The sequence below is a fragment of the Mangifera indica genome, chromosome 13, assembly GCF_011075055.1.
Source record: "Mangifera indica cultivar Alphonso chromosome 13, CATAS_Mindica_2.1, whole genome shotgun sequence".
Classification (NCBI taxonomy): domain Eukaryota; kingdom Viridiplantae; phylum Streptophyta; class Magnoliopsida; order Sapindales; family Anacardiaceae; genus Mangifera; species Mangifera indica.
Genome location: NC_058149.1, coordinates 1,522,528 through 1,594,616, shown reverse-complemented (window position 1 = coordinate 1,594,616; position 72,089 = coordinate 1,522,528). Strand labels below are relative to the sequence as shown.

The following is a 72,089-nucleotide window of genomic DNA, read 5'->3' as shown; positions in this document are numbered from 1 at the left end:
GTAGCTATTATTGTAAGCAAACTCCACCAAGGGCAACATTTCTACCCACGTGGCTTTATGATCTAGGCAACAAGCTCTCAACATGTCTTCCAAAATCTGATTAACCCTCTCCGTCTGACCATCTGTCTGAGGATGATAGGCTATACTAAATGCCAAATTAGTACCCAAGGATCTTTGGAGACTCTTCCAGAAAGCTGATACAAATTTTGTATCACGATCAGATACTATGGTCCTGGGTACACCATGTAATCTAATAATCTCCCTAACATATAATCTCCCCAACTGATCTGTGGTAGCAGTATCTTTGATGGACAGGAAATGAGCTGACTTAGTCAATCTATCAACAATCACCCAAATAGCATTACATCTATTCTGAGCTCTAGGGAGTCCACTAATGAAGTCCATGGAGATATGCTCCCATTTCCATTCTGGAATAGGTAGAGGCTGAAGTAACCCTGCAGGTCTCTGGTGTTCGGCCTTAATTTGCTAACAGGTGAGACATCTAGTAACAAACTCACCTATATCCTTTTTCATGCCTGACCACCAAAAATGTCTTTTTAAATCTTGATACATCTTTACACCCCCAGGGTGGGCAGTGTAAAGAGAACTATGAGCCTCTGTAAGAATTTTCTGTCTCAAATCAGTTATCTGGGGAACATATACTCGATCTCTGAATTTGAGAATTTTATTCGATACTTGAAAATCTGTCTCAAGACCCTCTTGAACCTTTTGAAGTTTCTGTTGACACCATTCATCTTGTGTCTGAGCCTCTCGAATCTCATCTAGGAGAGTGGATTGAATCTCTAACCTGGTGAGGGCCCCAATCACAAGCTCAATCTGTTCTCGGTCCATCTCTCTCTGAATTTCTCTCTGGACCGTCAATTGTGATATCATTACATTTCTACTGAGGGCATCTGCAACTACATTAGCCTTGCCTGGATGGTACTTAATATCACAGTCATAGTCTTTTACTAACTCGAGCCATCGCCTCTGTCTCACAGGCATCTGACCACTGAAATGGCATTGCTTTCTTCGTGAGGGTTGTAAGAGGTCTAGCTAATCTGACAAATCCTTCCACAAACCTTCGATAATACCCTGCCAAACCCAGGAAACTGCGAACCTCTTTGACTGTCTTTGGTCTCTGCCATTCAACTATTGCCTCAATCTTACTGGGATCCACTGATATACCCTCTGCTGAAATCACATGCCCCAAAAAGGTAACTCTATCTAGCCAAAATTCACATTTCGAGAATTTGGCATACAGTTGTTTTTCTCTCAATCTCTGGAGGGTAAACCTCAAGTGTTGTTCATGCTCCTCTCGACTGCAAGAATATACTAAGATATCATCAATGAATACCACAATAAATTTATCCAGGCAGTCATGAAATACCCTATTCATCAAATCCATAAATACTGCAGGGACATTTGTCAATCCGAATGGCATCACTACAAACTCAAAGTGGCCATACCTCGTTCGGAAAGCTGTCTTGGGTATATCCTTCTCTATCACTCTCACCTGGTGATAACCAGATCTCAAATCTATCTTGGAGAAGACCACAGATCCCTTCAACTGATCAAATAAATCATCAATCTTGGGTAACGGGTACTTGTTTTTAACTGTGGCCTTATTTAGCTCTCTGTAATCAATGCACATTCTCATAGACCCGTCTTTCTTTTTCACAAATAGGATGGGAGCTCCCCAAGGAGAATGGCTCGGTCTGATAAAACCATGATCTAATAACTCTTGAAGCTGCTTTTTCAATTCTTGTAACTCGGCAGGGGCCATTCGATAGGGTGCTCTTGAAATAGGTGCTGTGCCAGGTGCCAACTCTATGCTAAACTCAATCTCTCTCTCGGGAGCTAATCCTGGTAGCTCACTTGGAAACACATCTGGAAACTCACGTACCACTGGTGTTTCCTCAATAGTTGGGCCTGACTCAACTTTGCTCACTATATGAGCCAAATATCCTGTACACCCTTTTTTCAATATTTTACTAGCTTTTAACATACTGATCATCAGACTCCGGATATGACCTTCACCGAACTCGAATTGATCTCCAGAGTCTAGGTTAAATCTCACTTTCTTCTTTTTACAATCAATTTCAGCTCCGTATCTCCCCAAAAAGTCCATCCCTAAAATCATGTCAAAATCTGGCATTTCGAACACAATCAGGTCCACTAGTAACTGTCGACCCTGAATCATAATACTCTGTCCTAGTAGCATCATCTCACTAATGACTGACCCCCCATCCGGCAACTCAATCATAATCCTCTGGGCTATTCTAACAGGTTGCAACTTTAACCTCTCAAGTAAACTCTTGGCTATAAAACAATGAGTAGCCCCACAATCAATTAAAACATAAATAGGAGTATCAAGATAGAGAATCTGACCCGTGACTGCTGATGGGTTAGCCTCTGCTGGGCCCTGGGTGATCGTATAAACTCTGGCTGTGGCCCCTCCTATAGGCTGTTGCTGCTCTACTCTCACTGGGGCAGCTGTACAGAAACGAGCAATATGTCCAGGCTGACGACATCTGAAACAAACTGCCTGATCTGTCAAACATTGTCCTCTATGGTGCTTCCCACATTTCTGGCAAGCTGGTATCTCAGGTACTCTTTGTTTCTTTCCACTCTTCCAGTTCTTTTTTATGCCTCTGAACTGGAGAGGTCGTTTACCCTTCCTGTCTCGCTCTGGCGGAGGGCCTCTTTGTGCTGAAGCTGAATCACTACTCACCGGGGGAGCTGGCATGGTAGTAGGAGGTGTAACCTTTTGCCCTGTAGTCTGACCAAACCTCCTCCTAACAAAAACCTCTGCCCTCAAAGCTCTATCAAGGGCCTCTGCATAAGTTCTGGGTGGCTGCGCCCCGGTCATAACATCTCGAGCTATCTCTGGATCCAGCCCGTACACAAACTTCTGCATACGCCCCATTTCTGTGCTAGCTATCTCAGGGGCATACTGGGACAATTGATTGAACTTTGTGGAATATTCTTTTACAGAGTCTGTCCCTTGCACTAGACTGATAAACTCTTGGGCCCTGATACAAGTAACATCGGCGCCCCTGTACTCTGCCTCGAATCGGCGCCTAAACTCTGTCCATGTCATTTCTGAGACGTTGACCGTCTCCCTGACTAAGTTCCACCATATTCTTGCCCCTGACTTGAAAAGATAAGTGGCATATCTCACTCTTTCTTGGTCAGTCATGTCAAATAAGGCCATGGCACTCTCTACTGATTCCAACCACTCTTCAGCTGCTAATGGGTCTCTTACACCATCAAATTTTTGAGGTTGGTGCATACTAGGGAGGTTAAAAATAGGATGCAACTGAGTCCTCACTGGGGCTGTTGTAGATGCTGAAGTAACCTCTCTCATATCATGCCCCTGGATTGGCGGCGTATGAGCCGTCTCACTTCCCTGTGTAGGAGCACCTTTGTGCTCTCTCATCATCTCTCTGAAAATCTCTCGCACATCATGTGCACTGAGTGCCCCCTGGGGTACCTGAGGGGCTGCTCCTTCATTTTGGCCCCTCTGAGAGGGATCTACTGGTGGTTGACTCATAGCTCCTGAAAATGAACACATTAGTTTCATAAAACTCAGCAGGTATAAATGAAAACTTAACTTACAGTGATCGGCTGCGAGGGTGGTCAGCGTGGCTGAAGGGTATTTCATCTCTGTGTTACTTTGATTACTCCATTTTGTTTTAGAAAACATCTTTTGGGTTCCAAAATCATGCTCTGATACCAACTGTAACATCCCTCCTTAGAAGTACTACCCACCGAAGGAGGAATGTTACGAATTAATATTCGTAGCGTCTATTTTTTTTCTTTTTAAAAAATACTTTAAAATAAACGCATCATTAAAAGTGTTTAGGAAGTATTCCAAGAAAACTAAAAATCTGGAAGCGAACAAAAGATGTATATACTCATATGAAGACTCATCTGAAAGTATCTGAAAACAGGGAGTAATCATATGTAACTGTACCATAATCTCAAAAGTCAAAAGTCCATAAGAACATGCTACTGTATGCATGTAATATAAACCAGAGATAACCTGCTCCAGCCGGATCTACCTACGCTGACCTGACCCTGCCTCGCAGCTACCCCGATCACCTGTACCTGTAGTCAGGAAAGAAAAGGGAGTGAGTGATAAGAACACTCAGTAAGGGGAAAAATTAAGTAAATTATCCTTTTTTCCTGTTCTAACTCACTTTTGGGACTCAACCCCACATCCTAACCTCTATAAGAGATTGAGGGGGTAATTTAGTTCACTCTTTACTATTTGGGTCATACTTTGTCCCATCTGGTGTCTATTTAATACTTTCTGGAAGCTAACTATAGGGATTTGGCACTTTTTTTTAAGCTCAAGCTCTTTTTCTTTCACTACACTATTTCTGACTCTGAATTAAGCTCTACTGCGAGCATGCTCTACTGCGAGCGGACCCTACTGGGGGTCTATGTCCTACTACGGACGTGTCCTACTGCGGACGTGCCCTACTGCGGGCGGTGTAGTGTAAAGTGCCCCCTCATAGTTTATAGCATACATACGGGTCTTATATTTTACTAAATTTGCTTCCATTTAATTTTATTCATAACTCACCAGACATTACTCTTGGGACGACCCCTAAATCTTGAGTCCCAAATTCTTTTTCTTATTTTTCTTTCTTTTTCTTTCCTTCTTTTCTTTCCTTTCCTTTCCTTTCCTTTCTTTCCTTTCTTCTTCCTTTTCTTTCTTTCTTTCTTTCTTTCTTTCTTTCCTTCTTTCCTTCTTTCTTTCCTGCCCAGAATTGCAAAATACTGTTCACAGAACAGTCATTTAACAGGGCAACCTTCTTTTTCATACAATTTAACACCCCAAACGGTTTCTAATTCATACAAGCTATATATCGTTGAAAAGAGGATTCAAAGATCTTTCCAACGAGATATAATAGCACTCATAATTCATTCAATCAGGCAGTCAAAACAGCAGATAAATTCAGTGGCAAAAACTGCCTCCCCTGTTTTTCTTTAGTAAAACAGTCCTTTCGGTTTATACAATCTTTAACAGTCCAAATGATCTCTAATTCATACAATCTATATATCATTGGAAAGAGGATTCAAAGATCTTTCCAACAAGATATAATAGCACTCATAATTCATTCAATAAGGCAGCCAAAACATGGGACGAACTCAGTGGCAAAAACTGTAAATATTCTGTAACTTTCTGCCATGAACAAAATCACATGCATAGACATCCCAAATGGCAAAACAACATTCCTCAACATCAAAATCAACATATATAATATAGATCTAAGGAACCAAAACCCTAAAACATATCACATATCAAGAAGGGTACCCCTTACCTTATTTCAAGTCAAACCTTTGCAAGTTGGTTTTCTCCTCTTTGTTTTGCTTCCTTTATCATCAAGACAACTTTAAATCAATACCAAAACACTCTAACATATTCACATAACATGCATATAAACATAGATGAAAGAAGAAGGAAGGAGATCTTTGGTTACCAAAGCTTCCAAGTGCTTCCTTTTCCTTTCTTCTTATTTTATCTTCTAATATTCCTTCAACTTCTTCCTTTGGCTTCAAGAAAGCAAAGAAAAGAACATGAAAGGAGGCTGCTGGAGTTTTTTTTACGGGAGAAGATGTAAATGATGGAAAAGTCTTCTCTTTCTCTTTATATCTAAAGCCTTATCCCTTTCTCTTTTTCTCTTTTCCCTTTTTGCCCTTTTTTGCATTTATATATATATATATTTATTTATGCATATATATATATATATATATATATATATAAAGCACACCCCTACATATATATATTTAAAATGAGAAAAATCTCAAAACAGGATCAAAAGACATAATTACCCCTGGAATATACCTGAGGGTATTACATGTCAACACCACTTTTCTTAAGAATAATGTTTCATCTTTACTTGCTCTCATAGTGTCAAAAACAATTGCTCGTATGAGTGAGCCAATTTATAACTTATGTGTAAAAAAACAATTGCTCTTATGAGTGAGCTAAAAACGATGTGTATATAGTGAAAAACCCAGAAATTTTGGGATGCAAGTTTAAAACAAAATGAACTTGAATTAATGGTTTTCGATGTTATGTCACAAATACAATATATATGTTCAATAACTTATCAATAACAATCTACGCAATCAAGAGTTTAACATGTGCAAGATATGCATCACTTGAAACAAGTTCGGTCAAAGGATCAGTGACCATACGATGCATAAAATTATATTGTACGCTCATTTCCCTCTTGGAAATGATGCCTCTTAAAACATTGTGCCTAGTGTTGATATGTTTGGTTATTCTACAAAACTCGAGATCTTTTATAATAGTTATCCCATCTTGATTATGTCAACGGACAAGTATTGCTCCAACAATATCATTCTGTTTACCTAGATTTATGAAGAATCTTCTTAACCAAACAGTTTTCTTGCACAATCATTAAACATGCCATGCACTTGGCCCCCACTATGGATAAGGCTATGCATTCTATTTTTTTTATCATTCTAAGATATGGGCCCATTTGGAGTAAGAAAACTTAACTAAAAATTAATTTGCGTTGGTTTAAATCACCTCCCCAACTAGTATCTTAATAGCCAATCAAAATGCAAATTCAATCCTTAATCGTATAAACAATAATCCATAGAGCCTTTTTGATATATCAGTATCCTCTTGAAAATCTTTCAATGCTCTTTTAAGTATTTGACTCATATTGACAAACAACCTGATAACAAAAACAAATGTCTAGGTATGTATGCACCATAACATACATAATATATTTGATAACATTTGAATAAGTAACTATTGATATTTCTCTACTTTCATCTTAAGTTTTAGGACATATCTCTTAGCTCAATAATTCATCATTTGACACAAGAGTATTAACGAGTTCATAGTTTACCGTATTGAGTATTTCTAAAATTTTTTTAATATTATACTTTTGTGATAGAGTCAAAAGTTTCTTTAAACAATCCTTCTAGATTTTAATTCTCAATATATAATCTGCTTAGCCATATCCCTTAGGTCAAAAGCACGGATAACCATCCTTTGATGATCATCACTTGCTTCAAATCATTTCCAACTATCCATATATCATCACATACAAAGATAGAATTGCAAATTTGTTATCAAACTTTGTCACATAGACATAATAGTCTTGATTAATCATCTCAAAGTCATAAGACATTATAGTATCATAAAATTTCAAGTATTATTGTCTAGATGATAGTTTTAGGTCATATAACATTCTTCAAGCTTGTATACTCTATGCTTTAAACCCTCAATCATGAAATTTGTACATTGTTTCATATAGGTTTCTTTGTCAAGTTCTCTACCAAGGAAAGTTTTCTCGACATTTATCTTATACAAGTCTAAATCCAAATATGTTATTATAGTTAGAATCAACCTAATTGAAGTAAATCTTGTGATTGGTGAAACATTTTTCTACATAATCTATACCTTTTATTTGGATATAGTTATTCACTATAAGACAAAATTGTATTAATTTATTAAGTCATCCACCTTACAATTGATTTAGAAAATCTATTTGTTGTTCCCAATGGGTTTTTGACTCGACGGTGGGTCAACTAAAATCTATACTTGGTTTGTTTTTATGTATTTTGTTTCTTCTTTCAATACATCTTACCATTTTTCCTTATCAAGAAATGCAGCAATTTTTTTTATGATTGTAGGTTATTTGTCATCATAGGGAATAGTTATGAAAACCTCGTTTTCAATTTAAAAACATCACTAGGATACTTTCGAACGTCCACTTTTATGTAAATTGAAGATCTTCCCTCTTATTATTCGAAATAGATTAAAGCTTAATTTCAATGTTTCCACTAGGTTGAGATAGATGAAACAAACAACTAAGAATCATTACTCCTACTATCTAGAATAGGTTAGAGCTTAATTGCATTTGACCCCACTGGCTAGAATAAGTCTAAGAATTATCTCTTAAGACTTAACTAATAGTCGTTAAGATGTACATATCATTATTCTTCTCTTATCTCATACAAATGAAACATTTTTCAGTATCATCTATATTAGGAAGAATATCCTCTATGAATGTAGCATCTTTTGATACAATTTCAATTAATCTTCCAGTAGAATTCCCCCTAATGAACACATACTCTTTGGAGTGTTTAATGTATCTTATAAATATACATTTCTTTCTTCTCAGTCCCAATTTTTCAAACTCATATGAAAAATTATGGATAAACACCACTAATCACTAAGGTCACAATTAATTAACTTAGGTTGACTTGTTAACCAGCAGGTTTGGACAACCTATTGACCAAACAGGTCAGGTAATCCGATTTTTCCAACCTGATTACAACCCGAATCTAGCGAAAAACTCTAATTTTTGATCGATTCAATTGACCATCTTTCGACCATCTTCCAATGATGAGACCATAGGGCTATTAAAGCTTCTTTAACAACGATTCTGCTCGTATCAACTTTTGGTGCCAAAGTCATCGGAATTTGACGAAACGGTGGCATGAAAGTCATAGTGTGGGTCATAGTTTTTGGTCGGATTTCGTCTATTCCCATGCCGTTTTTAGGCCTTTTTTTAATTCAGTGCATGTAAAACAACTTTAAGCAATACTTAAACACATTTCCAGTCCCTAATTTCATGCATATTGGATGAATTGAATCCGGATAAAAAAATTCAAATTTTAACAAATATTCATAGAAAAACCAAAATTCAAATTATATAATTCACAGAATCAATAGGCATATTCACAACCTATGCTCTGATACCAATGTTGAAAAATTTAAACATGCTAAAAAAAACATTCTATGAAATTCTATAAACAGAAATGCATACTCAGATTTGTCTTTGTGACGAAAGTAATCCGAATACAACACGAGGTATTGACGTTAGTCATTTTCACAATCTCAATTGCCCGATTGTTGTAATCCATAGGAGATGTGATCTTAATGTGTTTTTTGTGCCACGGGAGAAGAAGAATTTTTTTTTGAGAAAAAAAATATGTTCACTTGAGATGGGAGGCAATTTTTTGGACATACATATATAGAGGTCCAGCTACCTCCCAACTTTTTCTCCAACTACCTTTAGGCAGTTAAATAAATCAGGTCAGATTAACCTCTCATAAGTGGACTCAGACCCAATAAACAATATATACAATATCAGGAATCATGTTCAATAGATACATCATATAATCTGATAATTTTTTTTTTGTAACAAGGAACCCCACCTAAGCTAGACCATTCCTTTATGATCGAATCAACCACATCGAGTAAGTAAAATCGTGGCTCTAATAACTAGCCCAACAACTATTATACCAACTAAGTTAAAAGTTTAATCTTGAAATGTCATTAAAAAGGATTTAAACTCATGCCCTCTTATGTATTAAACCTTTTCATTACCACTCAAACCTCTCAACTAATATGATTGTTTTTCTCATTTCACATTGGGAGTGATATATATTATTTTCTGATGGACCATCATCTTATCCTGTAAATATCCCATAGCACTTTGCTCTTTGTTAACACAGATTATTAGATCCCTCATGGAATGGAAGTGAACACGCCATCTCTGAAACCTATAAGATCATGGATAATAATGATAAGTTTTCCAAGGAAATAAATATTCACAGTTGAAGTGATAACGCAATGGTGTTAAAAACGATTGAGAATTAATTATTTTAAGAATAAGAAATGCCATAATAATTAATCCAAAATATAAACAAATCTTATTATCTTATTTATATGATATCATATGATAATATTTAATTAAGTAATTTTAAAGGTGGATAAAAATAAATAATTATATCGCTTAATCATATATTGTTACTTCATTTTTTGTAATTAATTTATAAAATTTATTTGTATATGTAATTTTATTTGTTCAAAAAAATACCCCAAGAATTTGATAAGATAACTTCATAATCCTCAGTTCATTTGCTAATTAGTGTGTATAAACGTATTAAGACAACATTAGGTAGACACGTCAATTTGGAGGCTCGGCTCAAAGCACGAGAATTTGATAATTAATTTAGTAAAATTTATTTGTATATATAAGTTTATTTATTCAAAAAAATATGCCAAGAATTTGATAAGATAGCTTCATAATCCTCAGTTCATTTGCTAATTAGTGTGAATACACGTATGAAGACAGCGTTAGGTAGACGCATCAATTGGGTCGGGCCTCCATTTGGCCAGACCCAAAGCACGAAAAAGAAGCTTGACATGAGAAGACCCAACTTGACACAATAGCATGTTGGGTAGGGCTTGGAGCTTTAATATTAAGCTCATGAGTTGGCCTAACCCGGCCGACACTATATAAAAACTAAAAATAATTTTTTTTTCCTTTGGAGAAGCAAAGCTTTTGCCAAGGCAGAAGCCATGCCTCTTCAACGGCTACTAGCCAGTAGCTGTTGCTTAATTTTTCTTTTTAAAATTTTTAAATTTATTTATGTTTTTCTATATAAACCCATTTAATTTTTCTTCATTTTCAATTTTATTTACAAATCTCTCAATCTCTTAATCTTAATTATTTTATTATATTTTCGATCTCATTTCTCTTATCAACTCTCTTTCGAAAAATATATGAATTCATAAATAATAATTCTTTGTGTTTATAAATGTTATATAGTAGATAAATTTTATTTATGTTTTGTAATGTATACAGTATGTAAATTAATTTATTTATACTATATTATCAATTTATAATATTTTTCATCATGTAACCATGATATTCGTCTGTCATATGTGAGAGATTATAAATAAAATATTCGAGATACTATCATCGGTTTTAATAATTGAAAAATAATTATATTTAAAAATTTTAATTAATTTTTTAAAAAATATTAATTAAATGGGTCGGGTCAACCCAGCCCAACCCAATTAAAGCTCATTATTATATGGGTCAGGCTTTGGGCTTTTATATATCAATAGGCCAGCCCAACTCGAAGGTCCATTATTGTTTGGGGCTTAAGCCCGACCTAACCCATTAGTCTGATGGGCCGAGCCAAAGCCAACCCAATTTGGTCTAGCCCATTGACACCTCTGGCGTCAGGAAACATTAAAATTCATATAAAGTTAAAGTGAAAAAAAAAAAAAAGGCAGACATATGGTGGTGGGAAATTTTTTATGCTAAAATTGAAAAAAGACGAGCGCGAAAACAGGAAAGTTATAATTAGAAAAAAAAAAAAAACAGTGAGATATCTGTAATAATATATATTATATTTCAGTGCTTAATATTTTTTTTCAATTATCCCTGTCTTTATAAAATAGTTATAATACTGTCTTCTTCCTCTTCTTCTTCTTCTTATTATTATTATTTGACCAAATGACTATTTTCTACTAAGGTTAATTTGATGAAGTATTCCTAATTTTAAGTTTTAAAAAAACCAAAATTTCAGTCATTTGTTAACATACTAGGATGCAAACTGATATTTTCTCTATTTTGTTTAAAAAATTATCATATTCAATCCATATATTTTTAAAATATATTTATATTCTTAATAGTTTTAATATGATATTTATCTCCGTAATTTGATATATTTTATTCATTTATTTGGGAGTGTAATATAATTTTTAAAACTATTGAGGGCATATAAAAATTTAAAAATTTCAAATACACCCCTAACATTTTTAGAATTACTAAATACCCCTAAAATTTTTTATTATCACACCTAAAAATTTTAAAAATTACAATACATTTCAAACATATAAATATATGTCATTGACACCCCAATCCATAATACTTGTGATAGTAATTTTTCTATTTTTAATTAAAATTAATATAAAATGAGCGTATAAATAATGCTTTTTAAAATTTTAGGGGAACAGTATTATTTAGTTAGAAGGTTTTTTCTTTTTATCTTATCAATATTTTTATAAAAGAAATTAACAGATTTTTTAAACAAATTTAATAGATGGCTAAGAAATTGACTTTTTCAAAATTAAGGGGTGAAATATGTCTTTTCATCAAACTTTTAAATGGGAAAACGTTTGGCCATTTTTTTTTCATTAACATAACCATATTTTGAGAATCTGTAAGAAAAATAAGGAACTCTTTAAGAACCAAACTACTATAATTAAAAAACTTAATCAAATACAATTTTTCTTACATCCCTAACTAGAGGAGGCAGTGGGTAGGACCTTACAGTAACGGGCCGGTCCATTATTATTTTTTAATATGTTTTATTTAAATTTTTTTTTTAAATTACGTTTTCTAAACCATTTTTCAATTATTAAAACCAATGACAGTGCCTTAAATATTTCGTTGATAATCTCTTATTTGTGATGGAAGAACATCGTGGTTACATCATGAAATATGTTATAACATAGTATAAATAAATTGATTTATATATTGTATAATTACAAATATAAATACAATATATATACCATCTATCTACTTATCTTTTATGTTTAGATTTTTTAATTCTTCAAATAGATCTTTTGCAATCCAATTCTGTAATTTGAATTTAGCTTTACCTCAATCCTTCATACACATGATTGCCTTAATCATATTTGGGTATAAATTAGATCGCTTATCATCCAGAATGTATCTGCTTGCACTAAAAGCGAATTTTGATATTAGAGGCGACACCGGAAGGGTTAGTAGATCTCAGGGCATGACAACGAGCATAGGAAAAGTTTTTGCCTTCTCATTCCACCGTATCAAAACATCTAATTTCTTAGGACCATATCGTTGAACAATTTTTGGATAATGGTCAGTACTGATATAATTATAAAACTCATCATAATTTGTATTTTGACTCGCAGTTTATTTACCTTTGCAGAAAACTGACCATATACATGACTTTTTTCTACTTGAACTTACCTTTATTTCTGAACTTTCTCTAACCCTTCCATTTTTTTGTTCATAAATGCTATACATTTCCATTAAAAAATGTTTAACATTGTAACATTAGTAATTTACAAATTATCATTAATAGCATCAAATAAAGTTTTTAGTCCTAATGTTTTTGCCTAGGATCAAAGACAGTGGTAGTGACATAACATAAAGAAATTTCATTCCAACATTTTTAAACTTTTGTTTCATTTGCCTAGATATATTTTAAAAAATATTATGATACCTATGTTATTTAAAAACATCATTAATTTGTACCATACTATATAAAATTGAATAAGTAGTTGGATAATATACATCTGAACATTGGTCCATGGTTATTGTCAATAGCTGTAACATGTTCATTAGAGCCATAACAATCTCTCAATCTTGATTTGTTAGAAAAATAGGATTTTTTGAATCTTTTGGTTAGGTATTGTAGAACGTGTTATAGAAACTTTATACTTTCACATGTTTTTAACATAAGGTATGTTGAATTTTATCTAGTTTTAATGTACACTTTTAATTTTTTTCGTCTTAACCTCATTGATTTACATAATTCATAATATGCTTGTACCTGTGATAGGAATGATGAAAAATATGTGATGGCATGTCTAATTGTTTGTATATGCTTATTAGCCATATTTAAACTATCTTGAGCTATTAAATTAATAACATAACATGCACACTTAGTATGAAATAATTTTCTATTAAATGGAGGTGATAAATGATTATACATTAATTAAATAACTATTATTATTTTTAGCATTACCAAAAGTAATTATAAAAATAAAATTATTAATTTTATATTCTTAAAAAGATTTGCTAATGCATGATAAACTATAATACCGTCATGCAAATATTCTAAAATTTTAAATGTAATAATTTCTTTACACAACAACCAAACAAAATTAATGTAATGAGTAACTACAGATAGATACCCTATATCTTTATTTGTAACTATCCATAAATCAGAAGTTATTAAAATAACACCATTAAAATTATTTAATTATCCAATAATTTTTAATTTTATTAATTTATAATTGCTAAGGATGTCTCACTTAAGAGTTGATCAAGAAATTCTTCCAAATGTGGGTTGAACATTATTTTGCATCACTCATTCTAAGATTCCATCTCCGTATAACTAAAAGGTTGATCAGAAGTAACAACATACTTGACCATATAGTATCGCATCTTCATTTAATTGTACATGAACGTTGACATTTTTCCCATGTGTTTGAAACAACTCAGACCTTTTACTGAACTGGCATGGGACCGACGCATCATCATCAGGTAAAGACAATTGATTTTTGCCCTTCGAGCTCGTGTGGAATTTTTTTTACAATAGTTAGTAATATGTTGGCAAAGATGTCCTGTGTCACTTGTACATGTTAAACATGAACTGCAGTGTTTACATACTACTTCATGAATTACTTTTTCTTTGATTATTTCCTATATTTGATCAAAGTGCTCCCACATTATTAACTTTTGCTTTCTTTTTCTCTCTGTTGAGTTTGTGTTTGTACCACTTTCACTAGTTAGTGCTCCACTTGTTCTATATTATGCATCATCAATAATGTCATCGGCGCTAACATGATAATAGTCAAATGGATTGAATTCATTTAACCATGAATTTATTTGTTAAATATTTTTTATTGGCAAAAGTGAAATGAAAACGAAATTATAAATACAGAAAATTATTGTTTGAGAATTTAGACAGTTTTAGAATGAGAGTTTATTAGAAAAAATGAGATTAAAAATAAAGAAAGATTGAGAGATTGAGATTTGTGAGAGAACAATGAAATTTGTAAAAGGAAGGAGGGACACGAGTTGCGTTTATATAAGAAAAAAATTAATTTGAATGGTTTTTACCCTTCAAATATAACTTTTTTTTTTTAAAACCCTTAATAGTAACAAGTCATGTTGGCTTGACCCATGGGCCTATTGCTTAGGCCCACGCCTGACCTGCTATGTTAGTGAGTTAGACCCTTCCGTGTCAGGTCTTTTTTCCTAGACTTTGACTTATGCTGTGGGCCAACCTAACCCAATCGACTCATCTATTCTTAAAGTTACAACAATAATAATAAAGTTCTCCGATCTTAATTGTCATTTTCTTTTAACATGGAAGATCATACACAAATTTCACACAAAAAGCATAAATTCAAGTAGGAAATATCGGTTAATCCAGATAAGAATTTCTATACTTACTTCTTTTTTTCTTTTTTATTTAATAAATTGTATTGTTAAAATTATAGACAAAATTGCGAAATTTTGATGAGCTGAAGACATTTTCTAGAAGTTTAGTGTATAAGCTAAATTTCAAACACGGAACTTCAATTTGGAAGATAAGTGCAAGGTTTAAGACTATAAGGCGTTTTCAATAGTGTTTTCAAGGGTGTAGGTGCAACATATAAAAACTAAATATTTTCATGAAATATAGTGTTCCCACTAAATTTTATATTGGAATGCTAATATTTGATATCTACTAGGTGGGTGGGTTGTTAAGTCTATGTATATCTAATCTATGGGGTTTTATCATAATTTCCCTCAGTAACACAAGTTTGGCCCTCTTAGTTTTTAAGAGTTACATATACTCCCCTAAATTAATCTAAATAGTGCTATAAAGGATAATTACAATAAAAGTATTCTCTTTCTATCAATTTACCCTCATATGTAAAATTTGGCATATAGGCAAAACTTTTTCTTATGAACTCTCGTGTTTAGGGTTATACATCAGTATTAAAAAAAAAATTTAAGCCTCCTTAGCTTATAATATTTACATATGCACCATCAAATTAAACTTCCTAGCACCACATAGGAAATTTATAAAAACCTTATGGCTTTTATATTTATCAATTTACCCCTCATATTTAAAGTATGACGAGCATGGAATCTCGAGTCTAGGGTTAAACATTAGTATAACAATTTTTTTTGCCTTTGAGCTTATAATTATTACATATGCACCCCCAAATTAAACTTTGTACTGCCATAAATGAAAATAACAGAAAACCCCCTCGCTTTTATATCTATCATTTACCCCATATTTAAGTTTAGCACATATATACCAAACTTTCTAGCATGAAATCTCAGTTCTATGGTTAAACATCAATATAACAAAATTGATTGACCCCTTAGCTTACAATATTTTCACATACATTCCCAATTTATACATTTAAGTTTACATAGTAAATTGCCATAAAACCTCCTTGTTTCAAAGTTTGGCTAAGGTCTCCCCTTGGCCAAAAAAAAAAAAAAAAGAATTGAAAAAAACTTGGTTCATTCAGTAAGAAAATCTGAGAGAATAATTCCACTCATATGGAATAACATTTACACCCTTTATGAAGGGCATTATTGATCTCTTGCAATAATTTAAAAATCCAAATATCTTTTTTCGCTGTTTATTGTTCTTTTTATAATCTAGCTTAAATGGGTGACAATATAGTATAACACAACAGTGGATGTTTTCATAGATAATATTAAATTGAATAACAACCTAATTTTATTGTAATCACAGATTTAAGTGGACGTTGACATTTGTGAGTAGGCTTAATAGAAATATATAATCTTATATCTGAGAGTGATAAATTAATTATTAATTCACTATAGTTTTTATATATCTCTCAGTATAACTAATTACCACCATTATGATCATTCTTTCTTATGAACTACATTGGATTGATGTCAAATTATACTAATCCATGTGTAAAATAGTTTAGTAACCTCAAATCAAAAGATTACATGTATTACCGTTTGTCAATGGATGTGTTCCATAAATACTAGAGTTATTATCCATATTAAACCCTTTTGGTAGATCTGTATAATGAACATGTTTATTCAATATACCACTTATATGTTACATCAGATTGTCAATGAGTAATCTTGACACATGAGACCTATAATTATTTTTTAGTATAATTACTCAACATTAAGATAGTCTTAACCATATTATTTGTGTCATAGGTCAAAATATTACTGAGCGTACAAACATTTTCAAAATGACTATTATGTATGCACATAAGATTCTTACGACCATTGATATACATTGATTCTTTTGAGACAATTCTACCATAGATATTCATCTAATTTAAAAAATGTGAAATAAACATGACACAAATACAAATCAATATTAATGAATCAACAAGATAATTGACTTTAGAACATCCACTCTAACACCGTACTCACGCACATAATAAAATGTTGACATACAACTCTCTTAAACCACATATTACAATTCAAGGGACAAATCATGGGCTGATCTTTCTCATGCTCAAGCAGAAGCCAAATATGAGTGAGCAATTCTCCACCTTTCCTAAGTTGCTCTGCATGGAGAGTCCAAGGACAATTAATCGCAGCATAAAACAACATTTCCACCCAGACACTACTTATAATACTCCATTTGTCGTCCCTCTCTTGCAATATTTTTGCCAATTTTTGCACCTGAAGCAATACATTCCAATCTGATGTAAACACATTGTTATTGGGAATTCCTTCGAAATAAGTTTCAACTAGTAAATTCCCGCACAATGTCACTTCATCCTTTGATTGTTTTGCCTTAAAAAATTCATCGACTTGAGCACAAGCACCATGAAAGAGAAGGTCACCAGTAACAATAGATAACATATCAGGAATCATGCCCAAAAGATACATCATATAATCTGATAAAACTTTGCTCATTTCACATAAGGGTTGATTTAAGGAACTTTCTGATGCACTATCATCTAAATAGTAGCAAACTGTGGTGGCAATATGCCATATAATAATGGCTTTGCCGAAATTTGTTTGCTTCTTTGCTGGGGTATCAAAATCTGTTTGAATACTCCATTCCAAATCCTGGAGACAGTTACATCTTTCAAGAGCCCCTTCCCCCCTTTTAGAGAAAGATTGCCAGCCTCTTTGAGCTCTTACCTCCATAATTTGTTCCAGTATCAGCTTCTTCAACTCTTCAGGTACTGGATTGTCTTTCGTGACACAATACTTCATGTACTCCTTGTAGTAGCCCTTGACCTTGAAAATTCTTCTAATCAACCCGCCAAGCTTTGTAGTATCTTCATAGAGACAATAGCTTAGTAAGTTGAATTGATCTATGCAATGAGACCACCTATGATTCTTTCTTGGAATTTTTGGAGCAATTCTCGATATGGATCTGCTGATAAATGTGCTCCTATTTTGTTTCCTCATTTGAAGTACTACCCAATCTGAGAACAAAAACTCCTTCATCTCATAAATTTCAAGTACAGTTACTCCTAATAAATAAAGTAAGAGAATTATGTCTTCTACACCTTGAAAACCTGGCTCAACAAACCAAATTATAGTTAATATCACCAAAAGCAAAGCTAGAGCAAGAAAGAAAATGATGCGACCCCATAAACTTTTGTTGGAATAGCTAATTGACGCCTTCGTGTAGAGCATATCATACATAAAACTAAGCTCAAATTCTGTGATTCTAAAAACATCCTTAGGAGGACAGTCTTCTACACTCATCGAAGAAAGATAAACTGATGCAGGATGGCCTAGCCAATTCTCAAGATAGGGCTTTAATCGATCAAAGCGTTGATAAGCCTTCACAAGCAGAAACAGATCATGAGAATAATTGGAAAATGAGCTAGACTCAAGTGAGGTTTCTTCTGTTCGAATATCATTTTTGGCAAAACTAGCTATCACGACATTTTCAGTAATACTTATTGACCAGTGAGCTCGGAGTCTCTCTGCAACTTTAACTATTCCAGCTACATACAAAAGTATATTGAGTATGATACCTAAGTTGCCTAAACTTAGAAATTTAGGAAAGATCCAAAGTGAGATGGCGACCTGGGTGGTTAGCCCAATAAGTTGCCTAAACTTCAACTTATTATCCTCAACGGAGTAAGAAATAACACTAGGGCTACCAATTTGCAGCAAAAGGAATGGTGCAAACCAAACTATGTAGGAGTAGAGATATTCGTCAAAGAATTTGCTAGGCACTAGCTGATTTCCTTTCACATCAAAAACCTCAGCATTAATTCCTGAAAGCTTGCCCAATGCCAATGTTACCACGGGACTTGCCGTCAAGTAGGACAACCAAAGGAAAAATCGGGTCAGATATCTTAAACGGTACCTTCTACGATTGCCGAAGATGGTAAGAATGGTTTGTGCTCCAAGACCCAATAGTAGTAGACTTCTGATCCCGTATATATCCCATAGCTTTTTTGTCTTTGTCGTCACATAAATAGTTGATCCGCCACCGTATTCGTTTGCAAGTGAGCAGTTTATCCGATAGTCGTCCATCTCTGAAAGCTCCAACGTCATGAACAATAATGAGAAGTGTTCAAGCGAAGTAAATTTGCCCGATTCTCAGTCCGCAGCGCGGTAAATGGGTGGTGGTGAAAGCTACTGAGGATTAATATTTTTAAGAAGAGATTATGCCACTACATTGTTGAGATAAAATCTGACGTGACAATATATGATGTGACGGAGTGATTTATTTATATACATAATTTTGTTTATTCAAAAAAGTACACTTCATTATATTCAATTATGCAATAGTGAAGCGAAGAATCTGATGGACACACGGATGATGGCGGGAATTTTTAATGTTAAAGTTAGAAAAAAAGACAAATAGAGTTGCGTATAATTTACTTTAAATCGGAAAATTAAATTAATTGTTTAAAAATTATAATTTAATTTAAATTAAAAAATTTTTAAATTATTTTTAAATTACAGTTTAAATAATTTTTAAATCGAATTAAATAATAAATTATAATTTTTTAATATATATAAAAATTATATTTGATTAAATTTTTTAATAAACAATTAAGTGAATAATTTTTTTATTTTTTTAAATATTTATTTTATATTTATTTTACATATTTATATTATATTTTAAAAATATAATTCAGTTAATTTTATTAAATTATATATATACATATATATATGAATGATTTTAAAAATTTCAAATTATAATGGTCAAATTATATATTTTATCGTATATTAAAAATTTAATTTTTTATATTATATATAATATATAATATAATATAAGATATTTAAAAAAATAAAAATAAAAAATATAATAAACACATAATAATTTTAAAATATCATATATATATTTTTAATAATTAAAAATTATATCACTGTTGCAAAAGGTGGATTTTCCACCAAATGTATTTGACTTTGGCCAAAAGATAATGGGAAGACATTAAATGCCTTGAAAAATTGGCTTGGAATATTACCATTTTTGTTGACGGAAGGGATGGCTAAATTTCCTAAAATACCCCCCTCCTCTCATCATGTAATGCACACTTCATCCAATTAAGCTTTCTATTGCTTTAATTCATCCTATCTGATTTTCCTTTATAAATTATTTATTTCTCTCTTTTGCTTCTTGTTGCGGGCGGCAAGCTATCCTTATTTTCAATGATTCCAAGTTTACGGAGAATGATTTTAATTTAACATTGTGATGTTGTCTCTTCAACTATTCCGATTTTTTTTTTATCCTCTGTTCTTCAGTCCATGTTCAATTGACAGTGGACCGTCTTTTTCAGCCAAATTCCAACCGATATGGGATGGCAATATTCAGTTTTCAATAGTTTCTCTTAATATTTTTTATTCTAATACAATAATATAGTAAAATAGATTCGGTTAGCAATCAACTTTTATATAAAATCATTCCGCTTTTGGTTTAAAATTTTCTTTGAACTGAAAATTTAATTCAATTCACAAATCCTTTAAACAAATTCAATTATCTGGTTTTAAACACCCCTAAATTGTTGTCCACTGTGCCCATTGATTCGATTGCATGCCGAGCACCTTACTTCCTACGTTGTGCATATTCATTTTGTCATAAGGTTGCACCTCCATTTGAAATTTGCGCCTTATAATGACACTAAGTCTTGCACGTGGTCAATCTTCTTGAATACACAAAAAAATGTTTAAAAATAGACGACTTGATATACTGGAAATGAACCCAACCTTTTATTATATAAAAAATAATTTACATTAGAGTATAAAATTATTTAATAAAATTTTAGAGGACGGTGTTATTTGGCAAGAGGGTTTTTCGTCTTTTTAATATTTTTATAAAAAATTTTACAATTTTTATAACAAATTTAACAGATAAGTGAGAATTTGACTTTTTTGGATTTAAATCATGAAAATCTGTCAATTCATTAACCCTTAGACGGGAAGTAGTCATTTGGCCTTTTTTTTTAGATTTAACCGTTTGTATTATTAGATTATATTCGTATTGTGTTAGTTCAGATTTTATGTCAAAAATCTTCAACTCTAACCCACTCCGAATTAAAATAGTATTAAAATTTTTTAACCTTAACCCAATCCTATAATATTCGAATTGATCTAATTTGACTTAATTTGACCCAAAATTATCTATTATTTTCACTCTCTAAAGTATTTTTATCGTTTTAATTTTTTTACCAAATTACCTCGACCTATTATTAATAAAACACACAATATAACATTTTGTCTTATTGACAAATGCTCTCAAAAGTTTATATACTAAGACTTTTAAAAAACATATTTATAATCAGATTAACCAAATCAAATTCTTATTACTTAATAATAAAATAAAATATTTAAACAAAAATAAAAAATAATATAAGTAATTATAACTATATAAAGATACAACTATATGTAATCTATTAAAGAAATATTTCTCCAAAACATTCGTATCGTGATAAGTTACTTTCTTGTGAACTCTAATACTATCTGATTTAATTTCAAGTCATGTCAGATTGACCTAAAATAAATTTCGTGCTAATAAACTTAACTCTAACCTGATATTTTTTGTGTCGTATTGTATAGTATTGAAAATTATCAGATCTACTTTTTTAATTAAAAAGTTAGGGGTTACTGATTAAAATAAACATATTTGGAGAGATTATATGAAAACAACCAGTCTCTTTAAGAAACAAACTACTATAGTTGAAGAATTGGCCAAAAGACTTAGTCCCACCCAAGGTATAGTGAATTCCCAAATTCCCATACACCAACTTTCAAAAGCCCAAACACCCACCCATAGTTTAGAAAATTAACACCTACCCTCCAAAATTAAGATAAAATTACAGGCAAAATCATAATTTAACATTTTCATCATTTTACCCCTTTAATTTGAAAAACTAACAATTTCACCCAAAATTAATTTTTGAAAAGTGACATTTTACCCCCTACCTAGGGTTTCCAATTTCGCAGACAAATTTTTGGCCAACGATGGCCAATCTCTCTCCCTCTAGATGTCGTCTCTCCCTCCGGTGTTCAATATTGGATTAACGATGTTTGGATTCAACAAAATCCAAACGAAGAGTCAAAACTCTTCGTCCGGATCTTCGTCATCCAGACGAAGTTAGCTTCATCTATAATTTATCACATTTTTCCACGAAAATCAGCCTCCTTTAGGGGAGTAAAAATAAATAAATCTAATATTTTATAAATTTAAAAAATTAAAAATAATATTTTTATATATTATTTTAATATTTTAAATATAATAATTTAACTCTTTTATATATATTTGAAAATTAATAATTTAGTTTTCAAAATCTTAATCACATCTTTAATTGGAATCTTACCATGACATGGAGGATGAAATAATCATAATTAAGAAATATATTTATCTTGATATAAAATAAAACTTTAAAATCAGTGTAAATCTGAATTAGGCTATCACCCAAATACCACATTTGTATAAAAACCCAAAGCCCATGTCAATTAAAATTAAGAAAACTAATTTTAGAAACTGGAGTTCTTTCTCCAAATCTTCAACTTGATTTTGGCAACTATACCTCACGATTTTGTTTCCAAAGATAAGGTTTCAATCTATCGAAACACGATGTTAAACTAAATAATTAATATTAAAAAATATATTATTCTGACTTGATTATTTTATCAATACATAGTGAGACCGTGTGGATATTTAATTTAAATGATTAAGTTTTGCTTTAACAATTGAATTTGAAGTTATAAACCCAAAAATTAATTGACAAATTGTCTAGTGAATATTTTTTGTGGATTGTTATTGATATAAACACTTTTGATTATATTTGATTTAATTAAATTGTTAGATTCATGTGATTTTTTTGTTCTCTTTATATTTCTTTTACATTCTCTCCTTTACTCAAGGATTGATGTTTTTTATTTTTTAAGTTTTCATTACTTGATTAATAAACAATGATAGAGCCATGAAGGTAAGGTTGAACCCAAACTGCACCAATTCGGTCTCGAAAGCTAGCTTAATTTAGTTCAATTTGATTTGAATTTGTTTAATTTGAATTCAAGTTAAAATATTTGACTCGTTTTTTAAATTGAGTTAAACTTAAGTTAAAAGGTATTTGACTCAATTCAACACGAGTTCAATTCGAATTTATAACTTGAATTTGTGGTTTGAATTCATGACTTGATTCATAGCTTGATTTATCTTGAATTCATAGTTTGAATTAGTGGTTCGAATTTGTGGCTCAGTTTAGTTCGAATTCATGACTCAAATAAGTGGTTTTGCTTATTATTTAAATAAAACGATATCGTTTTACCGATGAGCTATAAATTCGAATAACTAATTTAAGTCATAAAGCTATAAATTTGATCCAAACTTGAGCTAAATTAAAGTGAATAATTTTTTATTCAAATCAAACTTAATTCACCAATAATATTGGCTCGATGAACTTGTTTTAAACTCAAATCAACTATTTTTTATTCAAATTGAAATCAAACTAAGAGGTGTTTTAACTACCCCCATTTGGAGGCCTCCTCTCAACAAAAATATTGGATTCACCATTGTATATGGTTGTATGGGGGTTGTACACGTGGTGGAACCAAGTTTTCCTGCCAAGAGAGGTTTTATTGGCTTTGCCATTGTTTACCAATCACCTAACTCTCAATTTTAAGAAATTTACTTATATATAAAATATCAAATTTTTTTAAACTTGTGCTTAGTTTTGAACATACAACAGGAAATGAAAATGAATTTCTCATCGAAATCTCTTAAATGAGATAGAAGCAACAGCTCCATGACTAATTACACCCCCAAAAAAAAGGGAAATTAATTAAAATAAGCAAAAATTTGTCTATTTATACGTTTTTAGGCCAATTATAGTAGTTTTTACTTTTATAAACAAACCAATATTTTTATTCCAATAATACCCCCTTCTCATTTCATATAACTAATTTACTTATGTAATTTTTATCTTATTTCACCATCATCTCCCCTCTCAACGCTCTTCTTCTATCAACACTCCAACGATAACACATTTTATCTGTGCTCTCTGTGTCATTCATCATCATCATATATCAAGTTTCTTTTGCGTTTCCTTTATATAATTAGCAATTTGTATTCGGAAAACTGTAAAGCTAATAACTTTTTTAGAGATAAAAAGTTAAAAACTGTAATCAACACCTCTGAGTGCTTGAATCTTTTTATAAATATTTACATTTGTGCATTTAATAGTTTTGTTACTCAAATCTAAGTAAAAACGAAAATCACAGTACATTTATGGTAAACTAAATTAATTAAAATAAGCAAAAATTTGTCTGTTTATACATTTTTAGGCCAATTATAGTAGTTTTTACTTTTATAAACAAACCAATATTTTTATTCCAATAATACCCCCTTCTCATTTCATATAACTAATTTACTTAGGTAATTTTTATCTTATTTCACCATCAGCTCCTCTCTCAACGCTCTTCTTCTATCAACACTCCAACGACAACACATTTTATCTGTGCTCTTTGTGTCATTCATCATCATTATATATCAAGTTTCTTTTGCGTTTCCTTTATATAATTAGCAATTTGTATTCGAAAAACTGTAAAGCTAATAACTTTTCTAGAGATAAAAAGTTAAAAACTGTAATCAACACCTCTGAGTGCTTGAATCTTTTTATAAATTTTTATATTTGTGCATTCAATAGTTTTGTTACTCAAATCTAAGTAAAAACGAAAATCGCAGTACATTTCTGGTAAACTGCGTGGTTTGCGTTTTGCGTGTTTGCGTTGTTACTTATCTCTTTTATATTTCTTTTTTGTGCAGATGTTATGAGAAATTTCTAATTATTAATTATCACTTGATTATTAATTGAAAATTTCTGAGAAAACACGTTTAAAATGAAATGTTATGAGTTTCATTCAACAAAGTTTAGATTTAAATAGTTACAAAGCAGATATCACAGTCTGTGAACATGATTTTGCGTGACTTTGCAAGCAGTTTGCGTGATTTGAACAATGTTTGCGTAGGTGAACAGTGTTAGCGCGATTAGAGCGATTTGCATAGTTTGCATGATTTGAACAGTGTTTGCGTAGGTGAACAGTGTTTTGCGTGGGTTGAATAGTGTTAACGCAGTTAGAGCGATTTGTGCAGTTTGCGTTATTTGAATAGTGTTTACGTAGGTGAACAGGTTCTGCGCGGGTTGAATAGTGTTAACGCAGTTAGAGCGATTTGTGCAGTTTGCATTATTTGAACAGTATTTGCGTAGTTGAACAGTGTTTGTGTGGTTAGAGTGATTTGTACAGTTTGCGCGACGCTATAAATTTGCACACTTTTGTCTCTCGAAGGCTACACTTCCAGACATCTATTAACATCGAAACTACATCATTTTATATCATTTGAAACATTCAAAAACATCCATATACATAATTCGGTAGATTTAGGGTTTCACTGTAAAATCCCTAGCCACCATCGTAACCACCCTAAATCGACGCACATTCTTAGAAAAAATATTTTTTCCATCCAATCAATAGCATCCCAACATTAAACCATACCCACAATAGATTATTTACACCCGATTGATAAAGATTACATAAACCAAATAAATAAATACAAATGTTAACTAACTTGTGAAGTCATTGTTGATATATTGTCGCTTCTATATATTTTGCTGCTTTTACTACTTTTAGGATATTCGCCAATGATTCTTGCTCTGTATTTTCAAATTTCTGATTTCGGCCTTCTCTTTTATGTTTTCGGTAAAAGTAATTTTCAAAGTGTTTCACTTTGGATTTTACTTGGTTTTTCAACATAAGGGTAAAATGAGTAAAAAAATTAATGTTTGCTTAATTTGGTGAAACTTTTTTATGTTGGCCTAAAAACGTATAAACGGACATATTTTTGTTTATTTTAATTAATTTCCCAAAAAAAAAAAAGGAGTTCCATGACTAATATTTTTAATTTTGTGGAAATATCAAATAAAATCGCCTAATCGAATAGATATTAATACACTATACTAACTTTTATTCCATTTACTATTGCTTACAATTTTCCTGGCTATAATAATTCAAAAAATTTGCGAGAGTTTAGCTAAAATGGAACTTAAAAATAACGATAATGGTTAATAATAAAAAAATTGTTACACAAATGATTAACATGCAAAGATTTTGCAAAAAAAAAAGGGTGTAAAAGTTTTTATTTCTTATAACATAATCACACACAAAAAAATTGTTCCTTTTTTTTTTCCTTTGAATGTAAGCTACCAAATGAAATATAGAGAGCATTGAACAATCCAAATATCCAGCAAAAGCAAAATGAACCAGAAGGGCAAGAAGCTTTCAAATCTAATCTTGATAGAATTTAATGTTCAATCACAAATCCATCTATAGAAGTTCTGTGACGTTAGTTTATAATACACAATATGTATGAGAAATAGTCAAACTACATACCAAAATAAAAAAAATAATGTTATGTGCACTCAATTTTAAATACACACTTAACAAGTCACGTATCATCTAAGTATTTAATTGGGTAATTAAAATTAAATACATATAATTTTATTAAAATAAAAATGATGAATAAAAATATTGATAGCAACATACAAACATCTTTCCTAATACAAACATTTTTTACTATAATCAGTAATATGTTGGCAAAGATGTCCTGTGTCACTTGTACATGTTAAACATGAACTGCACTATTTACATACTACTCGGTGAATTACTTTTCCTTTGATCATTTCCTATATTTGATCGAAGTGATCCCACATCATTAACTTTTGCTTTCTTTTTCTCTTTATTGAGTTTGTGTTTGTATCACTTTCACCAGTTAGTGTTCCACATGTTCTATATTATGCATTATCAATAATGTCATTAGCACTAACATGATAATAGTCAAATAGATTGAATATATTTAACCATGAATTTATTTGTTAAATGTTTTTTATTAGCAAAAGTGAAATGAAAACGAAATTATAAATACAAAAAATTATTGTTTGTGAATTTAGATAGTTTTAGAATAAGAGTTGATTAGAGAAAATGAGATTAAAAATAAAGAAAGATTGAGAGATTGAGATTTGTGAGAGAATAATGAAATTTGTAAAAGGAAGGAGGGACAGGTGTTGGGTTTATATAAGAAAAAAATTAATTTGAATGGTTCCTGCCCTTCAAATATAATTTCTTTTTTAAAACCCTCAATAGTAACAAGTCATGTTGGCTTGACCCATGGGTTTATTGCTTAGGCCTATGCCTGACCTGCTACATTAGTGTGTTAGACCCTTCCATATCGGGCCTTTTTCCTATACTTTAACTTGTGCTTTGGGCCAACCTAACTCAATTGGCGCATCTATTCCTAAAGTTACAACAATAACTATAAAATTCTTCAATCTTAATTGTCATTTTCTTTTAACATGGAAGATCATACACAAATTTCACACAAACAACACAAATTCAAGTAGGAAATATAGCTTAATCTAGATAAGCATTTCTATACTTACTTTTTTTTTTTATTTAATAAATTGTATCATTAAAATTATAGACAAGATTACGAAATTTTGATGAGCTGAAGACATTTTCTAGAAGTTTAGTGTATAAGCCAAATTTCAAACATGAAACATGGAACTTCAATTTGGAAGCTAAGTGCAAGGTTTAAGACTATAAGGGGTTTTCAATAGTGTTTTCAAGGGTGTAGGTGCAAAATATAAAAACTAAATATTTTCATGAAATATAGTGTTCCCGCTAAATTTTATATTGGAATGCTAATATTTGATATCTACTAAGTGGGTGGGTTGTTAAGTATATATATATAATCTACGGGGTTTTATCATAATTTCCCTCGGTAACACAAGTTTTGCCCTCTTAGTTTTTAAAAGTTACATATACTCCCCTAAATTAATCTAACTAGTGCTATAAAGGATAATTACAATAAAAGTATATATTCTATTTCTATCAAGTTACCCTCATATGTAAAATTTGGCATATAGGCAAAACTTTTTCTTGTGAGCTCTCGTGTTTAGGGTTATACATCAGTACAAAAAAAAAATTTTAAGCCTCCTTAGCTTATAATATTTACGTATGCACCATCAAATTAAACTTCCTAGCATGACATAGAAAATTTATAAAAGCCCTATGGCTTTTATATTTATCAATTTACCCCTCATATTTAAAGTATGACAAGCATGAAATCTCGAGTCTAGGGTTAAACATTAGTATAACAATTTTTTTTGCCTTTGAGCTTATAATTATTACATATGCACCCCCAAATTAAACTTTGTACTGCCATAAATGAAAATAACAGAAAACCCCCCAGCTTTTATATCTAACAATACCCCATATTTAAAGTTTAGCACATATATACCAAACTTTCTAGCATGAAATCCCAGTTCTATGGTTAAACATCAATATAACAAATTTGTTTGACCCCTTAGCTTACAATATTCTCACATACATTCCCAATTTATACGTTTAAGTTTACATAGCAAATTGCCATAAAACCTCCTAGTTTTTTTCTGTATCATTAACCTCCTTGTTTCAAAGTTTGGCCTATACACTTTCAAGGCTTAAAATCAAATTAATTCTTGAAACCTATTCAAATTAACGTAGTATACTCAAACACAAAATTTGTTTCTCATCAATGTAATAGAATATATGGGAGGTTTGTAATTCAATGAAAATAGAATAAAAATATGGCTTTATTATTCATGCTGTGGCAGAACCAGCACCTAGGCCTACCCTTAAAATTCAAAATCTTCTAGTAAGTAAATGTTAGACCCACTCTCATTCCAGTCTGCGTCCTTCAGACTACCTTCATTAGCCTGTTTCTTTCAATTCGATTCCGTTAACCAGTGATGTGCACTTAAGTGAAATCTATAACTCTACAAATTTTATTAACTATTTTTGGTTATTTTAATTTTTGTGTAAGAAATCGTATGAATTTTATCTTCCTGGTATAGGTTATTTAATGAGTCGCATGACAAAATGTCTTATTTATCACTAAATGATTATTTTTTAATCTTTAATCTTGGTGTTTAGATTGTCTCTTATTTCATTGATTGGAATTTAGAGTCATTTAACCTAATTTTTAGGAGTTTCTTACTGCTGTTAGGAGAGATGTTTGTTTGTTGCTATCAATATTTTCATTCATCACATTTATTTTGGCATGTAGTTTGATTATTTCTTGTACATATTTTAAGCTTGCTAAATTTGAATGATTTTAAGCTTGATTCATCACATTTAGGAAATTTTAAGCAATAGTGAACAGAAAAAAAAAAGGGTTAGAATTGTATATCAATATCCATACTATTAGACATTTTATTGCCATTTTTACAAAATTAAAATGATCACTCATGGAACTGTTGCTTTTGTCTCATTTAAGAGACATTTTACTGAGAAATTCATTCATTTCTCGTTCTATGTTCAAAACTAAACATAAATACTAAAAAGAGATTTGCATCCATTATAACTTCTTAAAATCGAAACTTAGATTTTAATTGGTAAACAATGACAAAATCGCTGAGGTCTCCCCTTGGCCAAAAGAAAAAAAAAAGGAACTGAAAAAAACTTGGTTCATTCAATAAGAAAATCTGAGAGTATAATTCCACTCATATGGAATAACATTTACACCCTTTATGAAGGGTATTATTGATCTCTTGTGATAATTTAAAAATCCGAATATCTTTTTTCGCTATTTGTTGTTCTTTTTATAATCTAGCTTAAATGGGTAACAATATAGTATAACACAATAGTGGGTGTTTTCATGGATAATATTAAGTTGAATAACAACCTAATTTTATTGTGATCACAAATTTAAGTGGACATTGATATTTGTGAGTAGGCTTAACAGAAATATATAATCTCATATCTAAGAGTAATAATTCATTTATTGATTTAATATAGTTTTCATATATCTCTCAGTATAGCTAATTACCACCATTATGATCATTATTTCTTATGAACTACATTGGATTGATGTCAAATTATATTGATTTATGTGTAAAATAGTTTAATAACCTCAAATCAAAAGATTACATGTATTGTTGTTTATCAGAGGATGTGTTTCATAAATACTAGAGTTAATATCCATATTAAACCTTTTTGGTAGATCTGTCCAATGAACATGTTTATTCAACATACCACCTATATGTTACATCAGAGTGTCAATGAGTAATCTTAACATATTAGACTTATCACTATTTTTTAGTATAGTTACTCAACATTACGATAATCTTAATTATATTATTTGTGTCATAGGTCAAAATATTACTGAGAGTACAAACATTTTCAAAATGACTATCATGTGTACACATAAGGTTCTTATAATCATTGATATACATTGATTCCCATGAGACAGTTCTACCATAGACATTCATCTAATTTAAAAAATGTGAAATAAACATGACTCAAATACAAATCAATATTAATGAATCAACAAGATAATTGACTTTAGAACATCCACTCTAACACCATACTCACGCACATAATAAAATGTTGACATACAACTCTCTTAAACCACATATTACAATTCAAGGGACAAATCATGGGGCTGATCTTTCTCATGCTCAAGCAGAAGCCAAATATGAGTGAGCAATTCTCCACCTTTCCTAAGTTGCTCCGCATGGAGAGTCCAAGGACAATTAATCGCAGCATAAAACAACATTTCCACCCAGACACTACTTATAATACTCCATTTGTCGTCCCTCTCTTGCAATATTTTTGCCAATTTTTGCACCTGAAGCAATACATTCCAATCTGATGTAAACACATTGTTATTGGGAATTCCTTGGAAACAAGTTTCAACTAGTAAATTCCCGCACAATGTCGCTTCATCCTTTGATTGTTTTGCCTTAAAAAATTCATCGACTTGAGCACAAGCACCCTGAAAGAGAAGGTCACCAGTAACAATAGATAACATATCAGGAATCATGCCCAAAAGATACGTCATATAATCTGATAAAAGTTTGCTCATTTCACATAAGGGATGATTTAAGGTACTTTCTGATGCACCATCATCTAAATAGTAGCAAACTGTGGTGGCAATGTGCCATATAATAATGGCTTTGCCGAAATTTGTTTGCTTCTTTGCTGGGGTATCAAAATCTGTTTGAATACTCCATTCCAAATCTTGGAGACAGTTACATCTTTCAAGAGCCCCTTCCCCCCTTTTAGAGAAAGATTGCCAGCCTCTTTGAGCTCTTACCTCCAGAATTTGCTCCAGTATCAGCTTCTTCAACTCTTCAGGTACTGGATTGTCTTTCTTGACACAATACTTCTTGTACTCCTTGTAGTAGCCCTTGACCTTGAAAATTCTTCTAATCAACCCGCCAAGCTTTGTAGTATCTTCATAAAGACAATAGCTTAGTAAGTTGAATTGATCTATGCAATGAGACCACCTATGATTCTTTCTTGGAATTTTTGGAACAATTCTCGATATGGATCTGCTGATAAATGTGCTCCTATTTTGTTTCCTCATTTGAAGTACTACCCAATCTGAGAACAAAAACTCCTTCATCTCATAAATTTCAAGTACAGTTACTCCTAATAAACAAAGTAAAAGAATTATGTCATCTACACCTGGAAAATCTGACCCAACAAACAAAAATATAGTTAATATCACCAAAAGCAAAGCTAGAGCAAGAAAGAAAATGATGCGACCCCATAATTTTTTGTTGGAATAGCTAATGGACGCCTTCGTGTAGAGCACATCATACATAAAGCTAAGCTCAAATTCTGTGATTCTAAAAACATCCTTAGGAGGACAGTCTTCTACACTCATCGAAGAAAGATAAACTGATGAAGGATGGCCTAGCCAATTCTCAAGATAAGGCTTTAATCGATCAAAGCGTTGATAAGCCTTCACAAGCAGAAACAGATCGTGAGAATAATTGGAAAATGAGCTAGACTCAAGTGAGGTTTCTTCTCTTCTAATATCATTTTTTGCAAAACTAGCTATCACGACATTTTCAGTAATACTTATTGACCAGAGAGCTCGGAGTCTCTCTGCAACTTTAACTATTCCAGCTACATACAAAAGTATACTGCTTATGTCAAACCAATATCCAAGTAATCTAAAAAAGATCCAAAGTGAGATGGCGACCTGGGTGGTTAGCCCAATAAGTTGCCTAAACTTTAACTTATTATCCTCAACGGAGTAAGAAATAACATTAGGGCTACCAATTTGCAGCAAAAGGAATGGTGCAAACCAAACTGCGTAGTAGAGATATTCGTCAAAGAATTCGCTACGCACTAGCTGATTTCCTTTCACATCAAAAGCCTCAGCATTAATTCCTAAAAGCTTGCCCAATGCCAATGTTACCACCGGACTTGCCGTCAAGTAGGACAACCAAAGGAAAAATCGGGTCAGATATCTTAAACGGTACCTTCTACGATTGCCGAAGATGGTAAGAATGGTTTGTGCTCCAAGACTCAATAGTAGTAGACTTCTGATCCCGTACATATCCAATAGCTTTTTTGTCTTTGTTGCCACAAAAATAGTTGATCCATCACCGTATTTGTATGCAAGTGAGCAGTTTATCCGATAGTTGTCCATCTCTGAAACCTCCAACGTCATGAACAATAATGATAAGTGTTCAAGAGAAGTAAATATGCCCGATTCTCAGTCCGCAGCCTCAAGCTGTAAATGGGTAGTGGTGAAAGCTACTGAGGATTAATATTTTTAAGAAGAACTAATGCCACTACATTTTTGAGATAAAATCTGACGTGGCAATATATGATGTGACGGAGTGATTTATTTATTCAAAAAAGTACACTTCATTATCTTCCATTATGCAACACTGAAGCGAAGAATTTATTCAAAAAAGGATGATGGCGGGAACTTTTATGTTAAAGTTGAAAAAAAGACAAATAGAGTTGTGTATAATTTACTTTAAATCGTAAAATTAAATTAATTGTTTAAAAATTATAATTTAGTTTAAATTAAAAAATTTTTAAATTACAGTTTAAATAATTTTTAAATCGAATTAAATAATAAATTATAACTTTTTAATATATATAAAAATTATATTTGATTGAATTTTTTAATAAACAATTAAGTGAATAATTTTTTTATTTTTAAATATATATTTTATATTTATTTTACATATTTATATTATATTTAAAAAATATAATTCAATTAATTTTATTAAATTTTATACATACACATATATATGAATGATTTTAAAAAATTTAAACTATAATAGTTAAATTATATATTATATCGTATATTAAAAATTTAATTTTTTATATTATATATAATATATAATATATTTTTTAAAAAATAAAATAATAAAAAATATAATTAACACATAATAATTTTAAAAAATCATATATATTTTTAATAATTAAAAATTATATCACAATCTTCTACCAAAAAAAAGTTGTATCAAAGATACGTTTACTAAATCTATAGCTTCTCTCTTATATATTTCTTTGCACTAAATTGAGTGGCTTTTTCTATTTCCTATTTCCCTTACAGATTGCAGCAATCTGACAGCCTCATTGACTTGGCATTTTCTTAGAGTTGGATCCGTACTGAGCGGGTTCCACCGCAAAAGTATTTATATTGATTTGAAATTTTTTTATTTTGAATGTAAATTAAGTTTAAATTAATATATTTGATTAATTTAAAAATTAAATCAAATTTAAATTATAAAAAATTTGATTTAATTTAAATTATATTAAATAATTATTAAATGATATTACTTTATCAATAAATTATAAATTTAAATCACATATCTAAGTTATAAATTTAAATAATAATTTTAATTAAATTCAAATTAAATTTAAATTATATTCAATATTAATTTAATAAATTTAAATTAAATTATTTTTTATTTTTTAGTTAAAAAAATAAATCTCGACAATGGCTGAAGTCTTTCCAGATGTCTACCATGGATGTTGTTGTCATCATCTTCTGTGTAATGTGCGGGCAAAGTATAAACGAGATTTAAATGTATAGTTTTTAAATAAATAATTAAATTCAAATTTTGTTTATCCTTTTCATATATTTTGATTATAATCAATTCTCATAATTTTTTTCCATCTTACAGGTTGCGGGGGCATATTGGAAAGCGACAAAAACATACACAAAATCAAAATTTGGGGCGATGATGCAATCTCTCGACTCAATGAACCCTCGAGCTGGAGTTTATCTACGTGATTTCGGATTTGAATGTTGGAGTAGAGCATACTTTTCGAGACATTGTTACAACATCATGACCACTAACATTGCTGAGTCATTTAATGCCCTTGTCAGACATGCACGAGGCCTACCCATCACAATGCTCTTGGAGTTCATTCGGGATACCATGCAACGATGGTTTTACGAGAGGAGAAACCATGCAAGTAAGTATCAAATCGTTATTAATTAAAAGTTTTTTCTCATGTACTTTTTCACCTTAGTTTTAGATATTACCAAATGTGTTGTTAATATTTTTTCAAATTACAGACGAATGTCCTAACTTTGTCACCCCTTGGGCAGAGGAGAAGATTAGCAGTCGTTTAGCAAAGTCTACACGTTTCAGCTTTCACATGTACATGTCCTGCACATGTAGAAAGTTTCAGCTTTCACATATTTCGTGTAAGCATGCCATCACCGTTGCATGACATTTGAGGCTCACGAATGTCAATGCATGGATTCATTCATTCTTTCGGACTGATATCTACCATGCAATATATCAGGAACCTGTCAATCATCTTGGAAACCAATCTGATTGGTTGCACTCACCAGAAGGAATGGTTATTCTACCCCCGTCCTCGATACTCATCGTCTAGGTCGTCCCTCCAACAAAAATTGATGTCCTTCGTAGGGAGAAAATGTGACACTGAGGATTTGTAGTCGTTGCCATGAATCAGGACACGTACGAACCCAATGTAAAAGCCCAACACCCGTGCCAAGCTCTGCCCCACAGCGTTCATCTAAAAAAAGCAAAGGGACAAGATCTTGACATGCAGTGGAATCAGTTTTGTTAGTTATATGGTTCATCATTGTTGTACTTCAGTTATATGTAACCGATATGTTTTTATTATTGTTTCAAATATGTAATTGTATTGATATGTGATGTAATAACTTTGTTGCAAATAATTTTTTAATTTTATATTTGTTAGAATGAGTTGTTTGAGTATTTCTTTATTTCATCTAATGTTTGATAGTAACATCATTCAAATTAGAAATAATTATTTCCGTGACAAGTTATTTAAAAAATAAAATCAAATACATATCTATACATAATGACAGATAAAGTACATCATACACATACGCATATACTTAGATGAAAAAAGGTAAAAAGTAAGATTTTGGTATCTTAAAATGGTGAAAATAAAAAAACAGAACTGTAATTCAAATTCTATACTTTGAAATACCTCAAAATATCAATAATCAAAAAATTCTTCAGAAATCTAGAAAATACGAGTCGATATATCTTAAAACGATGAAATTAAAAAAAACGGAACTGAAATTCAAATTCTATACATTGAAATACCTTAAAATGTCAATACTCAAAAAATTCTTCAAAAATCTGGAAAATACAAGTCGATATATCTTAAAATGATGAAATTCAAAAAAATAAAACTGAAATTTGAATTCTATACATTGAAATACCCTAAACTGGCAACAAATGAAAATTTTTTCGGAAATATGAAAAATATGAGTCGATATATCCCAAAACGGTAAACATAAAAAAAAACGGAACTGAAATTCGAATTCTATACATTGAAATACCCTAAAATGACAACAATCGAAAAATTCTTTAGAAATTTGGAAAATACAAGTCGATATATCATAAAACAGTAAAATTTTAAAAAACGAAAATAAATTCGAATTCTATATGTTGAAATACCTTAGATTGGTAACAATAAAAAAATTCTTCAGAATTATGAAAAATAAAAGTCGATATATCCTAAAACGGTAAAACTAGAAAAAAACGGAATTGAAATTCGAATTCTATACATTGCAATACTCTAAAATGGCAATAATTGAAAAATTCTTCGGAAATATAAAAAATACGAGTTGATATATCCTGAAACGGTAAAACTCGAAAACACGGAACTGAAATTCAAATTCTATACGTTGAAATACCCTAAAATAGTAACAATCGAAAAATTCTTTGAAAATCTGGAAAATACGAATCGATATATTATAAAACTTTAAAATTTTAAAAAATGAAACTAAAATTTGAACTCTATTAGTTGAAATATGTAAGAATGTCACTAATCGAAAAATCATTCGAACATTTGAAAAATACAAATCAATATATCATAAAAAGCAAAATTCAGAAAAACAAATTAAAATTCAAAAATACGAATTAATATATCCTATAAACAAAAAAATCGAAATATTTAGTTGAAATTACGTCATTACAACGTAAAATATCCCAAAAAACACAAAATTCGAAAAACCGAATCTCAAACTCAAAAACTATATATGGAAAAACCCTAAAACATAAAAAATAGATATAAAATTCAAAAACTACATGTTGAGAAAACCTAGATAAGAAAAATTTCAATGTACCCCCTAAAGAAATTCCTACAAACAGGTCCAATATTTCTCTCTGGCCCCTTAGTAATTTTCTAATCTTTTAGCAACCTTACAGTTTCAAAAAAGCAAATTTCCCCCCAACCCATGGTATACACGGCAATAGCCCGCTGTCACGTGGGAAATTTCAGAAAAGCCTATCGTGGAGTGAGGACTCTCACACAGCTCTCTAATGTTTTGAAAATGCTAATTAACCCCCCTAACCTATGGTCAATCCCTCCTGACTGTGGGAGAAATCGTTTGACCGTGGGAAACACTATTCTCATGATTGAACTGCCAATCGCTTCGGAAGGATTTTTAGGCCAAAAATTCGTCGTTTCGACCTCCAATTTCAACACAAATAAAATCTATATAGACTATAACACAAAACCCCTCGACTAATTCAATGAAAATAACCAAGAATCAAAACATTTCAAGCATTGTTCAAAATCGAAACCCTAAAGTTTCAAACCGTAAAATCTCACTCAAATCTCAAATAATATGAACAATAACTTGATTCAAACAAGATGATGAAAAATATGTTAACGTTTTTTGCCATTTGCGGTTGTCGGAAAGCACTACAATCACCGAAAATCTGGGCGACCGTGGGGCAGGGGAAAATTTTGAATTTTCCTCTGTTTTTGAACAGTGAAATGCCCAAAGATTAAAAATTTTCCCCTATTTTTAAACAGTGAAATGCCCAAAGATTACCGTGAGAACCGGGGAAATTTGCTATGTTTATATATGGGACAGTGTCGATATTTCACAAAAGTTAAACATTTTTGCTTGAATCTCAATTTTTTGAGTAATTTCGTTTAAACCCCTTACTTTTGGCTGTTTATTATAATTTCCCAAAATTATATCACAATCTTCTACGAAAAAAAAAGTTTTATCGGAGATAGGTTAACTAAATCTGTAGCTTCTCTCTTCTTTATTTCTTTGCACTAAATTGAGTGGCTTTTTCTATTTCCTATTTCCCTTACAGATTGCAGCAATCTGATAGCCTCATTGACTTTGTATTTTCTTAGGGTTGGATCCGTACTGAGCAGGTTCCACCGCAAAAGTATTTAACTTGATTTAAAATTTATTTATTTTGAATGTAAATTAAGTTTAAACTAATATATTTGATTAATTTAAAAATTAAATCAAACTTAAATTATAAATAATTTGATTTAATTTAACTTATAAATTAGATAAATAATTTGCCTTTAATTTAAATTATATTAAATAATTATTAAATGATATTACTTTATTAATAAATTATATTAAATAATTATTAAATGATATTACTTTATTAATAAATTATAAATTTAAATCACATATCTAAGTTATAAATTTAAATAATAATTTTTAATTAAATTTAAACTAAATTAAACTAAATTTAAATTATTTTTTATTCAAATAAAACTTAAACCAAAAAATATTTAAAGTCAGTACATTTGGTATTCACCTATTTTTTTCTCCTGCACTTGCCTAGTGGTCTCTAACTTATTTTAATTATTTAATGATTTCAAGTTTTTTTTTTGGGGGTAATTACTTGATAAACTATAGGGCAATACAATGTGTAAAAAGAAAGAGCGTACAATTGGAAGTGCTTGACAACTCATATGGTTTACCACAGCTAGAGAAGATGACAAGACTTGAATGCTTCACATCACATTCTCTCTCCTTCTCAGCTTCCGTTATTATCAACTGGCAAAATTTGTCAAAAAAAAAAATGGATCATTCATTTTCTGACAAGGATAATATGTCGTCTCCACCTCTCAAACAAAAATGATGTATCATTAACTTTTAAACGAAGATAATATATAATTGTTATCTCTCGTTTTCGTCAATCACTTTTCTGAGTCGATAATGGCAAGAAATAGATGAGAAAGAGAGTGAATATAGTCATTGTTGTCACCAGACGCTAGCAATAATGCTTGAAAAATTTTTAGAAAGAATATTTATTTTTTAAACTTTGGGTGTGAGACATTTGTTAAATTTTTAAATTTAAAAATAAAATATAATAAATTTTTTAGTTTTTATAAATATTTTTTTGTTAAATAACAATTTTATTTTTGACAATAACAATAAAATTTAATATATGAATAAATATTTAAATTTTTTATAATTAATAAACAAGAAATTGAGTTTGTACTAAATCTTGGGTAAAAAATAGTTATTTGGCCTTAAAAATATCTATTGTTGAATAATTATTACCTTACGCTATAAGAAAAGAAATTCAATTTATGTAACGTGATTTCGCCTTTAACAAAGTGGCTCAGCAATCAAATTCTTTTTCTAAAGTAAATTAAACTTTGGTCATCATAATTCAGACATGCTTGGTCCCATAGTCAATTTTTTCAGGCACAAGGCTCAAAGAAACATTTGATTTTTAATTTAAGAATGATTATATTAATTGACATTAATCCAAAATTCTCCCCTCCAATAAAAAATTAAGAGTGATTTGGCGGCTAAGCCATTGACATTGTGAAGTGTGAACAATGGGATTGGCAGTGTTGAGCAATTTGGAAAGCTTCAACATTAAGCAATATGGCACTTTATTCTTTCCCAAAATTGATAACCATCATATTCTCTGCCAAACACTTTTGTCGTCCACTAGTGTTTGTTCATTTCCGCTCCCTGCCTCCTGCATCGCGTTTTTGGTAAATCCTTCTTTGAATGGAGATGATATTTATAATAAAATAAAAAATATAAATTACTAGAATCTCCATTATTAAAGATGAAAAATAAATATATATCCTATCAATCTTTATTCTGATTCGTTTTTTTTTTGTTATATATTTATTATATTTTTATATATTAAATTATTTATAAAAATTTTAAATTATTATAAATATATTTTAATATTTAATAAATATTTAATTATTTTTTAAATAAGATGAGAAGGGAAAAAAATATGAAAAACTTTTCTAACGGGAATAAAGAAGAAAAAAAAAATTAATTAACAGAACTAACACAGAAAATGCTTTGCTTTAAACGAAAAATATTAAATAAATGAAAGAAATTCTTCTTTATAAGGCATGGAAATTAATTAACAGAAGTAACACAGAAAATGCTTCACATCACATCACATCACATTTGATTTTCCTTTATAAATTATTTATTTCTCTCTTTTGCTTCTTGTTGCGGGCGGCAAGCTATCCTTATTTTCAATGATTCCAAGTTTACGGAGAATGATTTTAACATTGTGATGTTGTCTCTTCAACTATTCCGATTTTTTTTTTATCCTCTGTTCTTCAGTCCATGTTCAATTGACAGTGGACCGTCTTTTTCAGCCAAATTCCAACCGATATGGGATGGCAATATTCAGTTTTCAATAGTTTCTCCTAGTATTTTTTATTCGAATACAATAATTATCGTGATATTTATTTTTTGTATTATAAATTTTAGATTTTTTATCATACATTCAAAGAATGGATAACTAAAAATTTGATTTGATTATATAGTAAAATAGGTTCGATTAGCAACCAATTTTTATATAAAATCGGTCCAATTTTGGTTTAAAATTTCTTTGAACTGGAAATTTAGTTCAATATACAAATCCTTTAAACTAATTCAATTATCCGATTTTGAACACCCTTAAATTGTTGTCCACTGTGCCCATTGACTCAATTGCATGCCGAGCACCTTACTTCCTACTTGTGCATATTCATTTTGTCATAAGGTTGCACCTTGATTTGAAATTTGCGCCTTATAATGACACTAAGTCTTGCCGGTAGTCAATCTTCTTGAACATACAAAAAAATGCGAAAAACTAGAGTACTTGATATACTTGAAATGAACCCAACCTTTTATTATATCAAAAATAATTTACATTAGAGTATAAAATTATTTAATAAAATTTTAGAGGACGGTGTTATTTGGCAAGAGGGTTTTTCGTCTTTTTAATATTTTTATAAAAAAATTTACAATTTTTATAACAAATTTAATAGAGAAGTAAAAATTTGACTTTTTTGGATTTAAGTGGTGAAAATCTGTCAATTCATTAACCCTAAGATGGGAAGTAGTCATTTGGACTTTTTTTTTAGATCTAACCGTTTGTATTATTAGATTGTATTCGTATTGTGTCAGTTCAAATTTTATGTCAAAAATCTTCAACTCTAGCCCACTTTGAATTAAAATAGTATCAAAATTTTTTAACCTTAACCCAATCCTATAATATTTGAATGGATCTAATCTGACCTAATTTGACCTAAAATTATCTATTATTTTCACTCTCTAAAGTATTTTTATCGTTTTAATTTTTTCACGAAATTACCTCAACCTATTATTAATAAAACACACAATATAAGATTTTGTCTTATTGACAAATGCTCTAAAAATTTATATATTAAGACCTTTAAAAAACATATTTATAATCAGATTAATTAAATCAAATTTTTATTACTTAATAAAAAAATAAAATATTTAAATAAAAATAAAAAATAATATGAGTAATTATAACTATATAAAGATACAATTATATATAATCTATTAAAGAAATATTTCTCCAAAATATTCGTATCGTGTTAGGTTACTTTCTTGTGAACTCTAATACCATCTGATTTAATTTCAAGTTATGTTAGATTGACCTAAAATAAATTATGTGCTAATAAACTTAACTCTAACCTGATATTTTTAGTGTCGTATTGTATCAAGTTAATAGATCGTATTGAAAATTATCAGATATACTTTTTTAATTAAAAAGTTAGGGGTTATTGATTAAAATAAGCATATTTGGAGAGATTATATGAAAATAACCAACTCTTTAAGAACCAAACCACTATAGTTAAGGAATTGGCCAAAAGACTTAGTCCCACCCAAGGTATACTGAATTCCCAAATTCCCACACACCAACTTTCAAAAGCCCAAACACCCACCCATGGTTTGGAAAACTAACACTTGCCCTGCAAAATTAAGATAAAATTAAAGGCAAAATCACATTTAACAATAATATTTAACATTTATATCATTTTACCTCTTTAATTTGAAAAACTAACCATTTCACCCAAAATTAAGTTTTGAAAAGTGACATTTTACCCCCTACCTAGGGTTTTCAATTTCGCCGACGAATTTCTGGCCAACAATGGCCAATCTCTCTCTCTCTCGATGTTGTCTCTCCCTCTAGTGTTCAATATTGGATTGACGACGTCTGGATTCGATAAAATCCAAACAAAATCCAAACGAAGAGTCAAAACTCTTCATCTGGATCTTCGTCGTCCAGACGAAGTTGGCTTCATCTATAACTTATCACATTTTTCCATGAAAATCAGCCTCCTTTAGGGGAGTAAAAAAAAAAATTTAATATTTTATAAATTTAAAAAATTAAAAATAATATTTTTATATATTATTTTAATATTTTAAATATAATAATTTAACTCTTTTATACATATTTGAAAATTAATAATTTAGTTTTCAAAATCTTAATCACATCTTTAATTGGAATCTTACCATGACATGGAGGATGAAATCATAATTAAGAAGTATATTTATCTTGATATAAAATAAAACTTTAAAATTAGTGTAAAACTGAATTAGACTATCACCCAAATACCACATTTGTATAAAAACCCAAAGCCCATGTCAATTAAAATTGAGAAAACTAAATTTTAGAAATTGGATTTCTTTCTCCGAATCTTCAACTTGATTTTGGCAACCATACCTCACGATTTTGTTTCCAAAAATAAGGTTTCAATCTATCAAAATACGATGTTAAACTAAATAATTAATATTAAAAAATATATTATTCTGACTTGATTTTTTTATCAATACATAGTGAGATGTGTGGATATTTAATTTAAATGATTAAGTTTTGATTTAACAATTGAATTTGAAGTTATAAACCAAAAAATTAATTGACAACTTGTCTAGTGAATATTTTTTGTGGATTGTTATTGATATAAACACTTTTGATTATATTTGATTTAATTCAATTGTTAGATTCATGTGATTTTTTTCGTTCTCTTTATATTTCTTTTACATTATCTCCTTTACTCGAGGATTGATGTTTTTTATTTTTTAAGTTTTCATTACTTGATTAATAAACAATGATAGAGCCATGAAGGTAAGGTTGGACCCAAACTACGTCAATTCGGTCTCAAAAGCTAGCTTAATTTGGTTCTATTTGGTTTGAATTTGTTTAATTTGAATTCAACTTAAAAGATTTGACTCATTTTTTAAATTGAGCTAAACTTAAGTTAGAAGGAGTTTGACTCAATTCAACTTGAGTTCAACTCAAATTTATAACTTGAATTTGTGGTTTGAATTCATGACTTGATTAATTTCGATTCATGCCTTGATTTATCTTGAATTCGTAGCTTGAATTAGTGGTTCGAATTTGTGACTTAGTTTGGTTCAAATTCATAACTCAAATAAGGGATTTTGCCTATTATTTAAATAAAACGATATTGTTTTACTAATGAGTTATGTATTCGAATAATTAATTTGAGTCATAAAGCTATAAATTCGATCTAAACTTAAGCTAAATTAAAATGAATAATTTTTTATTTAAATCAAACTCAATCCACCATTAATATTGGCTCGATGAACTTGATTTAAACTCAAATCAACTATTTTTTATTCAAATCAAAATCAAACTAAGAGGTGTTTGAATTACCCCTGTTTGGAGGCCTCCTCTCAACAAAAATATTGGGTTCACCACTGCATATGGTTGTATGGGGGTTGTACACGTGGTGGAACCAAGTTTTCCCGCCAAGAGAGGTTTTGTTGGCTTTGCCATTGTTTACCAATCACCAACTCTCAATTTTAAGAAATTTACTTATATATAAAATATCAAATTTTTTTAAATTTGTGCTTAGTTTTGAACATACAACAGGAAATGAAAATGAATTTCTCAAATATCCAGCAAAAGCAAAATGAAGGGCAAGAAGCTTTCAAATCTAATCTTGATAGAATTTAAAGCTTAATCACAAATACATCTGTAGAAGTTCTGTGACGTAAGTTATGTGCACTTAATTTTAAGTACGCAATTAACAAGTCATGTATCATCTAAGTATCTAATTGGGTAATTAAAATTAAGTATATAAAATTTTATTAAAATAAAAATGATGAATAAAATTATTGATAGCAACAGACAAACATCTTTCCTAATACTAATAAGAAAATCCTAATAATTAGTTTAAAGACTCTAAGTCCCAATCAATGAAACATTATCCAATATAAATGCACAAGATTAAAGATTAAAACTAATTATAAATTGATATTTTAGTCTATTTTCCTAGAATTACAAACCTCATATATTTCTATTGCATTGATGAGATAATTAAATAAATTTTGTGTTTGAGTATATTACTTTGATTTGAATAGGTTTCAAGAATTAATTTGATATTAGGTCTTGAAAGTGTGTAGGCGAAACTTTGAAATGAAAAAGTCAATGATTTAAAAGAAAAACCTAGGGGATTGTATGGTGTTTTGCTAAGTAAACTTAAAATGTATAAATTGGGTATGCATATGAAAATATTATAAGCTAAGGGGGCCAAACAAAATTTGTTATATCGATGTTTAACCATAGACTCGAGATTTCATGCTAGAAAGTTTGGCATTTGTGCTAAGCTTTTGATATGGGGGTAAATTGACAGATATAGAAGTTAGGGGCTTTATGTAATTTTCCTTTATAGCACTAGTAAGTTTAATTTGGGGGTGCCTGTATAAAAATTAAAAGCTAAGAGGGCATACAAAATTTGTTATACTTATGTTCAACCCTAGACCCGATATCTCATACTAAAAAGTTTTGTGTACATGTCACACTTTAATAATGAGGGGTAAATTGATAGATAAAAGGCTTGGGGATTTTATGTATATTTCTATATAGTGCTAGTAAGTTTAAATTGATGGTGCATGCGTAAATATTATAAGCTAAGGGGGTCCAGCAAAATTTTTTTATATTAATGGTTTTGTTGGAATTTCTTATGTGGGCATATATTGATTATCCTTTTAATTTGATTAAAATAAAACTAGATAAATTTATAGTTTAAAATCAATTTATTGGATATTATGTGATCATATTACAGAGCTTATTACACTTTATACAATGCTTTTTTTAATTTGAGTGATAAATGTAAGTTATTGTGGTCTATTGAATATTTAATGTGAGGATCTTAGGTCCCTTCCCTAAATAGACATACGATACTTTTATTCCATTCCAAAAACTATCTCTTTTGGTCATTGTTACTTGAAAGGAAGATTAGCCTACAAATTGACATTCAATTACGTGTTTTTTTGCATTAAATCAATCTATATTAGGAAATGACTCAATCATCTTTGTCTAAAATCCTATTATTTTAATTACAATATTTTATAACCTTATGTATGAAATTATTGAATTGACATGTGAAAGTTTGATTATACAAATTCTTTGGTCAATTCATATTTTAATAACAAGTTTAACCCTAAACACGAGATGTTAAGAGAAAGAGTTTTGCATATATGCCAAATTTTAATTAGGGGGGTAAATAATAGAATTAGGAGATATAGAGTTTCATTATAATTTTCCTTTACAACACTAGTTAGATTAATGTAGAGGAGTATGTGTAAATTTTAAAAGCTAAGAGGACAAAACTAGTTTTATTAGGGGAAATGATATAAAATCCCATAAATTATATATGTTTTCCCAACCCACCCAACCAATAAATATAGAAGTTTAGCATTCCAAAATAAAGCCGTCCATCTCTGAAAGCTCCAACGTCATGAACAATAATGATAAGTGTTCAAGAGAAGTAAATATGCCCGATTCTCAGTCCGCAGCCTCGAGCGGTAAATGGGTGGTGGTGGAAGCTACTGAGGGATAATATTTTTAAGAAGAAATAATATCACTACATTATTGAGATAAAATCTGACGTGGCAATATATGATGTGACGGAGTGATTTATTTATATACATAATTTTATTTATTCAAAAAAGTACACTTCATTATATTCAATTATGCAACACTGAAGCGAAGAACTTATTCAAAAAAGGATGATGGCGGGAACTTTTTATGTTAAAGTTGAAAAAAAGACAAATAGAGTTGTGTATAATTTACTTTAAATCGTAAAATTAAATTAATTGTTTAAAAATTATAATTTAGATTAAATTAAAAAATTTTTAAATTACAGTTTACATAATTTTTAAATTGAATTTAATAATAAATTGTAACTTTTTAATATATATATATAAATTATATTTGATTGAATTTTTTAATAAATAATTAAGTGACATTTTTTTATTTGTTTAAATATGTATTTTATATATTTATATTATATTTTAAAAAAATATAATTCAAATAATTTTATTAAATTTTATATATATATGAGAATAATTTTAAAAAGTTCAAACCATAATAGTTCAATCATATATTATATCGTATAATATATTTTTTTAAAAATAAAATAAACACATAATAATTTTAAAATATCACATATATTTTTAATATTTAAAACTTTATTACAAATACTTATATTATATCACCATCTTCTACCAAAAAAAGAAAAGTTGTGTCGGAGATACGTTTACTAAATTGAGTGAGTTTTTCTATTTCTGATTTCCCTTACAGATTGCAGCAGTCCGACAGCCCCATTGTCTTTGCATGTTCTTAGGGTTGGATCCGTATTGAGCGGATTCCACCGCAAAAGTTGGTCCAATTTTATTTAACTTAATTGAAATTCATTTATTTTGAATATAAATTAAGCTCAAATTAATATATTTGATTAATTTTAAAAGGGATATTAATTAAAATAGGCAGCACCATTCCCGCCTAAACCTTTTTCGGCAACAATTATTACGTTTTACCTTTTTAAGCAAATCGATGTTTTCATTCCAAAAATACCCCTCGTCTAATTTCTCAAACGCAACACTTACCTTTCGTCGATTAATTGATTAACTTTCACGAAAAACATTCAGATTAAATTATGTGTAATGAATAAAATTTATAAATTGAAATTCTTACATATCAAAAATAATGGATATATAAAAAATAATATGTTTTTCTTTAAATTATTTGTAATGAATAAAATTTATAAATTAAAAAACATATTAAATTTTTATAAAATAATTGATTTTTATATATCGAAAATAATAGATATATCAAAAACCGTTTGTTTTTCTTGAAACTGTGCATTTTCTTTTCAAAGAGGTTGTAGTGAAGAGATCCGGGAATTTGGAAGGGGCGTGGGAAGGGAATGGGTGTTTTAAGAGGTGCGTAAATTTGAGAAAGGGTGCAAAAATGGTTGATAATTTGGAAAGGGGCGCGGAAACCTTGGAATGGAAAGGGGTGTGGTTGTGGGAATCTGGAAAGGGGTGTGGGAATATCTGAAGGAGTGTGGCAAGTTTCTGAAAGGGTCGAAAGGGTGCATAGAAGGTGCGGTAATTGCGGAAAGGGTGCGACAATTGTCGAAAGGGTGCGACAAGTGCCGAAAGGGTGCGAGAATTACCGAAAGGGTGCGGAAATTTCTGAAAGGGTGCGGCAAGTGCCAAAAGGGTGAGGGAATTGCGGAAAGGGTACAACAAGTGTCAAAAGGGTGCGGGAATTTGCTGAAAGGTTGCAAAAATTTCTGAAAAGGTGCGGCAAGCATTGCGGGGTGCGTGAAAACCCTAATGTGTGGACGTGTGCATGCATGCACAACTTATCATCTTTAATGAAAACCCTTTATTAAGAAAATTTAAAAGAATTTAATGATTAATTTTAATAAGAAGAGAATTCAATTTTTCATTAATTTTTAGTTAGGGTAGATTTGTGGCAGATAAAAGTATTTACTGCAATATTAATAAAACTACGATTATTTACTTCCTCCATAAAGAAATCTTTATTGTTATTTCACAAAGATTTCTTTCTTTCTTCCCTTATTTTTAAAAGTCCAAATCTGCGTTATAACTCTAATCTCATCTTTTTGTTCTTGAATCCATCCATCAGAAAGAATGGTAGGAGTGATGTTTATGGTTGGATTCAGTGGAGAATGGCACAACGAAGAGGGTAATAACCTCAAATATATCGGTGGATTTCAGAAATTATTTTCGACCAACAGAAGAATCAATTACGAAGGATTTATGGAAGGAGTATGTTCTCGTTTAGGTATCAATCAAAGTTTTAATGAAATTAAAATTTATATGCCAAATCCAACCAAGTTTAGCGATTCGCCTTATTTATTGAAAGATGATTATGATATCTGAATGATGATGCAACTATGTAAGTCTCGCAAAAAGTCTCTGTTTTTTCTTGAAGTGGTTTTACAATAAAATGAATTTCGAGATAATTATCAGCAACATTCACAACCAGATTGAGAGATTCATCAAGAGATTCATCAAGGGATTCAACAAAATCCATCAACCGAAGTTCATTCCATGGATGAACATATATACACAACTAGAAAGTGTACTAGAAAGTGTACCAGGAAGTAGCAGGATAAATATAGATCGTATTGAGAATGATATTGGTTGAAATCCTTTTTCTCAAGACTTGGCACATGGTGAAAGAGGCCCAAAACCAATATGGGGTACACCTGAAGGCTGTTATCAAATAAATGATTTACTAAGAAATGATATTAACCTTCAAGAAGAAGATGAATATTGTGGTTGTGATAATGAGGGCAATAGAGATTATAATGGTGCAAAAATGTGTGATGATGATGCAGGGGTTGGTACGTCAGTGACAGCACCTGAAAGTTTAGTTGATATTGCTCCAATACATCATAGTTGCAATCTATTTTTTGGTGGTCCAGAACCCTATAGAGATGTTGAAAATGAATGAATTGAAGTTCATATTGTTACACCATTAGATGACAAATTCAAAGTGAGAGACTAGTTTGCATCTAAACAAGTTTTAAAAGATACATTATATAGAGATGCAATAGAAAATGGTTATCAATTCAAGGTCTCGAGCTCAAATAAGAAGAAATGGGATATAAAGTGTTTACATCAACAATGCAAATGGAAAGCGAGAGGGGTCAAGTTAAGTAATAGCAATATATTTGTGTTACATAAATTAGGAACACATACTTGTCCCCGTGATATAATAAGACCTCACCACAGGCAAGCAGGTAAAAGAGCACTTGAAAAAATCTTACAGACCTTATTTACTGCTAGTAACCGTGTGTATAAGTCGAAAGAAATTATAACAGATATGGCAGATAGGTTTCAAATTGATATATCTTATGCACAAGCTTGACGTGTAAAGAATTAGGCGTTGAACGAGATTAAAGGTTCACCAGAAGAGTCATTTAGATTATTATCGATATTTTGTTATAACCTTCAACATCGAAACCCTAGTACTATTACACAAATTGAAATTGACTCGGATAATCGATTCCAATTTATTTTCATATCTTTAGGATGCTCTATTAGAGCATTCCATCAGTATTGTCGTCTTGTTATTTGTATTGATGGGGTATTCCTGAAAGGGCAATATTGGGGTACTATTTTTATTGCTGTGGGCAAGGACAGAAACAATCAAATTTATCTAATTGCTTTCGGAGTTGGCAGAAGGGAGGAAACGATGACTTGGACCTTGTTTCTCCAAGCATTACATAGATGTATCAGTGATCTCACAAATCTAGCAATCATCTCAAACAGGCACCATGCCATCACTTATTCTGTGAGAGAAGTGTTTTTGAATGTGCATCATGGCTGGTGTAACCATCATATAAAAGGAAATATGCGTGCTCAGTACAAGCAAACAAAACATATAGAAGGATTATTTTGGAGAGTAGTGAAGGCTTATCGAATAGAAGATTTTAAGGAAGCTTTGTATATGATTAAAGCTGAAAACCCCACTGCAGCTGCTTATTTGGAAGGAATTGATTACACATGGTGGGCTCGTGCGCACTTTCCTAGTATCCAATATAATATTATGACCACAAATATTGTTGAATCGTTTAATGCTTTGGCACGACATGCACGTAAATTGCCAGTGGTGATGCTTATTGAATTGCTACGTTCGACCTTACAAAAATGGTTTTATACTCGTCGCAATATGACAGGTACAAACCATCATACATTTGTTACTCTTTGCAATATGATAGATATAAACCATCAATTCAGTTTTTTTTATTTTTTCAATGGTTATAATATCTTTCAGATACTTATACTCATCCTCTGACTTCGTGGGCTAAAGAAAAGTTAGCCAATCATATTTACAAATCAGCTAATATGATTGTCAAACCAATAACCATTGATAGATATGAAGTGCATAGTTTCGGTAGACCTGTCGCTATAGTCAATCTTACAATAAAAGAATGTAGATGTAAAAAATTTCAACTATCACAAATAGCATGCACACATGTTGCGGCAATTGCTAGATTTCAAAACCTCTCAAATTGTTATCCTTGGGTAAATAAATATTACTCAATTGAATATTGGAAAACTGTTTATCGGGAGGTTGTTGAACCTTTGGGTGATTCTTCCAAATAGGTGCAACCTGAAGATATATGTATAGTTAATCCACCACAAATGCAATAGCGACGTTCTATCGTCCCTCAGAACATAATAGAAGACCATCAAAAGAAGAAGAAATACGTCAAGTTAAATGCAGCATATGTCACCAAAAAGGGCACACACATTTAGTTTGTAAAAATCCCTTAACTAAGGCTACAACATCTTCAGCAGGTATGGGTTCATCAGGAAGAATATAAATTTAGATAATGTTGAATTGGTATATTAAACTGCTTTTTGCGCATATGGTATATATGTTGAATGTCTTGTGAATACAAACAGAATATAAATTTTGTTTCTTCAGCGGAAAATAAACCGCACCCTTTCAGACTGTTATTTTTTTCTCTTTTCTTATTCTCAAGCTGAAAATAATTCATTACTTTGTCAATAAAGATTAGGAATACGAATTTAACAAATTAACAGAATTATTTAACCAATTATTTACACAATTACGTAAAAATTTAGGCAGCATCTCCTCTGTAATTTCAACAATTCCCAACCTGTATATAACAAATCCAAGGAAACTGCACTCCAATATATATATATATATATATCCATCAACCCAAACTCCATCCACATCAACATATCAATCAAAATATGCAATATAAATTGCCTGAAATGCAATTAATCAACCCATTCATACAATGAAACCCTAATACACCTTAACCAATCAATACAAAATATATATATATAATTTACATAATATACAGAAAAAATAAGAATATTCATAAGTTTACATATCAATCAAAAATTGAATTCCTGCCATGCTTCCATATTTTGGATGCAAGCATGTAACGCATATAAGAAGCATTTTTTGCCCTAAAATTTAATCTCTTGCCAGTGGCGAGATACTCTAAAATATATAATGAGAATATCCCGCAATCATCGGAGACAGTGCCTTGTTATGGTACATCCATGCTTCTCGTAATGGTCAATGGTTCTAACTTTGGCTCAAGACCCTGTGACTCCCAATAGTTGGTCACATTAATAATAGCCGAAAGATAAGAATAACCATTTCATAGCCTCCAGAAACCTCTCTGTAGAGTTAAAAAATGCTTTCGATGAGTCATACACGGTCAAAGTCTACGCATTTAGGTCCAATTCACCACATGCCCAGTGTTGACATTCATAATTGATTGGAATATAAACCTATAATACAATAAATTCATTACCATCAGTCAAATTTTGTCTATATACTTATCAAAATAATATATAAAATATCAATTTAGATAATACAAACCCGATCAATATCAACCCATGAGATATAACCTCTATGTAAGTCTGGATCATTTATCCCTTCGATCGGATCTAATAATAGTCATGGCCATTGATAATTATCTAACCCATAATTTTCCCGTTCTTTTATTATATGCGGTAACCACCCATCAAAAGAAGTTTTGACACAAGTCCATTTAGCTGATGGAAATGTATGTTGTAATACCACTAAATAACTATCAATATGCTAAAAAGTAAAATAAAATAATATTACAACAAACGAGCAAACATTAGAAAATAAAAATATAATGAAAAAATAATGTAACTTTTGCCTTTTAAAGATTAATATACCTGATCCAGTAGCCATTGGTTATCTTCACATAATAGTTTCTACCACTTAATTCTATCACATGGTCCATATAAATAAATGTTGCCCAAACCCGATTCTGGAGGATCCCCGTACCATTGCAAATATTCCCACATATTATTTTCTGTATTCTCTTTGGAGGATGGCTGATACACCGCCCGTGCATGACGATGTTTGAAAGGATCAGTGTATGGGCTCCGAAGTACTATACCTTTCTTCATTATCCTTCTGCGTAATGTCCTCTGAGTAATGGAACGGTGCTCTGATTAAGTTTCATTCGTGTCATTCGTCGTTTGTTGGATAACCGTATCAAACTGATCAAAATACTCAAACAGTACTTCTATTGGCTCATCCTGAAAATAAAAAACAAAACACTTGTTAATTTTCAAAATAACATTATTCAATTATTCAAAAATGTAATATGTTAGAATATAGTTTAAAGACATACCAATTCTATTGGGCTTGTTGGGTTTGCATGGAACGTATGTTGAAGCTCTATCAACTTGGCTTCCATGGATGCTTGAAGTGCTTCAAGCAGTGTTTGCCGCTCATCGATGTTTCCAAGTCGTTCATCAACTTTTTGCATGAACCCTTGTAGAAGCTCTTGAAGTCTATCAAATTTATCATCATCTATCCGGGTAGATACACTTGGAATATTGCAAGTATGTGTTTCTTCAGCTGGCTAAGGCGATGATGTAAAAGTTGATGGTACAGGATGACTTATAAATGAACTCCGTCGCCTACGAACAAGAGTACTCCAACTTACAAGTGCAAGTTGGATGTTTGGAGGGGATGTTACGCCAGGTAAGATGTCTGGAGGGGATGTTACACCAGGTAGGATGTCTGGAAGGGATGTTACACCAGGTAGGATGTCTGGAAGGGATGTTACACCAGGTAGGATTTCTAGAAAGGATGTTACACCAGGTAGGATGTCTGGAAGAGATGTTACAGCGATAGGAGAAGTAGTATCAGATTCTTTTGGATCATTAATGTCATCCATAACATCTTCGTAATACGATGATTGCCTCTCAACTTTGGATGTAATCATACGAGAGGTGACAACATCATAAATATATTCAAATCAAGTTTATTAAGAGAGGTTTAAGGTCAACTAATAATAAATTATGTACCATGCATAATAACTTACTTCAGAAGAGTTCAAAATACAATCCATCTCCTCCCAACTTGAAACTTCTAAACTTCTCCACCTTAACATTGAAGGGATTCTCTAAACCGATTTACAAACCACAAAACTTTTCAAATTATTAAGCGTCTCATATATCCAAATCTGTCATTCAAAAATGCATATACTGTAAATAAATAAAATGAGCAAACATGTATACTTATGAAATATTAAAAAGGGGTTAATATTACCTGAAATGCTAAGGTACATTCTCATATACCGTAAGTTAATATTAGGATATCTTTTGAATTTGGTGGATACAATTTAGAAACTTCATTGTATTGTTTTAGTAAAGCATCACCCAAAGATTTAATTGTCATCCTCCAAACAAGAGTCCCCAAGGATATGAGTTAAAAGTATCCCAATCATAAAAAATACTTAAAATATTCTCTGAAATAGTTTTTCTATTGTCTGATCCCAACAATGCAAAACGAAGTAGATATAGAGCAGATATTTTAATGGCATCCTCATCATTGTCTACCCATACTCTTTCTTTAGATACTACTGCTAGATCAGCATAGGTAACAACCTTTTTACCCGAAAAATACTGAGATTTCAATCGTGATTTTCCTATAACCTTCCTTTTAACCATTTCCTTACTGAATTTTAATCCTGTTATGAGAGCAAATTCAACAGGCTAAATCTGCATTCCACCCCATTAAGCCGAAACCACAATTCCTCTCCCACCACTCCTTTGTTGATTTGTCTAAACAACAGAGAATGCAATAAACTGGAGCTATGCTTCAAAGTCTCCATCTTTAAAAATCGTCTGAAACAACATGTTTTAAACAATTTTTTCTTGGCATGGGTAAAGGCATTTCTGATTTCTTTGACAGTTTCCACATGACCTCTAACTTTTAACTTCGCAAAAAAATAATGACTGTCATTATACTTTCTTTCCCTGGGATGTTCATTAACTCCATTTTCCTAAAAAACAATCAACATGTTCAAAAAATAAGGAAAATGTTGAAAGGTTAAAGTAATACAACTAATATAATCCAACAAATTGCAAAACATGTGAGAAAATATGTGAAGGGGTGCGGGAAAATGTTAAGGGGTGCGTGGAAGTGCAAAGGGGTACGGGAAAATGTTAATGGGTGCGTGGAAGTGTGAAGGGGTGCGGAAAAATGTTAAGGGGTGTATGGAAGTGCAAAAGGATGCGACAAAATGTTAAAGGGTGCGGGAAAGTGTGAACGGGTGTGGAAAAATGTGAATGGGTGCGGCAAAGTGTGAAGGGGTGTGGCAAAATGTTAAAGGGTGCGTGGAACTACAAAGGGGTGCTATAAGGTGTGAATGGGTGCGGCAAAGTGGTAAAAGGTGCAGGAAAATGTCAATGGGTGCGGCAAAGTGTTAAGGGGTGCGTGGATGAGTGAAGGTTGCGTGGAAGTGTTGCGAAGGGGTGCGTGGATAAGTGAAGAGTGCGTGGAAGTGGTAAGGGGTACGTCAATGAGTGAAGGGTGCGTGGAAGTGTTAATGGGTGCGTCAATGAGTGAAGGATACATGGAAGTGCTAATGGGTGCGATAGCTTTGTGAAACGGTGTGGTAAAATTTGAATAGGTGTGTGAATGTGTGCGTGAATATGTTAACGGTGTGAAATCAACCAATGCAACGCAATAAATCCAGCAAAATCACATATCCAGAACCAACACAGTTAAACCGGCAAATCAATCACAAACCCTAAACAATGATAAACCAATTGATATACATACATCTAACCAACCAAAAGAAAACCTAAATCTCATCCAATGTGCCAAAGCTGAATCAATGTTAACAAAAATACAATGTGCCAAAGCCGAATAAATTGTAACAACAAACACGCACCTGAGACGACTGAGATGACTCGGATGACATTGTCATCGTTTTTCGATGACGGTTTTCTGACTGTGAATCAAGTGTGAGTAAGTTTGGTTTTAGCGAGACTGTCGATGTTTGGTTGAAGTTTTGATTTGCTATATGAAAGTTATTATCAAAATGTTAGGGTTAAGTTTATAACTGAACGCTATACGCCATGCGCCCAACAGTGAGTTGTCACACACTTCCACGAACCCTTTCAGAAATTATCGCACCCTTTCAAAAATTGTCACACCCTTTCAGAAGCTGTTGTACCCTTTCGTAATTGCCGTAATTTCCACACACCCGCCACAGTTGCCGTACCATTTCAGAAGCTGTCGTATCTTTTTTGCACCCTTACAGAACTTGTCACACCCTTTCTACAATTACCACACCCTTTCAGAAACTATTGCACCCTTTTAGAAACTGTCACACCCTTTCAAAAGCTACTGCACCCTTTCAGAAGTTGTCGCACCTTTTTGTAATTGTCACAATTTCCATGTACCCGCCAAGGTTGTCGCACCCTTTTCGCACCCTTACAAAACCTATCGTACCCTTTCCACAATTACTGCACCCTTTCAGAAACTGTCGCGCCCTTTCAAAAACTATCGTACCCTTTCAGAAGCTATCGCACCTTTTCATAATTGCCACAATTTCCACGCACTTGCCATGGTTGTCACACATTTTCAGTAATTTTCACACCCTTTCAGAAGCTGTCGTACCCTTTCTGCACCCTTACAGAACCTATCGCATCTTTTTCGCATTTGTCACACTCTTTCAAAAACTGTCATACCATTTCAGAAACTGCCATAACCTTTCAGAAGTTGTCGCACCCTTTCATAATTGCTGTAATTTCCATGCACCCGCCAACGTTGTCGTACCCTTTTAGCAATTCCAGCACCATTTTCGCACCTTTACAGAACCTGTCGCACCCTTTTCACAATTGCCACACCCTTTCAGAAACTACCGCACCCTTTCAGAAGTTGCCACACCCTTTCACAATTGTCACAATTTCCAAGCACCCGCCACGGTTGTCGCACCCTTTCAGCAATTCTCGTACCCTTTTTCACACCCTTACAAAACCTGCCGCACCCTTTCTGTAACTGTTGCACCCTTTCAGAAATTGCCACACCCTTTCAGAAGCTGTTGCACCTTTTCTGCACCCTTACAGAACCTGTCGCACCCTTTCAGAAGCTATCGCACCCTTTTGCTTTTTGCATTGTTTTCTATATAAAGGAATAAATTATTTTATAAAAATTAATCTGTTTTTCAATTTATAAATGTTATTCATTGCAGATAATTTAGAAAAAAAACGTAACATTTTCGATATATCAGAATTAATTATTTTATAAAATATTAATCTATTTTTTTATTTATAAATTTTATTCATTACAGATAATTTAGAGAAAAACGTAATATTTTTTATATATAAAAATCAATTATTTTATCACATATTAATCTGTTTTTTAATTTATAAATTTTACAGGTAGTTTAATCTTAATGCTTTTCGTGAAAAAAAAACAATTAATAGGGAAAATGCTACGGTAAAGTGAGAAATTAGGCAAAGGGTATTTTTGGAATGAAAACAACGGTTTGCTTAAAAAGTAAAACGCAATAATTGTTGTCGAAAAAGGTTTAGGCGGGAATGATGTTGCTTATTTTAATTAATATCCTATTTTAAAATCAAATCAAACTTAAATTATAGAAAATTTGATTTAATTTGACTAATAAATTAGGTAAATAATTTGATTCGATTTAAATTTAACTCAAAATTTAATTTAAATTGTATTAAATAATATCACTTTATCAATAAATTATAAATTTAAAAATTTTAATTAAATTCAAACTAAACTTAAACCAAATTTAAATCACTTTTAATATTAACTTAATAAATTTAAATAAAATTTAAATAAAATTATTTTTTATTCAAATAAAATTTAAATAAAAAAATATTTAAACTCAGATCATTAGCTATTCACCTATTTTTTTCTCCTGCACTTGCCTAGTGGTCTCTAACTTATTTTAATTATTTAATGATTTCACTTTTTTTTTTGGGGGGTAATTACTTGAGAAGATGACAAGACTTGAGTGCTTCACATCTCATCAAGTATAGCACAGCACGAGAAGATAGCAGGACTTAAGAGCAGCGCATCTTCACGCAAAACTAATAGCTCGTAAGCCTCTTTTAGCAATTGATTTTCATCAGCTTCACACTATTTGATTTTCCTTTATAAATTATTTATTTCTCTCTTTTGCTTCCTGTTGCGGGCAACAAGCTACTCTTATTTTCAATGATTCCAAGTTTACCGACAATGATGTTAACATTGTGATGTTGTTGTCTCTTGAACTATTCTGATTTTTTTTTTCCTCTGTTCTTCAGTCTATGTTCAATTGACAGTGGACCGTCTTTTTCAGTCAAATTTCAACCGATATGGGATGGCAATATTCAGTTTTCAATAGTTTCTCTTAGTATTTTTATTCAAATACAATAATTATCGTGACATTTATTTTTTGTATTATAAATTTTAGATTTTTTGTCGTACATTCAAAGAGTGGATAACTAAAAATTTGATTTGATTATATAGTAAAATACGTTCGGTTAGCAACCAATTTTTATATAAAATCAGTCCAATTTTGGTTTAAAATTTTCTTTGAACTGAAAATTTAATTCAATTCACAAATCCTTTAAACTAATTTAATTATCTGGTTTTAAACACCCCTAAATTGTTGTCTACTGTGCCCATTGACTCGATTGCATGCCGAGCACCTTACTTCCTACTTGTGCATATTCATTTTGTCATAAGGTTGCACCTCCATTTGAAATTTCCGCCTTATAATGACACTAAATCTTGCACGTGGTCAATCCTCTTGAACACACAAAAAAATGTAAAAAACTAGAGTACTTGATATACTGGAAATGAACCCAACCTTTTATTATATCAAAAATAATTTACATTAGAGTATAAAATTATTTAATAAAATTTTAAAGGACAGTGTTATTTGGCAAGAGGGTTTTTTGTCTTTTTAATATTTTTATAAAAAATTTTACAATTTTTTTAACAAATTTAATAGAAAAATGAAAAATTCTCTTTTTTGGATGTAAATGGTGAAAATCTGTCAATTCATTAACCCTTAGGTGGGAAATAGTCATTTGACTTGTTTTTTAGATCTAACCGTTTGTATCATTAAATTGTATTCGTATTATGTCAGTTCAGATTTTGTGTCAAAGACCTTCAATTCTAACCTAATCCGAATTAAAATAATATTGAAATTTTTTAACCTTAACCCAACCCTATAATATTCGAATTGATCTAATCTAACCCAATTTAACTAGAAATTATCTATTATTTTCACTCTTTAAAGTATTTTTATCGTTTTAATTTTTTTATCAAATTACCTCAACCTATTATTAATAAAACACACAATATAACATTTTGTCTTATTGACAAATGCTCTAAAAATTTATTTACTAAAACCTTTAAAAAACACATTTATAATTAGATTAATCAAATCAAATTCTTATTACTTAATAATAAAATAAAATATTTAAATAAAAATAAAAAATAATATTAGTAATTATAACTATATAAAGATACAACTATATGTAATCTATTAAAGAAATATTTCTCTAAAACATTTGTATATTGTTAGGTTACTTTCTTGTAAACTTTAATACTATCTGATTTAATTTTGAGTCATGTTAGATTGACCTAAAATAAATTTTGTGCTAATAAACTTAACTCTAACTTGATATTTTTCATGTCATATTATATCAAGTTAATAGATCGTATTGAAAATTATCAGATCTACTTTTTTAATTAAAAAGTTAGGGGTTACTGATTAAAATAAGCATATTTGGAGAGATTATATGAAAATAACCAACTCTTTAAGAACCAAACTACTATAGTTAAAGAATTGGCCAAAAGACTTATTCCCACCCAAGGTATAGTGAATTCCCAAATTCCCACACACCAACTTTCAAAAGCCTTAACACCCACCCATGGTTTGGAAAACTAACACCTACCCTCTAAAATTAAGATAAAATTAAAGGCAAAATCATCATTTAACAATAATATTTAATATTTATATCATTTTACCCCTTTAATTTAAAAAACTAACAATTTCACCCAAAATTAAGTTTTGAAAAGTGACATTTTACCTCCTACCCAGGGTTTCCAATTTTACTAATGAATTTTCGGCCAACGATGGCAATCGCTCTCCCTCCCAATGTCGTCTCTCTCTCTGGTGCTCAATATTGGACTGATGATGTCTGGATTCGATAGAATCCAAACAAAATCCAAACGAAGAGTTTTGACTCTTCATCTGAATCTTCATCGTCCAGACGAAATTGGCTTCATCTATAACTTATCACATTTTTCCACGAAAATCAGCCTCCTTTAGGGGAGTAAAAAAATAATAAATTTAATATTTTATAAATTTAAAAAATTAAAAATAATATTTTTATATAATATTTTAATATTTTAAATACAATAATTTAACTATTTTATATATATTTGAAAATTAATAATTTAGTTTTCAAAATCTTAATCACATATTTAATTGGAATCTTACCATGACATGGAGGATTGAAATCATAATTAAGAAGTATATTTATCTTGATATAAAATAAAACTTTAAAATCAGTGTAAAACTGAATTAGACTATCACCCAAATACCACATTTGTATAAAAAGCCAAAGCCCATGTCAATTGAAATTAAGAAAACTAATTGTAGAAACTGGATTTCTTTCTACGAATCTTCAACTTGATTTTGGCAATCATACCTCACGTTAGACCTGGCCACGGGCCGGTTTGGTCCGTGAACTGAACCGAAACCAGCCCGGCTAAACCTGGAACTGAAACCGGCAGACCCGAAACTGGACTGAACCGGAACCGAAACCGTGGCTCTACGGTTTGGTTCCGATTCACATAAATTGAAACTGTGGAACCGCCGGTTCACCCCGGTTTATGAACCGGCGGTTTACTGTGCTGAACCGAAAAAAATTTGAAAATTTTTTGATTTTTTTTAATTTTATTTAAAAAGGCAACGGTTCCCTGCGCAGGGAACCGTTGCCTTTTGAAGGAAATTTGCAGGGGACCAACGGTCCCCTGCAATTTTCAGTGAAGTTGCAGGGGACCGTTGGTCCCCTGTAATTTTTTGGAATTTCAATTCACCCCCCTATTTCTAATTTTTTTCAAAAAATTTTTTTTCTATATATATCCCTTTAAATTCTATTCTCTCAAATCTCAATCTCTCTACTCTCTCACTCAATCCTTCAAACTCTCATTCTCATTCTTTAAACTCTTAATATTCTCTCAATCTTTCAATTCAATTAAATTTTCTTAAATTTAATTAAATTCTTTCTGAATTTTTTATTAATTTCAATTTCAATTTTTTTTATACAATTCATAATTAATTATAGAATTTATTTCTATAATTAATTTTATTTATTATTTATTTATTATCTTTTATAATTAATCATATAATTTATTTATATAATTAATTTTATTTATTATAAAAAAATGGCAAGTAGTGGAAATTCTTTCGGTTCACGAAGATTTGGTCAATATTCACATATATCAAATGTGAATGAAAATCAATTTATAGATGATTTTCATTCACAATAAAGTGAAAACCAATATGAAGAGGTGGAGCAACAACAACAACATCAACAACAGATGGAAATGGAGATGGAACAACAATCTCAAAAAATTCCTACATCCGATATTTTCAAAATTCATTTCAAGAAAATACAAAAGGAAGATGGTAATTTTGATGTTGCTTGCAATTATTGTAGGCAAATTTACAAATTCAAACAAGGAGGTGGATACGGGACATTCAAAAGGCACTTGGAGTCAAAACATCCAGAAAAAATGGGACAAAACTGAGGCCAAACACAAATAACCGGGTATGGTTCTTCTACACACAATTCTTTATTTATGTATAGTGATAATAAAAGTAAAGAAGAATTTGCAAAAATGGTAGCAATAGATCATTTAGCATTTAGTTTTGGTGAAAATTTAGGTTTTAATAATTATTGTAAAACTGCATTAAATCATGCATATAAAACTATTCTAAGAAATACATTAAAAAGAACATTATTTAGTTTATATAAAAAACAAAAAAAAGAGTTAATTCAATTTTTTACAAATTTTAATGGACGTGTATCTCTATATAGTGATATTTGGAGTGACCATTGGCAAGTTCACTCTTATATGGGTATAACTTGTCATTGGATAGATGATGATTTTCTATTACAAAAAAGAATTTTATCATTTAGGGTGTTTGATGAACGACATACGACTGATAATATTTATAGAATAATTAAAGAAATATTAGAAGAATATAAATTACTTTATAAAATTTTTTCAATTTCATTTGATAATGCACGTTCAAATATTGCCTCAATAAATAATTTAATTGATATTTGCAGACCTAATTTAGGTGGTAGATTTTTTCATATTAGATGTGCATGTCATGTGTTAAATTTATGTGTACAAGATGGTTTAGAATGTCTTAATAATTTTATTAGTCCAATAAAAATAGCAATTTCATATTTATGGACACATCCCCAAATTATGAAAGAATAGGGTAAATTTTGTAAACAACATAATAAAAGACCAAAAAGATTTCCTAAAGATGTGCCGACTCGTTGGAATTCAACATATGAATTACTCAACGAGTCATTTGATTATAAGGATTTATTATGCTCATTTATTTCACAAAATGTGCCACAAATTATATTATATCCCCAACATTGTGATATTTGTAAAAAAATAAATGTATTAAGAAATTTTAATAATGCAACATATACTTTAAGTGGGGTTTATTATCCCACTTCTCATTTATTTTTAAATGAAGCTGTTAATATTATTGGAGCTTTACAAGAAGCCGAACAAGATATTATTTTACAAGAAGCTGTTTCTTTAATGAAAACAAAATGGTTAAATTACTATAAAATAATTCCAGAACTTTTTCTTGTTGCATGTTTTTTTTATCCTAGATTTAAATTAGATGGTGTCACAGATTATTTGACATTATATTATGAATGTTTGCAATTAGATGAAGTTAATATTCCATTAACTATAACTAATATTATGAATTTAATTAAAGAAATTTATGCTGAATATGCATTAATTTATGGTTGTTCTTCTTCCTCTCTATCACCTATTGCCCCATCATCAACCCAAAATATGAGTTATGGTGATCGTATTATGATGCAAAGGGGCGAAAGACCAAGAGGAACATTAGGCTCCACCTCGGAGCTTGATATTTATTTAACTACTATTTTTGAGTTTGATGACAGCAATATAAGTAAAGACTTTCCAGTTTTAGAATGGTGGAGTCGACACGCATCAACTTTTCCAATATTGACAGCTATTGCTAAACAAGTTCTAGCAGCACCGGTATCAACTGTCGCAATAGAACAAGCTTTTAGTCAAGGGGGTAATATATTGAATGAGAGACGATCAAGTTTGGCTCCCGAATCTATTGAAGCTCAAGTATGCGTGGACGATTGGACAAGAGCCGAATTACAACAAGAAGAAATAAAAGTGGACTTCAATGAAGAATCGCTTGATTTAACTACGGATAGTTCGATGACGACGAGAAATAATACTCAAAATAGTGGAGGTGAATGATAAGGTAAGGGGGTACTGTCAGCTATTAGATATGCAAAGGTAAGAGAACTACGTAGGCTTTGATTATTCTAAACCCCAAGAAGATACGTATGAAGCTTAATTGAAAAATTAAGTCCAAGCCTTTCTTTTAAATTTTAATTATTATAATTAATAATTTAAAAATTAAATCAAGATCATGTATTAGAATTGACGGCTCAATATCGGTTTCGAATCGAAACCGTCAGTTCTGAACCGGGGCCATGAACCGGAACCGACTGTTCTGAACCGTGGACGAACCGTCCTGTTACGGTTTCGGTTCAAGGTCCTTATATTTTCGAACCGTGAACCGGCGGTTCATGAACCGTGGCCAGGTCTACCTCACGTTTTTGTTTCCAAAGATAAGGTTTCAATCTATTAAAACACGATGTTAAACTAAATAATTAATATTAAAAAATATATTATTCTAAAAAAAAGGAGTTCCATGACTAATATTTTTAATTTTGTGGAAATATCAAATAAAATCCCCTAATCGAATAAATATTAATACACTATACTAACTTTTATTCCATTTACAATTGCTTACAATTTTTCCTGGTTATAATAATTCAAAAAATTTGCGAGAGTTTAGCTAAAATGGAACTTAAAAATAATGATAATTGTCAATAATAAAGAAATGATTAACATACAAAGATTTTGCGAAAAAAAGGGCATAAAAATTTTTATTTCTTATAACATAATCACACACAAAAAAATTGTTCTTTTTTTTTTTTTGCCTTTAAATGTAAGCTACCAAATGAAATATAGAGAGCATTGAACAATCCAAATATCCAGCAAAAGCAAAGTGAACCAGAAGGGCAAGAAGCTTTCAAATCTAATCTTGATAGAATTTATTGTTCAATCACAAATACATCTATAGAAGTTCTGTGACGTAAGTTTATAATACACAATATGTATGAGAAATAGTCAAACTACATACCAAAATAAAAAAAAAAAATATTGATAGCAACATACAAACATCTAAGTATCTAATTGGGTAATTAAAATTTTAAATACACACTTAACAAGTCACGTATCATCTAAGTATCTAATTGGGTAATTAAAATTAAATACATATAATTTTATTAAAATAAAATTGATGAATAAAAATATTGATAGCAACATACAAACATCTTTCCTAATACAAACATTTTTTACAATAATCAGTAATATATTGGCAAAAATGTCTTGTGTCACTTGTACATGTTAAACATGAACTGCAGTGTTTACATACTACTCGGTGAATTACTTTTCCTTTGATCATTTTTTATATTTGATCGAAGTGATCCCACATCATTAATTTTTGCTTTCTTTTTCTCTTTGTTGAGTTTGTGTTTGTACCACTTTCACCAGTTAGTGCTCCACTTATTCTACATTATGCATCATCAATAATGTCATTAGCGCTAACATGATAATAGTCAAATGGATTGAATTCATTTAATCATGAATTTATTTGTTAAATATTTTTTATTAGCAAAAGTGAAATGAAAACGAAATTATAAATACAGAAAATTATTGTTTGTGAATTTAGATAGTTTTAGAATGAGAGTTGATTAGAGAAAATGAGATTGAAAATAAAGAAAGATTGAGAGATTGAGATTTGTGAGAGAATAATGAAATTTGTAAAAGGAAGGAGGGACAAGTGTTGGGTTTATATAAGAAAAAAATTAATTTGAATGGTTTCTGCCCTTCAAATATAATTTCTTTTTTAAAACCCTCAATAGTAACAAGTCATGTAGGCTTGACCATAGGCTTATTGCTTAGGCCTACGCCGGACCTGGTACATTAGTGTGTTAGACCCTTCCATATCAGACCTTTTTCCTAGACTTTAACTTGTGCTTTGGGCCAACCTAACTCAGTTGACGCATCTATTTCTAAAGTTACAACAATAACTATAAAATTCTCCAATCTTAATTGTCATTTTCTTTTAACATGGAAGATCATACACAAATTTCAAACAAACAGCACAAATTCAAGTAGGAAATATAGCTTAATCTAGATAAGAATTTCTATACTTACTTCTTTTTTTTTTTATTTTATAAATTGAATCGTTAAAATTATAGACAAGGTTGTGAAATTTTGATGAGCTGAAGACATTTTCTAGAAGTTTAGTTACAAATATTTATTCACATTAACAACTTACATTTGATATTCACAAGTTATTTGGACGTAAGAAATCTAAATCAGTTATTTTTAAATGTATTTATCAATGACCTCATCTTGTCAATCATCAAGACAATATTTTAACTTCGAAAAATCTTTTCTCAAGAAATTTGTCTCTTATTGGCAAGCCCTATCAACACAATTTTTCTTAAGAATAATGTCTTATCTTTACTCGCTCTCTTAGTGCCAAAAACAATTGCTCGTATGAGTGAGCCAATTTCTAACTTATGTGCCAAAAATAATTACCCGTATGAGTGAGCTAAAAACGATATGTATATAGTGAAAAACCCAAGAATTTTGGGATGCAAGTTTAAAACAAAATAACTTGAATTAATGGTTTTCGATGTTATGTCACCAATACAATATATATGCTCAACAACTTATCAATAACAATCTATGCAATCAAGAGATTTAACATGTGCAAGATATGCATCACTTGAAGCAAGTTCGATCAAAGGATTAGTGACCACACGATGCATAGATTATATTGTACGCTCATTTCCCTCTTGGAAATGATGCCTCTTAAAACATTATGCCTAATGTCGATATATTTGGTTATTCTACAAAACTCAAGATCTTTTATAAAAGTTATCCCATCTTGATTATGTCAACAGACAAGTATTGCTGCAACAATATCATTCTGTTTACCCAGATTCATGAAGAATCTTCTTAACCAAACAGTTTTCTTGCACAATCATTGAACATGCCATATACTTGGCCTCTATTGTGGATAAGACTATATATTCTGTTTTTTTAATATCATTCCAAGATATGGGCCCATTTGGAGTAAGGAAACTTAACTAAATATTAATTTGCGTTGGTTTAAATCACCTCCCAAACTAGCATCTTAATAGTCAATCAAAATGCAAATTCGATCCTTAATTATATAAACAATAATCCATAGAGCCTTTTTGATATATCAATATCCTCTTGACAATCTTTCAATGCTCTTTTCAGTATTTGACTCATATCGACTAACCAAGATAACAAAAACAAATGTCTAGGCATGTATGCATCATAACATACATAATATATTTGATGACATTTGAATAAGTAACTATTGGCATTCCTCTGCTTTCATCTTGAGTTTTAGGACATATTGCTCAGCTCAATAATTCATCATTTGACACAAGAGTATCAACTAGTTCACAGTTTACCGTATTGAATAGTTCTAAAATCTTTTTAATATTATACTCTTGTGATAGAGTCAAAAGTTTCTTTGAACAATCCTTCTAGATTTTAATTCTCAATATGTAATCTGCTTAGCCACATCCTTCAAGTCAAAAGCACGGACAACCATCCTTTGATGATCATCACTTGCTTCAAATCATTTTCAACTATCTATATATCATCACATACAAAGATGGAATTGCAAATTTATCATCAAACTTTGTTACATAGACATAGTAGTCTTGATTAATCATCTCAAAGTCACAAGACATTATAGTCTCATGAAATTTCAGGTACCACTGTTTGGATGATAGTTTTAGGTCATATAACGTTCTTCAAGCTTGTATACTTTGTGCTTTAGACCCTCAATCATGAAATTTGTACATTGTTTCATATAGGTTTCATTGTTAAGCTCTCTACCAAGGAAAGTTTTCTTGACATTTATCTTATGCAAGTCTAAATCCAAATGTGTTACTATAGCTAGAATCAACCTAATTGAAGTAAATCTTGTGATTGGTGAAACATTTTTCTACATAATCTATACCTTTTATTTGGATATAATTATTCACTATAAGATGAAATTGTATCTATTTATTGAGTCATCCACCTTACAATTGATTTAGAAAATCTATTTGTTGTTCCTAATGGGTTTCTGACTCGACGGTGGGTCAACTAAAAACTATACTTGGTTTGTTTTTATGTATTTCGTCTCTTCTTTTAATACATCTTACCATTTCTCCTTATCAAGAGATGTAACAATTTTTTTTATGATTTTAGGTTCTTTGTCATCTTAGGGAATGGTTATGAAAACCTCGTTTTCAATTTAAAAACATCACTAGGATATTTTCGAACGTCCACTCTTATGTAAATTGAGGATCCTAGCTCTCACTATCCGAAATAGATTAAAACTTAATTTCAATGCTTCCACTAGGTTGAGATGGATGAAACAAACAACTAAGGATCATTACTCCCACTATCCAGAATAGGTTAAAGCTTAATTACAGTTGACGCCACTGGGTAGAATAAGTCTAAAAATTATCTCTTAGGACTCAACTAATAGTCGTTAAGATGTACATATCATTTTTCTTCTCTCATCTCATATAAATGAAACATTTTTCAATATTATCTATATTAGGAAAGATATCCTCTATGAATGTAACATCTTTTGATACAATTTCAATTAATCTTCCAATAGAATTCTCCCTAATGAACACATACTCTTTAGAATGTTCAATGTATCTTATAAATATACATTCCTTTCTTCTCAGTCCCAATTTTTCAAACTGATGTAAAAAATTATGGATAAACACCACTAATCACTAAGGTCACAATTAATTAACTTAGGTTGACCTGTTAACCAGCAGGTTTGGACAACCTATTGACCAAGCAGGTGGGGCAATTCGATTTTCCCAACCTGATTACAACCCGAATCTAGTGAAAAACTCTAATTCTTGATCAATTCAATTGATTGTCTTTCGACCATCTTCCAATGATAAGACCATAGGGCTATTAAAGCTTCTTTGACAACGATTCTGCTCGTATCAACTTCTAGTGCCAACGTCATTGGAATTTGATGAAATAGTGTCATGAAAGTCATAGTGTAGGTCATAGTTTTTGGTCGGATTTTGTCTATTCCCATGCCATTTTCAGGCCTTTTTTTAATTCAGTGCATGTAAAACAACTTTAAGCAATACTTAAACACATTTCCAGTCCTTAATTTCATGCATATTGGATGAATTGAATCCGAATCGAAAAATTCAAATTTTAACAAATATTCATAGAAAAACCAAAATTCAAATTATATATTTCATAGAATCAATAGGCATATTGACAACCTATGCTCTGATACCAATGTTGAAAAATTTAAACATGCTAAAAAAACATTCTATGAAATTCTGTAAACAGAAATGCATACTCGGATTTGTTTTTATGATGTAAGCAATCTGAATACGACATGAGGTATTGACGTTAGTCATTTTCATAATCTCATTTGCCTAACTGCTGCAATCCTTGGGAGATATGATCTTAGTGTGTTTTTTGTGCCAAGGGAGAAGAAGAATATTTTTTTGAGAAAAAAAAATGCGTTCACTTGAGATGGGAGGCAATTTTTTGGACATACATATATAAAGGTCCAACTGCCTCCCAACTTTTTCTCCAACTACCTTTATGTAGTTAAATAAATCAGGTCGGATTGACCTCTTATAAGTGGACTCAGACCCAATAAACAATATATACCATATCAAGAATCATGCTCAATAGATGTATCATATAATCTGATAATTTTTTTTGTAACGAGGAACCCCACCTAAGCTAGACCATTCCTTCATGATCGAATCAACCATATTGAGTAAGTAAAACCGTGGCTCTAATAACTGACCCAACAACTACTATACTAGCTAAGTTAAAAGTTTAATCTTGAAATGTCATAAAAAGGGACTTAAACTCATGTCTTCTTATGCATTAAACCTTTTCATTACCACTCAAACCCCTCAACTAATATGATTGTTTTTCTCATTTCACATCGGGAGTGATATATATTATTTTCTGATAGACCATCATCTTATCCTGTAAATATCCTATAGCACTTTGCTCTTTGTTAACACAGATTATTAGATCCCTCATGGAATGGAAGTGAACACACCATCTCTGAAACCTATAAGATCATGAACAATAATGATAAGTTTTCCAAGGAAATAAATATTCACAGTTGAAGTGATAACGCAATGGTGTAAAAAAAGATTGAGAATTAATTATTTTAAGAATAAGAAATGCCATAATAATTAATCCAAAATATAAACAAATCTTATTATCTTATTTATATGATATAATATGACAATATGTAATTAAGTAATTTTAAAGTGTGGATAAAAATAAATAATTATATCGTCTAATCATATGTTGTTACTTCATTTTATCGAATTAATTTAGTAAAATTTATTTGTATATATAATTTTATTTATTCAAAAAAATACGCCAAGAATTTGATAAGATAGCTTCATAATCCTCAGTTCATTAGCTAATTAGTGTGTATACACATATTAAGACAGCTTTAGGTAGACACGTCAATTTGGAGGCCCAACTCAAAGCTCAAAAAAGAAGTCCGGCACGAGAATTTGATAATTAATTTAGTAAAATTTATTTGTATATATAAGTTTATTTATTCAAAAAAAATATGCCAAGAATTTGATAAGATAGCTTCATAATCCTCAGTTCATTCGCTAATTAGTGTGTATACACGTATTAAGATAGCATTAGGTAGACACGTCAATTGGGTCGGACCTCCATTTGGCCTAACCCAAAGCACAAAAAAGAAGCTCGATATGAGAAGACTCGGCTTGGCATAGTAGTATGTCGGGCCGGGCTTGGGGCTTTAATAGTAAGCCCATTGGTTGGCCCAACCTAACCCAACACTGTATAAAAACTAAAAATAATTTCTTTTTTTCCTTTGGAGAAGCAAAGCTTCTGCCAAGGCAGAAGCTAGGCCTCTTCAACGGCTACTGGCCAGTAGCCGTTGCTTAATTTTTCTTTTTTTAAAATTTTAAATTTATTTATTTTTTTCTATATCAACCCATTTAATTTTTCTTCATTTTCACTTTCATTTACAAATCTCTCAATCTCTTAATCTTAATTATTTCATTATATTTTCAATCTCATTTTCTTTCATCAACTCTTTTTGGAAAAATATTTGAATTTGCAAATAATAATTCTTTGTGTTTATAAATGTTATATAGTAGAAATATTTTATTTATGTTTTGCAATTTATACATTATGTAAATTAATTTATTTATACTATATTATCAATTTATAATATTTTTCATCATGTAACAATGGTATTCGTTTGCCATAAGTAAGAGATTATAAATAAAATATTCGAGGTATTATCCTCGGTTTTAATAATTGAAAAATAATTTATGTTTAAAAATTTTAATTAAAATTTTTTAAAATATTAATTACATGGGCCGAGTTAGCCCAATCCAACCCAATTAAGGCCCATTATTATATGGGTCAGACCTTGGGTTTTTATACATCAATAGGCCAACCCAACTCAAAGGCCAATTATAGTTTGGGCCTTAGGCCCGACCTGACCCATTAACTTGATGGGCCGAGCCAAAGCCAGCCCAGCCTGGTCTGGCCCATTGACACCTCTGGCGTTAGGAAACATTAAAATTCATATAAAGTTAAAGTGAAAAAAAAAAAGGCAGCCATATGATGGTGGGAATTTTTTAATGCTAAAATTGAAAAAAGACAAGGCGAAAACAGGAAAGTTATAATTAGAAAAAAAAAAAAACAGTGAGATATCCGTAATAATATATATTATATTTCAGTGCTTAATATTTTTTTTTCAGTTATTTCTGTCTTTATAAAATAGTTATAATACTGTCTTCTTCCTCTTCTTCTTATTATTTGACCAAATGACTATTTTCTACTAAGGTTAATTTGATGAAGTATTCCTAATTTTAAGTTTTAAAAAAACCAAAATTTCATTCATTTGTTAAAGTGATTCATTTGCTTTAATAGTTAAAAGGTATTTATATCATTTTATCTATTTGTCATAGAGTAATGTTATGTGTACCCATTTTTGGTACACAATTCATGTACACAGTGATGTGTCATCATGTAATTAGATGATTTTAAAACATGTGTCATCATATGATAAAGAAATATCCAATCATATGATAACACCTCATCTGTGTACACAAATTGTGTACCAAAAATAGGTATACATAGTTTTATTGTTTATCATAATATAGATTTTAAATGGGGATGTGAGTATTATCTTTCAAAACATACTATGATGCAAACAGATATTTTCTCTATCTTATTTAAAAAATTATCATATTCAATCCATATATTTTTAAAATATATTTGTACTCTTAATAGTTTTAATATGATATTTATCCCCGTAATTTGATATATTTTATTCATTTATTTGAGGGTGTAATTATAATTTTTAAAACTATTGAGGGACGTCTAAAAATTTAAAATTTTCAAATACACCCTTAACATTTTTAGAATTACTAAATACCCCCAAAATTTTTTATTATCACACCTAAAAAATTTAAAAATTACAATACTTTTCAAACATGTAAATATATGTCATTGACACCCCAATCCGTATGTACTTGTAATAGTAATTTTTCTATTTTTAATTAAAATTAATATAAAATGAGTGTATAAAAAATGCCTTTTAAAATTTTAGGGGAACAATATTATTTAGTTAGAAGGTTTTTTTTTCATCTTATCAATATTTTTATAAAAGAAATTAACAGATTTTTTAAACAAATTTAATAGATGGCTAAGAAATTGACTTCTTCAAAATTAAGGGGCGAAATATGTCTTTTCATCAAACTTTTAAATGGGAAAACACTTGGCCATTTTTTTTTCATTAACATAACCATATTTTGAGAATCTGTAAAAAAAAAAAAAAATAAGGAACTCTTTAAGAACCAAACTGCTATAATTAAAAAACTTAATCAAATACAATTTTTCTTACATCCCTAACTAGAGGAGGCAGTGGGTAGGACCTTACAGTAACGGGCCGGTCCATTATTTTTTTAAATATTTTATATTTAAATTTTTTTTAAAATTATGTTTTCTAAACCATTTTCCAATTATTAAAATCGATGACAGTGTCTTAACTATTTTATTGATAATCTCTTATTTGTGATGGAGGAACACCGTGGTTACATAATGAAATATGTTATAACATAGTATAAATAAACTGATTTATATATTGTACAATTACAAATATAAATACAATATATATACCATTTATCTACTTATTTTTTATGTCTAGATTTTTTAATTCTTCAAATAGATCTTTTGTAACCCGATTATGTAATTTGAATTTAGTTTTACCTCAATCCTTCATACACATGATTGTTTTGACCATATTTGGGTATAAATTAGGTCGCTTATCATCCAAAATGTATCTGCTTGCACTAAAAGTGAATTCTGATGCTAGAGGCGACACCGGAGGGGTTAGTAAATCTCAGGGCATGGCAACGAGCATAGGAAAAGTTTTTGCCTTCTCATTCCACCATATCAAAACATCTAATTTCTTAGGACCATATCGTTGAACAATTTTTGGATAATGGTCAGTACTAATATAATTATAAAACTCACCATAATTTGTATTTTGACTTGCAGTTTATTTACCTTTGCACAGAAGTGATCATATGCATGACTTTTTTCTACTTGAACTACCAAAACTTACCTTTATTTATGAACTTTGTCCAACCCTTCCATATTTTTGTTCATAAACGCTATACATTTCCATTAAAAATTGTTTAACATTGTAACATTAGTAATTAACAAATTATCATTAATAATATCAAATAAATTTTTTAGTCCTAATGTTTTTGCCCTAGGATCAAAGACAGTGGTAGCGACATAACATAAAGAAATTTCAGTCCAACATTTTTTAAACTTTTGTTTCATTTGCTTAGATATATTTTAAAAAGCATTATGATACCTATGTTCTTTAAAAACATCATTGATTTCTACTATACTATACAAAATTGAACAAGTAGTTGGATAATATACACCTGAACATTGGTCCATGGTTATTGTCAATAGCTCTAACTTGTTC

General features: G+C 30.6%; 2 protein-coding genes across 2 annotated transcripts; both read right to left on the bottom strand.

The window, feature by feature from the left end:
• Positions 1-17,071: 17,071 nt before the first annotated feature.
• LOC123194932 lies at positions 17,072-19,112 on the bottom strand. Its single transcript, XM_044608439.1, has 2 exons — positions 17,265-19,112; positions 17,072-17,146 (listed from the first exon to the last, which is right to left on the bottom strand). Exons 1-2 carry the CDS (start codon positions 19,110-19,112, stop codon positions 17,072-17,074), a joined length of 1,923 nt encoding a protein of 640 aa, XP_044464374.1.
• Positions 19,113-30,519: 11,407 nt separating this feature from the next.
• On the bottom strand, positions 30,520-32,571 carry LOC123194931. The gene has a single exon (XM_044608438.1). It carries the CDS (start codon positions 32,569-32,571, stop codon positions 30,520-30,522), a length of 2,052 nt encoding a protein of 683 aa, XP_044464373.1.
• Between the last annotated feature and the right edge of the window lie 39,518 nt (positions 32,572-72,089).

What these genes read in the sequence shown, in the direction of transcription:
- LOC123194932 (XM_044608439.1), bottom strand. Translation starts at nt 19,112, where the DNA reads ATGACGTTGGAGCTTTCAGAGATGGACGACTATCGGATAAACTGCTCA. An exon ending in ATTGGAATGTATTGCTTCAG is followed by an intron (nt 17,147 to 17,264) that starts GTGCAAAAATTG and finishes CTCTCCATGCAG; the next exon opens with AGCAACTTAGGAAAGGTGGA.
- LOC123194931 (XM_044608438.1), bottom strand. Translation starts at nt 32,571, where the DNA reads ATGACGTTGGAGGTTTCAGAGATGGACAACTATCGGATAAACTGCTCA.